Source organism: Rutilus rutilus (assembly GCF_951802725.1).
Source record: "Rutilus rutilus genome assembly, chromosome: 14".
Classification (NCBI taxonomy): Eukaryota; Metazoa; Chordata; class Actinopteri; order Cypriniformes; family Leuciscidae; genus Rutilus; species Rutilus rutilus.
Window position 1 is genome coordinate 38,448,201 of NC_140219.1, and position 72,089 is coordinate 38,520,289.

Here is a 72,089-nt window from a genome sequence, read left to right on the forward strand (position 1 = left end):
TGGTCTAGGTAGAAATTCTGCACTTGCCTCTGGTTGATGTTGCATAAGACCTGCAGATGTTTCCCATTGCATTGGTTGCAGCGTCCCTTCAGATCACACTGGTTTGCAAAGTGGTCTCGTGCACACCGCCAGCAGCGTTTCTGTCCTGTGATCCAACTAGTTCTCTGACCTTCAGTGAGCTGGAGGAAGTCATCACATTTACTGACATGATGTTCAGGGGAGTTACAGTAAGCACACACTGGACAGCGTGTGGATGTGGTGTTGGGGGGAAGCTGACTGGCTCTAGGAGGAGCTATCTGGACTTTAGGGGAGGTCAGTTGGGAAGTCTTGCTGCCATGGAGTATAGCTGTAGATCTGAATTGGTGAGAGGGTGGTGGCCTTGGTCGAACAGGCTGAAGGGTTCTCTCCCTTCTGGGCTGGCAACGGGTTTCCTGTTGCAGCCAGGAGGAGAAATCTAGAAGGTTATAGGAAAGGGGACCTGGTCTGCTCAAACTCATGCTTCTCTTAAGCTGACAAAAGTGCTCACTGGGTAGTTTCTCTAGTAGCCGCTCGACATGTGAGCCACAGGTAAGCTCTGAGAAACCTTCGCGGCCCATGGACTGAAGGAGACCCACTAAGGCCTGTATTCTAAGTGAAAACTGATCTAGGCCTCTACCATCACCTATCCGGATAGCAGGCATCTCCATTATAGCCTGGAGCTCTCTCATAGCAAGCTGTCTAGGTTGGCCATACCGTTCATCTAGGGCCCGCATAGCTTGAGTGTAGGGATCTTGGGCATAAACATACGCTAAAGCAAGCCGCTTCGCCTGATCTACCTTCAAGTGATCCAGTAAGATGTGATATTTATACTGCTCCGACTCTCCTGGGTCTAACAGGTTGGATAGGGCCATCTTTAACATCATATACTGGCTTTCATCTTCTCTAGTAAGATCAGAGAATGAGGGACCTTCTATCTTGCTATATGACTGCAGTCGGCCTGAAGGGGGAGCTAAATGGCTTGGTTGGGCTGCAGAAGTAAGGTAGTGAGGCTGCACATTGCGGGGCTGGTATGCTGGCTGGGCAGAGTGGGCCATCGCTCTAGGCCAAATTTGAGGTGACGACATGTAGGCTGGGAGCAAGGGGTTACGTAAGACTGGGACTTGACAGGTGGCAGGAAACTGACTATTGTCAGAAGGATTCGTGTGCCGCCAGGACTGAACTACGGGCTGGGTGGCAGGAGCACGGTTTACAGGAGGTGGATAAGTAAGCTGCTGCCGAGGTGAGGAAGAAAAGGGCTTATAGTCACTTGTGGTAGCCTGGGGTGGCATTGCAGCATGCTGGGCTTGTGATGCTACTAACTGAGGGCCAAGGGTTTCAGGAGATGGTACTGAACGAGACCGTGAAGAGTGGTCTTTACCAAGCATACAGCGCTGGATTAGTCTACCTTGATTTCTTACTTCTTCTAGTAACTGCTGTAAGAGCTCATGTAGCCCCAATTCCTGACCCTCAAACTGAGCTCTTACAGCAGTTACTTCTTCTAGTAACTGCTGTAAGAGCTCAGTTTGAGGGTCAGGAATTGGGGCTACATGAGGTTCATGTGGGTACTCAGGAGCTAGGGCTCTACCGGAAGAGACAGGTGAGGGAGGGTCTGTTGCTGGCTCTGGCTCTTCATCCTCCTCGCTGGGTAGTTGAGGTGGCTCTTCCTCATCCTCAGACTCGTACTGTGGTTGATACTGAGGTCCAACACCACAGATGTCTGCAGAGTGAAGCAGTGGTTGCTCTGGTGCTTCAGAAGGATGTTGTGGCCGTTGACCATATTCCATGACGTAGTCATCATAGCGTACAGGACGTGGGGCTTGGCGGTGAGGACGCTGAAGTAATGAAGGCAAGGAGTGACTGGACATCTCCACTGGTCGTCAATGGCTCCGGCTCGAAGGACCATGAAAAGGAGGTGTGAGAGAGATGTGTAGGTGGCTGGCTTGAAAACCAGTGGAAGTGTCGGTAAGAACAATCCAGTCCAGTCACTTCAATTACACAGCATCTTTCTTTGTTAGGTATGTGTGTGTGTGGTTTCTAGGAGGGAAAAGGATATGGGATACTATTAACCACATAATGCCACAATAAAAGGCCACAATTCATTTGAATGACAATCAAACATTTAAACAGACAAACTGAAAGGAATACAAGATTCATGTTCACTTTCTCATAGTTAACATTCCATCAAAGGAGAAACATATGGAACTTACATAGTTCAATAATGCACACAAGGCAGGAGACACAGCATTTCCAGCAGCAACACACAAGGATTCCTCCATGTGGCATGAACAAGAGGCAGGGGCCGTGTGTACAGGTGCTGTCTAATTAAGTCTGTGGCTGATTGAGGCTAATTAGTTGCAGGTGTGGTGAACTGCATGGGGAACTGAGTAGCTAAGAGAATTGGGGGCGTGGCAACTGCAAGACAGAGGAAAACTTCCAAACACCGCCAGAAAATCTACTAAGGGAACCAGCCTCTCGAGGCTGGCCTCTGGTATATTTGAGACAGCCAGTTCCAGGACCTGAAGCATACTGGCAGGAAACACCTGAACTGACTGTTTTTGAACCTCCCTCAGAAGGCGCGAATCTGGCGCAATGTCGGGTTGGCACTGCGCCAGAAACTCGCTGTAGACCGCTGTGCCCCGAAACACAGAGGGTGGCGGGATTGGCAGAACGGCCCACTGAGGGCATCGAGATGGAACGGGCACCGTATACTGAGGTGTACACCGTTCCATCTCGATTGGGGCTACCCTCACTGGTCTGACGCTGTTGGCGTCAGGACTTCTTCTTTTGAGCCGAAGCCTTCTTAGCCTGAAGAACGACCCTCAGATCGGTCTTTGGTTTAGAAGACTTCGACTGAGAGTGTTGCGTCTGTTTCCAATATTGCTGTGGAGGCGCACGAGACGCAACACTCTCCTTTTGCTGTGCTCGATATGAGGAGCTAGACGGCTGGGGCTGCTCACGTCCAGCAGCCCCAGTCAGTTGGACACGGCGAGGGAGAAACTTTTTAAAAACCTCTGCTTGCTTTTTTGACTCTTGAAATCTTTCAACTACTGAATTAACAGCATCGCCAAAAAGACCAGATGGATCCACGGGTGCATCTAACAGAAAAGATTTATCTTTATCTTTTATATCTGCTAGATTAAGCTAGAGGTGTCTTTCAGTGGCTACTAATGCTGCCATAGACCGTCCAATTGCTCTGGCGGTCTCCTTAGTAGCCCTAAAGATAAGTCTGTGGCCCGACAAAGCTCTCAAATTTCGTCAGGCCTCACCCCCTCACTTTTGTCCAAATCTCCCAGCAGATCAGCCTGATATGCTTGGAGCACTGCCATAGTATGCAGGCAGGCTCCGGCTTGACCCGCTGCCGTATATGCTTTACCCACTAAATTAGATGTCACTTTTAATGGTTTTGTGGGTAAAGCTGAGGCCTTCATGGACGATGCTGTACCGGGAGATAAATAACTCGCGAACGTTTGTTCTGCCCGGGGCATCGACTCATAACCATATTCTTTCAGCCCCCTTATTTGTGAATATGTGTGTACATGAGGGCTGAAAAGACGAGATGAATAAGGTTTATTCCACGATCTGGATAACTCATTATGAAGATCAGGGAAAAATGGAAGGTCTCGTGGTGGAGGTGAAACATTAGATGGTAAGAAGCACTCGTCTAATTTGTTTTTGGGACGAGCACCTCTTTTCTCAGCTGGCCAATCAATATGTAACTTCTCTACAGCTCGAGTGATAACATCCACCAACTCCTCATATGCGTGGGAAAGAGATGGCGAATCGTCTTCCCCCTTATTATGTGTGTCACTGCCAGTGCTTAATACATCTACCTCCTCAGAACTAGAGCACTGAAGCACTAGGCTCTCTTCACGGGCGGGAGAATCCGCAGAGCGGGCTCCCGACACCGAAGAGAGAGCACTAGATCCCCCAGGTAAGGGAGGAGAAAGGATCCTCGGATCCGTCTCCAACCCCGCTGAAAGATCCATTTGCGAACCCCAGGTATGCCTTCTCCTTGCTGCCTCGGCAGCAGCGGGTCCAGCACCCTGAGGATCGCGAGCCTCGCCACTTTCCTCGAAAAGTGACAGGTGAGAGCGGAGCGTACGGAGAGGAAGCCGTTCACAATGCTAGCAATCAGCCCCCTCGAAGGCTGATACCGCATGCTCCACTCCCAAACACATTACACAAAGCTCATGTGTATCCCCACCCATTAAATAATGCGGGCAAGGATAAGCACACTGCTTGAATACTTGTTTCGCCATAGAAACGTGTGACAGACAACAGTAAATATAGACAGACAGTTTTGACACAGATAGCTTGCTGAGGCAACAGAAGCTAATGCCGGTTGCACCGGATGCGCTTTTATCTCTTCCTGGTCATGACGTCACCCGCCCGTGACGCTCATTCATTCCATTGGACTAGTTGACATAGATGTTTCAGACGCAATCACGCTAGGGGCGTTCCCAAAGCGTCATCGACGCATAGCGAGTTCCCTCGAAAGGGAACCCATTTTTTGTTGGAAATTGTGTGTCCTTGTGCCTTACTACTTGGCTTATTGCAGCCCTGATAATGTACAAACATGGTCTGCAGAATCCTTGCTCAGCAGTCTCAGGACGAGGCCCGGACTGGTAATCTGGCAAACCAAGTTGGATCCAATCCAACTGCCGGAACGTGAGCCCGTCTATTTAAAAATTCTCAGTTGAGGCCCACTTGATGTTGGAACAACCCACCTGATTGGGGGTTACACATTCCCAAATATATACTGTATATATATATTGTACAAATATACTGTAAGGAAAGTGCAGGAAGTGCTGTCAGAAAAAAAGTCTCTTTGTGCGTAAACGGATTGACCGAAAGCGCCTGCCGGATGGGAGGAGCTGAAACAAGTTATGACAAGGGTGAGTGATGTCCTTGATGATGTTATTGACCCTTCTCAAACAGCGAGTGTTATGAAGGTATTCAAGTGATGGCATATCAATATAATGTCCTGTGCTGTTTTTACAACCTGGTGCAGAGCTTTTTTTGGCAGCTTTGGTATAGCTGCTATTAGTGTTGCTTTCGTCAACGAAAATTATGACGAAATATTGTCGTCAACGAACCGTTATCACCTGACGAAAACGAGACGAGAAGAGACGTAAATGCTGCTCATGTGATGATGACTAAAATACATGTATAATGCAATATCGTTGACGAATAAAAATGAGACTAAATGTGGTTTACAAAATGAAAACTATGCTAAAATGTCTCTTCATTTTCGTTGACCAAAACGAGATGAGACGAAATGTTATAACGTCACGACGAATGAGAGAGTTGTGCGTGAACCCATAGCTTTGTCAGGTTTAAATTCTGGTTTGCGATCTGGTCACCCGATTATCAGCGAATTTAACAATATTACTCCATTAGTTATTCTATTAAAATGTCTCATTGATATATTTGACACATTCATAATCATTACTTTTGCCGGTTCTTTGTGACAGCTGTATGTTGTTGGCAGCGTCTCTGGTTACATGAACGCGTCACCGCATCAGCACCAGAACATGGAGATTTTATTTTAGAGCATAATCGCACAACCTATTCGATATTCTATAATTAAATAAACTAATCGAATATCCAAAAATCGTGACTCATCCCTGCATGGAATCTCTTGTTTCTTTTCCCAAATCTTCACTCACGTCTCACCCATTCCCTCGAAAGGGAACCCATTTTTTGTTGGAAATTGTGTGTCCTTGTGCCTTACTACTTGGCTTATTGCAGCCCTGATAATGTACAAACATGGTCTGCAGAATCCTTGCTCAGCAGTCTTTGGACGAGGCCCGGACTGGTAATCTGGCAAACCAAGTTGGATCCAATCCAACTGCCTGAACGTGAGCCCGTCTATTTAAAAATTCTCAGTTGAAGCCCACTTGATGTTGGAACAACCCACCTGATTGGGGGTTACACATTCCCAAATATATACTGTATATATATATTGTACAAATATACTGTAAGGAAAGTGCAGGAAGTGCTGTCAGAAAAAAAGTCTCTTTGTGCGTAAACGGATTGACCGAAAGCGCCTGCCGGATGGGAGGAGCTGAAACAAGTTATGACAAGGGTGAGTGATGTCCTTGATGATGTTATTGACTCTTATCAAACAGCGAGTGTTATGAAGGTGTTCAAGTGATGGCATATCAATATAATGTCCTGTGCTGTTTTTACAACCTGGTGCAGAGCTTTTTTTGGCAGCTTTGGTATAGCTGCTATTAGTGTTGCTTTCGTCAACGAAAATTATGACGAAATATTGTCGTCAACGAACCGTTATCACCTGACGAAAACGAGACGAGAAGAGACGTAAATGCTGCTCATGTGATGATGACTAAAATACATGTATAATGCAATATCGTTGACGAATAAAAATGAGACTAAATGTGGTTTACAAAATGAAAACTATGCTAAAATGTCTCTTCATTTTCGTTGACCAAAACGAGATGAGACGAAATGTTATAACGTCACGACGAATGAGAAAGTTGTGCGTGAACCCATAGCTTTGTCAGGTTTAAATTCTGGTTTGCGATCTGGTCACCCGATTATCAGCGAATTTAACAATATTACTCCATTAGTTATTCTATTAAAATGTCTCATTGATATATATGACACATTCATAATCATTACTTTTACCGGTTCTTTGTGACAGCTGTATGTTGTTGGCAGCGTCTCTGGTTACATGAACGCGTCACCGCATCAGCACCAGAACATGGAGATTTTATTTTAGAGCATAATCGCACAACCTATTCGATATTCTATAATTAAATAAACTAATTGAATATCCAAAAATCGTGACTCATCCCTGCATGGAATCTCTTGTTTCTTTTCCCAAATCTTCACTCACGTCTCACCCATTTTCTAAAGGGATTATAAACGTTTCTTCATTGGTTCGCTTTTAATTAGGCCTATTATATACGTATTCTTTACTGTGGTAAAGTAGAAAAACGCTGTAGGACAGATAGCCTACATTTGTACTTGCATGTCAAATTCTTTTTAACCCCCTGGGGTCGGCAGTATCGCCGGCGATACCAGCTCGCTTTTTTTTTATCAGTTCAAAAGAGATTAATTTTGCTCTGTTGACTTTGATATTACAAACATGTTTCATACATCAATCGATCCTGTTAAATGTGTATTATTTTAGTGTATACTCACAATAAAAACAAAGTGTTGTGCTTTTTGCCAAATAAAGAAAAATAAACATGATGTGAGTTCTGCTTTCTCTCTGTCAGTGTAGTCCATTCTGAAACGCGTCCGAAAATGAACAATAACTCAGCAAATACTCAGTCAAACAGGCATACAGACACACAGACATGAAGCTTGAATTCTCTTCTTTTAAATGAAGTAATTTATATAAAAAACAAATATTCTCAGTTCATGTAATCTGTAAGAAAAGAGCGAGATGTCAGTCGTTCTCATCTCATCTAATTATTTTTAATGTGACTCCTCCCACGGAGAGCGCGCACTATTCAAACGCAAATGGCTGAGGCAATCCATGAAAACCTGTGAACGCCTCCATATCAGCTCGAGAAAACACAAGTTTAATCAGATCATGGTACATGGTACGTCTCGCGGCGCTGTGAGGAATAATAATAATGGAAAATGTAACTCAGAAGTGCTGGTATTTCGATGAGCAATGGATGGAATACTGTAGTAAGTTTTTTTCATTCTCAAGTAAATCGCGTTTCTGTGTTAATGAATGAACGGCAGAGATGCGCTGTTTACCACAACACGCAAAAAGATGGTTTAAATTTGAATTGCGTTTCTGTGTGTGAATGAATGTTTCGCTTTTAGCAAACTGTATTGCTATACTGAGTAAAAATCGACTGAAATATGTTGAAATAAAATGTATTTGTATAAGCAACGTATTAAACTGCAAATTAACATTTATATTCCTTATAATAAAAACGAAAGACCTATGTTACAGACATATGAAAGACAACATTTCGTTGATTAGTTTTGGATAGATTACACATTTTTACTGTAAAATATCTGCCACCTCAAATAAGCTTTTGTTTGCCAATTTTTGCTAATATGTTAAATATAGTATGTTTTGTCAATGTAGGCTATATTCAAAGTAATGAATCCTTAACTTTGAAATATGTATGATAAAATGTATACTTTAGTTTTTACAAAGAAAGATTATACTTGAATTGTTGTTGTAATTGTAACCTTTTTAATAAAAAATATATATTTACAAGGTAGATGTAAACAAATTTTAAAAGGTAAATATAAGCCTTTTCTTTAAATAATTTTTATTGTGTTTTATTATTGACAAATTTGGGGAGAAGATACATATTCCAAAACTGAAAATACAGTATGAGAATTAACTGCACAATTACTAGACATGTTTTCCTTGGATATTATACAATTTGCAAGCACAATTTGTGAAAAATAAAATACAATTTTTTTGAGATGCTTCCAACTGTGAACCAATTTGGTAGAATATACATGTATATATTGCTCTTGCATTCTTTCTTGTGGCTATAGGTGACACACCTGAATGAATGGCTCATTAAGTATGCGGGCCCCACTGTCTCCTCAGGTGTGAATCACTAAATATGCATGATGGTGTTGGATTGTTGACGCCCCTTGCGCATATTGCCTTTACAAACAAAAAGTGTTTTTACAAGATTTATATCAATGTATTGTGTTATGTGAATGATTAGGCAGGATGATTTTCACATCATTTTGAAGAAAAAACTCTAGGCAATAATTAGTATGTGTTTTGTGGCCTTATTTCAGAAACTTTAGTTTTTTGTTTTTTCAAAAACCATGCATAAACATTATTCTCTCAAAAATACAAACATGTACATGCAAGTTGCTCACATATTATGGTAGCCCTGTTTGTGCTAAATAGAGTGTAATTACACCTTTGCCATTAATATGTTTATAAGCAACTGAAAAAAGCACAAATGTCAGAACATCTCAAGGACCCCAAAAACCCCTCAGACCCCAGAGGGTTAACAGAGTTTGTGCTTGTTATATTAGACATAGGGTGCGTCAAGTTTAGTTGTAAAGCGCGTTTCACACGCGCGGGTGATTTTTAGTTTCACTTTCTCTGGCAGCGCAATCTCAAACATAGCCTAAATATTTCGCCCTTGTGGAAGATAAAATTCGCTCTTCAGACCAATTTACATCAAGTAGAAAACACGAAGATATCATAAAGAGATCGATGGTCTCTTTCCTGCTCGTGTCCCACATCCCTCTCATAGCGCAGATTGGTAGGCTATATCACGCGTCTTTGTGTGGAAATATAAAATGAGTTTTTATTTTTTTATTTTTTTTAAATACCGCGGTGGTTAAAAAAAAAAACTGCCACCGTCACAGCCCTAAATATACTAAGTATACTAAATATAATAAGATAACCTTGTTTGAAATTCTATATTGACTGGGTTAAATAGAATTGCATTACTAAAAAGAGACTAAAATACAATTTTCATTGACTAAAACTAGACTAAAATGTCATCAGTTTTCGTTGACTAAAACTAGACTAAAATATCATCAGTTTTCATTGACTAAAACTTGACAAGACTAAAAAGAGTATGAATATGACAAACAAATAAAAACTAAAACGACAGCTTGACACAAAGACTAGACTAAAACTAAAATTAAAACAGGCCGCAAAAAAAAAAACACAAGCTGCTATAGTCAAGTCAAGTCATCTTCATTTACAACCAATCACCGACAGGGGGAGGGTGTTGTGAGGTTTTGTGCTCGTGCACGGCTGCACGCGAAGTTGGAGCTGAAGAAGAAGCTGGCTCAAAACCTCACAACACCCTCCCCCTGTCGGTGATTGGTTGGAACACTATTTGTTTTGGTTTTGAGTGTTTGGCTAAACCATTTGTTTTTGTGTGCAGATCTCAGCCTAGGCTGCCTACAGAGACGCAGTTTTTTGACGGCATGCTTATGGGGCGGGCAGCTAGCGGATCGTTAGGAAAGATTAGATGAATGTGATAAAAATATTTTTGGGCCTGAAATCACTGATACCACCTTTAATAAGAATCACAAGCTGAAGTGTAGTAAAATACATGAAGACTGTTTTTATATCCTTTATAGACAGACAGATTGGACCAGCAGCACATCCTCTTCTACCACTGTTTGAAGAATTAGTAAGTTTTGGGAGTTCATTGTTAGTCCATCTCTGCAAAACGGACTTCAAGGTTGGAGATGGATTAACAATAAACTCCAGAAACTAATTAAAACATATTCTGGAAGATGAATTCTTCAAACAGTGGAAGCTTTCTTACACAAAACATGTCTTACAAATTTTAAAATCATTATATTGTTTTATCTGAATGAGTATGCAGGATGATTTTCACATAGTTTTGAAGCAAATATTCTAGGCTTTGTGATACAATTTTCAAAAGTCTTGTGAAGAAATAATCAGTATGGGTTTCATGACCTTTTTCAGTGACAATTTTTATTTTTATTTTTTTCACAAACCATGCATAAATGTCATTATTTCAAAACTACAAACTTTTACATACATGCTGCTGACATTGTATTTAGCACAAACTCTGCTACAATAATGTGTAATCAGACTTTAGCCATGAAAATGTCACAAGTAACAGAAATAAGCACAAATGTCAGAGCATATCAGAACACCTCCAGGACCCAGAAAACACCTCAGACCCCAGAGGGTTAAGTATAGTTCTGGGGTCTCTATTTTCCCCATTACCTGACGACCCTGCCACACATGCAATGTTTAATATTGCAGGATTGTACTGATTAATGTCACTAGATGGCACCACTAAATAAAATAAAAAGCACCACACATTAACTAGTGCCTTTCACATTATTTATCTTATTTTCCCTGAAAGGCAACATCCATGACTCACTTTGATTTATTTTTGCTTTAGTCTTATTTTTATTGACAACGCTATTTATAGAAAGAAAAATGTTTTAAGGACTACTGTATCCTTTCAAATGGCTACACTGTTGTCCACATTTTTGGGGTTCATATAGGTGTAGGGAAGTTCCAACTTCTTGTTCCGCTGCTCGATGGAATCTGACAACTCCCTCAGATCCTTTTGGAAATCTTCAATGAGCTTGCAAGGGACCTCTTCATCATGCAGATTTTCAGGGAAATTTCCCAGAGGATACTATGGACAGGGTATCAAGATTGTAATAGTAAATAACATGTTGATAAGAAACATGTTTATGACCATGTTTAACGCAGTTCGTATGACAGCACAATAATATTCTGTAAAAGCCCACTGCAACACTACGCTTACAGTTTGCTAAATCTCCTTCTAATGTAACAGTCAGGAAATGCAAACTAGAGGAATAAAAGCAGTGTAAGTAAGCCATTGTCATCCAGAGTAATATGATGGCATACACAAGAACACCATTCAGATTTTTCACTTTTTCACAGCTAAATTGAATTCCAGTCTTTTAACATGTGCCCTGATGGTGTAAAAACTTACTTGGTCTGCAGAGTCGTTGCTCAGGAGTTTCAGGACAGCCATCCCATTCACTGTTGTGCCCACATCAGGTAGGGTTTCCAGGATCGTGTTCTCAGTGGTCTGGCCTTTCTCCTTGGGAGGGGGCTTTCTGAGGGCAGTGGGGTAGTTAGGCATCCAGCCGCCAAAGTCATACTTGGGGGAAATAATTGGTGAAAAATGTGATATATAAGCGAAATATTCATAAAGTATAACAAGAGCACATAATTAACATTACTTAGGCCATGGAAAGTGCATATGAACAGGTTTTTCTTGTCGTCATGGGCTACTTGACGGGTATTAAAGCTGACTGGGTGAAATTCAGGGAAATAAGTGATGGAAGAATGAGAGAAATTAATATTACTAATGAAATCGATTAATTAAATCGATTTAATTACTTGAGTTATAGTAGAAGCAGCAGGTCAGTCAATTCCTAGGTGTAAAGGAAATAGCAAAAAGAAGATTGTTCCATGGTTGACTGACGAATGTGGGATAGCAGTAAAAGAGCGAAACAAAGCATTTAAAAGACTTAAAAAGACTCATAACTTTGAGAACCTGATCATGTATAAAAGGATGCAAGCAAATGTCCCAAAAAAGATGCAAGCGATGCCCAACTGCCGACAGAACTCAGAGAACACGCGTGACTCAAAGTTCCTCCCCTGATCAGAATGCATCTCAGAGGGAACCCCAAAGTGAGCAAACATATCTTCTAACGGTCCCTGCATCACATATCCAGCCAGTCGCTCACATTGTGGGCAGGATGCCATACAGGTGCGCCTTGACAACTCGTCCGCATTCTGGTGACTTTCCCCCTTGCGATGCTGAATGGTGAATTGAAAGTCCTGCAGGCATTCTATCCACCATGCCACCTGTCCCTCTGGCTCCCGGAAAGACAACAAGCATTATCTGTTCGGACCACAAAATGAAGACCACAAAGGTGATGCCTGAAATGGCTGACTGCCTCTACCACGGTTAAGAGTTCTCGTCGGGTCACACAGTAATTACGCTCTGCCCTGTTGAAGGCCTGACTGTAGTAGGCAATAACCCTCTCTCCCTTTTCCCCCTCCTGGGATAGAACCGCACAGGAAGGTAACGGCTTTCTACATCAGCTGGCACTCTGGAAGCAATTTCAGACCTGCCTGGGCTATTCTGGTCATGACAAGGTCAAGGGCACTCAGGGCCGATTCAAAGTCTTTTCCATGCACTAAAATGTCATCCAAATAGATCAGGCACACCTTTCTTGGAATACCCTACAGCACCCGCTCCATCAGCCGCTCAAATGTTGCCGGAGCGTTGCACAGACCAAAGGGCATAGTCTTGAATTGCCAGAGGCCTGTCCCTGTTGTGAAGGCAGTCTTCAGTCTCGCGTCAGCACTGAGAGGGACCTGCCAATACCCGCTACGCAGATCTATCGAAGAGACCCACCTAGACCCAGCGATCCAATCCAGGGACTCATCAATAAGCGGAAGCGGGTAAGAGTCCTTGACAGTCACTTCATTCAGGCCTCTGAAGTCGATGCAGAAACGCCAGCCGCCATCCTTCTTAGGGACCAATACAACTGGCGAGGCCCACGGTCTTTCCGATGGCTCTATAATTCCCGAAGCCTTCATCTCTTCTAGGCAGTGATCTGCAGCCGACTGCCTTATGGGAGGTAACCGTTGCGCACGTTGCCGGATGGGTGGTGCATCCCCCGTGTTTATACAATGCTGTACCAACTTCGTCTGCCTGACATCACTGGCTGAGGCGGCAAAGATTTTATCATGGCGTTCCATCACTCGCCATAATTTGTACTTCTGGAGTTCTTCCAAACCCTCACTACTTCTCTCCCAAACAGCTTTTGCCGCTTGCATCAAAACTGGGCTCTCCCCAACTTGACTGCAGTTCCCGCTATCAGGGACGGCAGGTGGTGGAAAGGTGTAAAGCCCCCACCGCAGAGCCAGGAAATGGTGTCTCTACAGACCCCCTGGGCTTGTGAGCTAGGATTCAGACGACCCATGTAGCGCGACTGAGGAGCCGGCCATATAGAATTAAAGTGAATTGGCACCGAACATTTTCTAGCTAGCGTTAGGGTCGCTGCCCTCAAGTCCAAAACCGCAGCTGCCTGGTGTAGGAAGTCGATACCCAGGAGACAATATTCTGGAATCTCAGCGGCCCAAAGCCACATAACTGTACTGTGTCCCTCCACACAGATTTCTGCCTCACAACGGCCCATCAAAGTTGCCTTCTCACCCATGACAGTGACCAGGAGAACACGAGAGGTCTGAAGGACCCTTCTTGTCAAGAATTTAGAATGAATAATGATGACTGTAGAGCCAGCATCCAACAAAGACTGTACCAGTTGTCCATCCACTTTGGCCTCTATTCGGCAGCACTCTACTGGACTAACCAAAGTAACAGACGATCCACAGGGAGGTTCTGAAATGGCTGATGGGCCGAGAGCACCTCCCTCTACTCCTGCCCTGTCCATTTCCAGACGGCGGAGTGGACACAGCCACATCCAGGGTCGCACATTCATGGCGCAAATGAACTGTTTTTCCACAGCGCCAACAAACCACAAGCTCCCTCTGGGACGTATTTTCCTTAACAGTTTGCGACTGGGTCTGCTCCGCGGAGTATGCAGCAAAAACCCTGGGGTGGCCAACATTATTGTTGCTTAACCCTCTGGGGTCGGCTGATTGTCTCGCTTTTTTTCTTATCAGTGCAAAAGAGACTCAAATAACTCTGTTGATTTTTGTCATACAGGCCAGTGTTATACATCATTCAAAACTGTTAAATGTTTACTTTTATTTGTGTACACTCATAATAAAAACAAAATGTTCTGCTTTTCGTAAAATAAAGAAAATACGTTCGGCCGTCTCTCTCAGTGTGAAGTTCATTCTGAAATGGGACAGAAAAATGAACTGTAACTCAGTGAATACTTGCCACCCACACGTGATAGTTATGTCTTTACTAAGCTTGGAGTCTTTGTTTTAAAATGATGTAATTCATATTGAAAACAAATATTCGTTTAAGTAATCTGTATGAAAGCAACGAGAGGTACATTTTCTCACACGAATGCTCATTATTTTTAATGTGACCACACCTACGCACGCAAGAGCAATTGACATGCAAATCGTTCACGCGGTGCTGTTAACGCCCTCATCACCTCTAAACAAAGCATGAAGAGAAAAGAGAAACTTCATCATTGTTCTTCTTTTCATCGAGTTTGGAAGGCATCCTGTGAGTTTACACTGGATTTACTTTAGAAGAAGAAGAACGCGATTTGAAGATTCGATTGTTAAGGTAAGACATGCATTCCCATTTATAATAGTTAGCATGTTATTGGTGCATAAACTTCACATTGTACTAGTTGAACTGGCGCCAGACTAAAATTTAAGAAATCGATGGAAACATGTTAAAATATGAACTATAGACAGGTAGGCAACCTTTCAATGATAAATAAATACACATGTACGACACGATCCCAGATAGTGCCAGATCAGCATCCCAGATAGCTTAGAAGAACTTGATATTGCAACAGAAACGTTTAACTCTCTCTTTTCCAGCACTTTAGACACAGTTGCTCCGTTGTGCTTAAAGAAGATTAACCCTCTGGGGTCGACAAACGCGCCGGCATGTTTTCCTTGATTTTTTTCAGATAGCATCAAAATAGACTTAAAATACTCCGTCATGTTTTGTCATACATGAAAAATGAAAAAATAAACTGTTAACCTGTTAAGCTGCAACCCCACTTTTGAAAAATCCCAAGAAATGACATACCCAAACTGAAACAGATACAGTTCATGAACCCTTTGTACTAAAAGCACAAGTATGATCTCATTTGAAAGCTGACACCTGGCAGTTTATTGTAAATGTAGAATTAATTATTGTCATAATGACAAAAATTGTTATAAATAGCTTAAAAGTTTTGTAAAGTTATTAGAAATTATTTTTTATGAAATATCCTCATGAAAATAAAATTGAAGTTGGCACTGGAGCAATCTAGAAATGCATTACAGCTAATGCCACATGTCTAAACATTTTATGTTTAAAATCTTAAGATAATAAGTCCAAAACTCTGTATTTAGTTAAATGTTTTTCAAGACCATGTCATGTGACTTTATTTTGATTTGACGCTAAGATGCTTCTGATGTTTATTGTCATCTTCTAACCATCTATCCAGTATATTGTCTTTATTGTTTTGTGGTGCAAACGAGCCCCATTCAGTCTCAGTCTCCCCCTGCACACATTCACACCTCTCCAGCCTGGCTATGGCTCTAAATATGCATTTCTTTTGTCTGCATTATAGTTACTAACGACTGGCTATTCACAGGCTATTCATATGGTTTCAGTCACTAATTTCTTTTCTCAAAGTTCACCTCACATTTTAAACTGTATCTAATGCATTTCTTGAATATAGAAACATTTCAGTAAGCATTCAAAAAATAATAAAAATATAACTTCTAGGTGGCAGGTGCACCTAGGGCTAGCTAGCATGTTTGCTTAGCACACCATCAATACACGACAATTTATGAGATTAAAACCATGTTTGTGCTTATAAACTTACTTTATAAAGCAAATCGAGTATTTATTTTCTTATTTATTAATTAATTTTCTGTGATCTAATTTGGCTTCAGATAAAAAATCAGACAGAAAATATACTATTGGATAGTGTTCTGCACAACGATTCTATATAGATTAGCATTACATTCTAAATATAATCTATTATTATGGAAATACCTGGCATGGATTGAAAAACACAGGTAACTCAAATATCATAGCAAACATGTTTATTGTCTTCAAAATGTCTGTATCTGCATGTTACAGCCATAGTTACAGCGCGATCTCTTGTTAGCTGTGTGTGTATTCGAGGCTTCCTGGATTGTCACATGATTATGGCACTTCTTCATGTTCTAATACTGTGCACAGGGCGGCGAGGGCGCCCTCAGGCTATTGGTATGAATTGAAAACACATTAACAGAGTATGCAAACGCTCATAATGATTACATCGACGCATTTGGGTATAAATTCAATAAATATTATTCCTGTCTATAGAAATCTGATGTAGTCGATTGCCGAGTTCACGCGCATAGGTTTAGTTACCTATGATCACGTGCGTGAACTCGGCAATCGATTACTTTGGACTTCAACCGAAAAACAGGATGTAAACAGGTATTTGCGCTGGCTTAAATAACATCATTTTTATACATATCTTTCACATCTACTGCAGTCAGATCCACTCGTGTTCACTCAGAAGGAATCACTCACATTTTCTGTGCACTTGTAATGACACATCAAGGATGTTAAGAGCCTAAAAGCAGGTTTAGTACTTGCCCCATTGAAGTCAACAGGGTGCAAATTTTAAAAATAGAATAACTCGGTGTAGTCAACATCGATTTTTGTAGTTGTTCTCTGTATTGACAGCACTCCAAATGTACAATAAAATGAGCTTAATGTTAAAATTGACCGGAGTTCTCCTTTAAACAAAACTCAGCAAATACTATTCACCCAGGCATGAGCAATATATCTTTATAATCATTTAAGTGTTTAGTTTTAAATTATCTAATTCAAAACTAAAACAAATATTCTCTGTTTATGTAATCTATATAAAAAGAGAGAGATATCAGCAGTTCTCTTACGAGAGATACTCTCGTACTGCGTAGAATACGCTAGGGGAAAATCCTTTTCCACGAGAATACTGAAGCCAAAAAAATTATCCTTTAATTTTGTATTAATGTAAAACGCGTTGCGGCAGCATACAGACATGGGCGAGGCAGCTCGCGCGCCTATTGGCTGGTCTGTTGGCAACTGCTTAAGCCTATCGAGCGAGACCTAGAGTGACGTCAGACCCAATGAGGGCGCTTCGCGCCCTCTGCGTCACGTCCCTCCGAAACGGGCGTGGCTTAGGTCTATAAATACCGCTCGCAGGCATTATTTCTCTGATTTTTCATCCTTCAGCGAAGCAACTCACATCGCTGGATCCGAGAAGAAGCCGCGCTGTTGAAGGAGCACCTCAGCGGGACGAGTCGACGAAGCTGCCGGCCGCGCCGCCTTCATCGCCTTCCTGCTGCGCTATCCAGCTCCTATATCCTTTTTATTGCACTGTGTGTGTGTGTTCGCCGGCGCGACTCACACTATCTAAAAGAGCTGCGTCTTTTTCAAGATGCCTGCTTGTGGCTCGTGCAGAGCCGCACTCAGCGACGGGGACCGCCATGTCATCTACGCTTCCTGCCTGGGTCAAGAACATGCAGCTCTCGCGCTCGCTGATGGCGGCTGCCATCACTGCGAGCTGTTGCCTTTAGCGACTCTGAGGACTCGCTTGGCACTGTTCACCGAGACTGCGCCCACACCTGCTGTTGTGCCGCGCCGCAAGAAGCGCCGCGCTCAGCGAATCCCGGAGCCCTCTCTCAGCCGTCAAAGCTCGCCGGTGCGCCCGCCTGCTTCTCCGGTTTCATCAGCTTCGCTTACGGACGGACAGCGGCCGCGGTCTGCCGCCGCTTCTGTCGATGACGCTGATGAGATCGACGCGCTGCTTCGAGAGGGGGATTCCTGCTCTCTCATAGCATCAGGCAGTGAGGATTGGGCGGGCTCTGAGGATCCCGCCCCCCCTGCCCGTGCTTCTACGGGAAAGAGAGCGAGCATTGAGGCGGAGCTCATGCGCGTGCTCACTCAGGCCACGGCGAGCCTTGGCCTCGAGTGGATTACGCCTGAGCAGCCTGCTCACAACCGGCTGGACGGCTACTTCCTGCCTGGGGAGCGCGTTTCACCTGCATCCAAGCCAGCGCCTTTTCTTCCTGAGCTTCATGAAGAAGTCGCTAAATCTTGGGACTCCCCTTTTTCGGCCAGGACACGGTCCTCTGTCTCTTTGGCGTTCTCCGCTGTCGACGACGCAAAGAACAGAGGCTACCACTCCCTGCCGCCGGTCGAAGAGGCTATTGCAGCGCACTTATGCCCGCCCTCCGCTGGACGGCGTGCTAAGATGGCGCTGCCCTCAAAAGCCTGACGCACGACGTCAACCCTGCTCCGCCGCGCTTTCTCCGCCGCCGGGCAGGCCGCGTCAGCGTTGCACACCGTGGCCACGCTCCAGATATACCAGGCCGATCTCCTCCGCCAGCTGGACGAGAGAGGACCTGACGCAATCTGCGTGCCGGACTTGAGGAGCGCTACAGACCTCGCTCTTCGCGCCACCAAGTCAGCAGCACAGGCCATTGGACGGAGCATGGCCTCGCTCACCGTGTCTGAGAGACATCTGTGGCTTACGCTCTCTGACATGACTGAGTCGGAACGCACCGCGTTCCTCGACGCGCCGCTTTCCCCTGCCGGCCTCTTCGGAACCTCGGTCAAAGATTTCGCCGATAGGTTCGCTGAGGTGCAGAAAGCGACCCAGGCCATGAAGCACTTCCTCCCGAAGCGCTCCGGTTCTGCAGCAGGCCGTGCAAAACCGTCTGCTCAGAGCTCACAGCCTAAGCCTCCGCCCGCCGCCTCCTCTTCTCAACGCCGCCAAACCCAGAGCTCGAGACCGCGCTCTCGCTCATCCGGCCGCCGCCCCGCCCCGCGTGGCCCGCGGCAGAAGGTTGCGTTGAAGCCAGAGGCCCCGAAATCATCCTAGCACGCCTAGGAAAGCGACGGTGTCCAAGTCCCGCTGCGGCCGGACTTCCACCAAAGCTTGCCGCTCGTCCAGTTCCAGGAAATGTGACTGGTCCAGCGTATTTAGCAGCCAACAAGCCGGTTCCATTACCCGCTTGCCTGCACACAAAAGCCGTTTTTACGGCTACCCAGATAAATCCCTTAAAGAGTGTATTTTCTGGTGTCCCGGCCACGGCCGACGGTGTTTCATGTGTAGAAAAAATGCCCGCTACTCAGTGCCCATTCCTACACACAAGCACAGCCCTTCACACAGGGCGCGCGCACATAAAATCGACTCAGATCGATTGCGCTTCAAATGTAGCAAAAGTGCCCACTACCCAGTGCCCACTAACGCTACTTCCCACATGTCTCACGGTCCCTGTAAATACAGGACCCGTATGCATATGCTCTGCTCACGCGAGCAATGCTGTAAAGGTGGTGTATGTGCCCGCTGCTCCGCGCCCACGCCCACACACAGACATGAAACTAGCCCAGCCCTCCTCCTCTCAGCTAAACACTGCGGAGGAGTCGAGCGCGGGCATTCTGCCCGCTGTTATCAGCGCGCCCCCTGCCTCAGATGTCATGAGCGCGACGCTTATGTCACAGCACACAAAAGCCGCTGTATCGCGAGCCGATCAGAGCGTGCTTCGCATCCGGCCCCTAGCTACTCGCGCACCTGCGTGGGAAAAGCTTCCCGGGGTTTCGAGATGGGTGCTGAACATCATAAAAGGAGGCTATTCGCTGCAGTTTCGCCGACGCCCTCGCCGCTTCATGGCGCGCGTCGAGACCACGGTAGAATCGAAAGTAGCTCATCTACTTCGAGCCGAGATTTTGAAACTGTTGAGCAAAGGGGCTATAGAACCCCTATCTCAAGCTCAAAGCGAGGGGGGGCTTTACAGCAGATACTTCCTGGTGCCCCAAAAAGACGGGGGTCTCAGACCCATACTAGATCTGCGGCAGTTGAACAGAGCGCTTATGAAGCGCCAGTTCAGGATGCTCACAACCAGAAAAATCCTCGCGCACGTCCGCCAGGGGGACTGGTTTGTGTCAATAGATCTAAAAGATGCGTATTTTCAAATACAGATAGCGTCACGTCACAGGCGATTTTTGAGATTCGCCTTCGAGGGCCAGGCATATCAGTACACAGTCCTGCCTTTCGGCTTGTCCCTGGCACCCCGTACATTTACGAAGTGCATGGATGCAGCGCTCGCACCCCTCAGATTACGGGGCATACGAGTGCTGAACTATCTGGACGACTGGCTGATTCTAGCCCAATCTCACTCAGAGCTCGTAGAGCACAGGACCATTTTACTCGATCACCTCGAGAATCTCGGTCTCGCAGTGAACTGGGAAAAGAGCTCGCTTTTCCCCAGACAGATTATATCTTTTCTGGGAATAGAGCTGAACTCGCTGCTAATGACAGCACGCCTGTCATCTCAGCGCACACTGGACATTCGGCGCGCAGCCGGCTTGTTCCGCTGCGGCGCGATAGTCCCTCTCAAAGCTTTTCAAAGGATGCTCGGTCTGATGTCCTCAGCATCTTCAGTTCTCCAGTTGGGCCTTCTGCGCATGCGCCCACTGCAGTTCTGGCTCAGAAAGAGAGTACCACGCTCAGCGTGGGCCTCCGGTCAGCTTCGCGTCAAGGTCAATCAAGCATGCATTGCAGCTTTGAAACCTTGGGAGGCAAAAGACTGGTACCAATCAGGTGTAAGCCTGGGGACTTCCTCGAGAGTGATGGTGGTGTCCACGGACGCATCCACCTCGGGATGGGGAGCGCTGCTCGAGGGCAGACCGCTTTTTGGCCTATGGTCAAAGCGGGAGAAGCTCTTACATATCAACTGCCTCGAAATGTTGGCAGTGAGCAAAGCGCTCACGCGCTTTTGTCCCCTCATACAGGGACACCACGTGCTAATACGTTCAGACAACGTCTCAGTGGTGTCCTACATAAATCGCCAGGGCGGCCTCAGGTCCCTGACTCTGTACAGGCTAACCAGGCGCCTCCTGATATGGGCCTGCAGCAACCTGCTCTCGCTGAGAGCAGCGCACGTGCCAGGGCTCCTAAATATAGGACCAGACAGACTGTCCAGGAACCAGGTTCCGACAGGAGAATGGTCTTTGCACCCACAGACAGTCCAGCTGCTGTGGAAGAAATTCGGCAGAGTGGAAGTAGACCTGTTCGCGTCTCAGGAAAACGCTCACTGTCCAGAATTTTTCTCGAAGAGCAAGGACGCGCTGACCCACAAGTGGCCTTGCCGTCCTCTCTACGCTTTTCCCCCCATCTCCCTCCTGACTCAGGTGGTAGAACGGGTCAGGGAAGAAGGATGCTCAGTGCTGCTTGTAGCCCCACTTTGGATGAGCCAACCTTGGTTCCCAATTGTGATGCAGTTAGCGAGCACTGCCCCGTGGCCAGTGCCTCTGAGGAGGGATCTCCTCTCTCAAGCCAACGGCTCGATTTGGCATCCTCACCCAGAGCTGTGGTCCCTCCATGTGTGGGCCATCAACGGGTACCCGCTGACCTCCCACAGGGAGTGTTAAACACTATCACACAGGCCAGAGCTCCGTCTACGCGACGTCTCTATGCCTCAAAATGGTCAGTGTTCTCTAGCTGGTGCACAGCTCGTGGTGTGTCACCCCTGCATTGCGATGTGACGGAGGTTCTTTCCTTCCTACAGGAGCTGTTGGATAAGGGCAGGTCCCCTTCCACGCTCAAAGTCTATGTAGCGGCCATAGCAGTGTTCTCTTCGACCACGCTCGGCCAGTCTATTGGAAGGAACGATTTAGTTATTCGCTTCCTTCGAGGAGCTAAGAGACTGAATCCTCCCAGACCTCCCACAGTCCCTATATGGGACCTTTCTACGGTACTGGAAGCCATGAAAGGTCATCCATTTGAGCCCTTGCAGGAGATTGATCTTAAACACCTGTCTTTCAAGACGGCGTTTCTTCTGGCTCTCGCTTCAGTGAAGCGCATAGGGGACTTACACGCGCTCTCGGTAAGCGCGACGTGCATGAAATTTGGGCCGAATGACTCTAGAGTTATACTCAAACCTAAGCACGGTTATGTTCCTAAATCCCTCAATACACCGTTCAGAGCACAGGTCATTTCCCTGTCTGCCCTGCCGGTCACTGAAGGAAATATGGACGAAAGCTCCCTTTGCCCAGTCAGGGCGTTAAGAGCTTATGTGTCTCGCTCGTCTGTTTTCAGACAGACGGAGCAGCTCTTTGTTTCGTTCAGCGGACGTTCTAAAGGACAAGCCGCTTCGAAACAGACCCTATCCAGATGGGTAGTGGACGCGATAGCGCTAGCTTACACAACCAAGGGCATGCAGTGCCCGCTGGGTGTCAAAGCGCACTCCACGAGAAGCATGGCTTCATCGTGGGCATGGTCAAGTGGGATTGCCTTGCAAGATATTTGTATGGCGGCAGGCTGGGCCTCTCCGTCTACATTTATAAGGTTTTACAACCTAGAGGTTCCCGCACTACAGGCCAGACTACTGTCGGTCTAGTATGGCCAAAATCTCATAACTGGCGCTGTCAGTTATGCAGCTAGTGAGTATTGCAATCCTTGCTCTATGCTGCTATAAGGGAGATAGTGGCTACCCCCCCCCTCTCTTCCAGGATTCCCTGTGAGTCCCCTGGGTGATTATGTACTGTATGAACTCCGGGCTGTCGCCCTTGAGTCTATGGTATCAGATCCCAGCACGCACGGCGTTTTACAGTAGGTTCCCCTAGCGTATTCTACGCAGTACGAGAGTATCTCTCGTAAGAGAACGTACTCGGTTACTAACGTAACCTCGGTTCTCTCTAGAGAGAGGAACGAGTACTGCGTATCCTGCCGTGCCTGCACGCGCTCTGGTTGCTTCGACTATGAAAAACCAGAGAAATAATGCCTGCGAGCGGTATTTATAGACCTAAGCCACGCCCGTTTCGGCGGGACGTGACGCAGAGGGCGCGAAGCGCCCTCATTGGGTCTGACGTCACTCTAGGTCTCGCTCGATAGGCTTAAGCAGTTGCCAGCAGACCAGCCAATAGGCGCGCGAGCTGCCTCGCCTATGTCTGTATGCTGCCGCAACGCGTTTTACATTAATACAAAATTAAAGGATAATTTTTTTGGCTTCAGTATTCTCGTGGAAAAGGATTTTCCCCTAGCGTATTCTACGCAGTACTCGTTCCTCTCTCTAGAGAGAACCGAGGTTACGTTAGTAACCGAGTACGTTCTCATTATCGTTCTCGCAGCTCATTATTCTGTTAATGTGACACGCCTACGGAGAGCGCGTGCTATTCAAACGCAAATTATCTGAGGCAATACATGCAAAACAGTGAACGCCCACATCAGATGGATAAAACACAGAGTTTAATCAGATTAATGTAAGCTACTATGTCGTCTTGCGAGGCTGTGAGGAATAATCCTGGGAAATTTACCTCAAGTGCTGGTTTAGTTTCACTTTGAGGAGCAACGGATCCAGCTGCAGATTGTGAATAGTAAGTGCTTTATTCTTAAGTGCTTTGTTCTAATCGCGATATGGAATAGTGTCTGTGAACCGCAAAAAGACAGTTTAAATATGAATCGCGTGTCTGTGTGTGAATGAACGGCACAAATGCGCGTGGTTGTTTATAGGCACTTACATTAGTAAATATGTTGTTTTCACATGAACACATCTAACGTTACTAGTTTAGCTTTTACCAAACTGCTATATTGAGATGAGTAAAAATCGACTGAAATATGTTGAAATAAAATGTCTTTGTATAAGCAATGTATTAAACTGCAAATTAACATGTATGCCCTAATATATCATACAAACGATATTACAGACGAATATTTTGGATGGATTATAAAGTTTTTACTGTAAAATAGACTACTGCCACATCAAATAAGCTTTTCTGCGTCAATTTCTGCTCATATGTTAAATATATATTATGTTTTGTCACAAATTAAGTCATCAACTAAGGTGTTATAGTGTTTGTTCCAATGTAGGCTATATTCAAACTAATGAATCCTTAACTTTGACATACATATGATAAAATTAATATTTTTTAAAAAGAAAGATTACACTTGTTGTTGATTTACATGTGAAAACTATTTAATAAAATAGCAATAAATATATTTACAAGGTAGATGTAAACAAAATCTTAATAGGTCAATATAAGCCTTCTCATTAAATTATTTATTGTTTTTTATTAGTGACACATTTGGGGAGAGGATATATATATATACACCTTATAACTTATCAGGCCTTATAACTCTCAGAAAATACAGTATGAGAATTAACTGCACAATTACTAGAAACGTTTTCCTTGGATATTATACAATTTGCATGCAAACAAAATTTGTGGAAAAATAAAAAAAATTCAAGATGTTTCCAACTCTAACTTTGAACCAATTCTGTAGAATGGCCCATATAGGTAGGCTATTCCAGGTATGACATGTACTAAAATTGTGCTTTTGACTTTCATTTATATTTGGATTTTATTGTTATATACAGTGTGTGTGTATATATATATAAATATATATATATATATATATATATATATATATATATATATATTAATATCTATATATATATATATATATTAATATCCGTTAATCTATTCTCAAAGTTGGGTTGGGAGCTGAGTCTATACTACGCAAGCTATGATGACTTTCACCTTGATATTTTAGCGCGGATGTACACCTAGCCGAATTCGGTTCAGTGTTCGGTACGTATTTTCAAACCGAACGGTTTGTTGGAGCATTTTTCCTGCCGACCAAAATTTCTTTATTTCAAATGTAGGCGCGTTGCGCGTGGCAAGCGCGCTCATAATGTAAGAGACGCTGGTGCGACCACAACATTGTCCGACATCAAATGGCAAACGTAATGTAAGCGGAACGAAACTGAGCTACTCCTTATTGTGTGGTTGACAGACCGTTGTTTATCAGTTTGGACCAAAGCAGCGCAATCGTGATCATGCGACACTGTAACTACACAGCGCTAAGAGATCCAGTAAAGAAAGCATTTTAATTCGCCACAGAAGTAATAACATTGCTGCGAGATCTAGTGAGAAACATTCGCATTTCTCCGTTATTAACGGATCAAACAGTGCGTGGAAGCCAGGAAGAAACATTGTGCCATGAATGAACTATCCATTATTCATATGACATTATGAATAATATTGCTGCCCTCAAATGTTAATCTGAACTAAAAATAGACCTTTGTTTATAACTACTACAATATTAGGCTACGTTTAATTTTTCCAAGGAGCTGTTTTGTTTTATTTGCTCATAAGAAGAGTCTATTATAGCTCCATCATTGCTCAAAGTAAAAAAAATAAAAATAATAATTCATACTTTATTATGTTAGTTTAATAATAATAATAAAAAAATCTCTGGCATTTCTTCACAAGTTCTTTTAAATGTCACTTTGTATTTAAGAAACATGTGCCCTTTAGTCATTATTTGGGTAGCACACATATTCTGAATGCCTTCGGCAGAATTCAAATGAGCCATTTTAATCTAGATTAATCTAGATTAATTTCAAGATTACAGTGAGATTAATCTAGATTAAAAAAATTTATCTATGCCCACCACTAATATATATATAAAAGAATTGTCCTCTCATTCTTTAGTTCCCTCTCAGAGACATACATGACTGAAAGGCTCATTATGCAGGTCATTGTCTTCTCAGGTGTGAATCAGAGCATTATTCATGATCATTCACGCCCACACGCATATTGCCTTTTCTAACAAAAAGTGTCTTACAAAATTTAAATCAATGTATTGTTATACGTGAATGATTAGGCAGGATGATTTTCAGATCATTTTGAAGCAAAAACTCTAGGCGACAAAATCCATTAGTCAAAAGTATCATGGACACACATTTAGTATGTGTTTTGTGGTCTTATTTCAGAAACTTTCATTTTTATTTTATTTAATAACCATGCATAAACATTATTCTCTCAAAAATACAAACATGTACATACATGTTGCTCACATATTATGATAGCCCTGTTTGTGCTAAATAGAGTGTAATTACACCTTTACCATTAATATGTTTATAAGCAAATGAAAAAAACACAAATGTAAGGGCATGTCAAAACATCTCAAGGACCCCAAAAACACTTTAGACCCCAGAGGAAAAAGAAAATAGTCCAACGCCATGGTACAACAAGCACACTCGGCCCTTAAGAGAGCAGCCAGAAAAATGGAGCGCAACTGGAAGAAAACAAAACTAGAGGTATTTCGCGTTTCATGGAAGGAGAGCTCGATTGCATACAGAGAGGCTTTAAAAGCTGATAGATCTGCTTATTTTTCAACCCTATTAGAAGAAAATAAACATAATCCTAGGTATTTATTTGAAACAGTGGCTAAACTAATGAAAAAGAAAGCTTCAAACCCAGAAGTTTCCAAGCAGCACAGAAGTAATGACTTTATGAACTTCTTGACTTATAAGATTGATAATATCAGGGACAACATTATAACTATGCAACCGTCTACCACAGTATCGCATCAGGCAGTGCATTGTAGTCTCCCTGAGGAAACATTTGATTCATTTATTGCTATAGGAGAGGAAGAATTTACTAAACTCGTTAAATCATCTAAATCGACAACATGTATGTTAGACCCTATACCGACTAAGCTACTGAAAGCGATGCTTCCAGAGGTCACAGATCCTCTTCTTAATATCATTAATTCATCTTTGTCACTAGGATACGTACCAAAAACCTTTAAGCTGGCTATGATTAAACCGCTTGTTAAAAAAACGCAACTTGATCATACTAAATTAGTCAACTACAGGCCGATCTCGAATTTGCCTTTTCTGTCAAAGATACTAGAAAAAGCAGTATTTTCACAGCTATGTTCCTTTCTAGAAAGAAATGATATCTGCGAGGATTTCCAGTCAGGATTTAGACCGTACCATAGTACTGAGACTGCTCTCGTTAGAGTAACAAATGATTTGCTCTTATCATCCGATCGTGGTTGTCTCTCTCTATGAGTGTTACTCGATCTTTGTGCTGCATTTGACTCTATTGACAACAACATTCTTTTAAATAGACTCGAACATTATGTTGGCATTGGTGGAATTGCACTAGCATGGTTTAAATCATCCTTATCTGACCGTTATCAGTTTGTAGCAGTAAATGAAGAGATGTCTTATTGATCAAAAGTTCAGTATGGCGTACCACAAGGCTCAGTACTAGGACCGCTGCTGTTCACTCTGTACATCAGGGATGGGCAACTTCAGTCCTGGAGGGCCACTGTCCTGCAGAGTTTAGCTCCAACCACAATTAAACACACCTGAACAAGGCAATCAATGTTTACTAGATAGATACAGGCAGGTGAGTTTTTATCAGGGCTGAAGCTAAACTCTGCCGGACAGTGGCCCTCCAGGACCGGAGTTGCCCATCCCTGCTGTACATGCTACCATTAGGAGATATCATTAGGAAACATGGAATTAGCTTTCACTGTTATGCCGACGATAGTCAGCTCTATATTTCTTCAAAACCTAACGAAACTTATCAATTCACAAAATTAACGGAATGCATTGCTGATATAAAAAATTGGATGACTCGTAATTTCCTACTCCTAAATTCTGAAAAAACAGAGATTCTAATTATTGGTCAAAAAACATCCACAAGTAATAATCTAGAATACTGTCTAACACTCGACTAAGTCTTCGTCGTCGGTTAGGAACCTGGGTGTGCTCTTTGATACCAATCTTTCATTTGAAAGTCACGTGTCTAGTATCTGTAAAACCGCATTTTTCCATCTTAAAAATATTTCCATCCTAAATTACGCAATATGCTCTCATTTACAAATGCGGAACAATTAGTTAATGCGTTCATGACCTCAAGGCTAGATTATTGTAATGCTCTACTGGGTGGTTGCCCTGCATGCTTAATAAACAAACTACAGCTAGTTCAAAACGCAGCAGCTCGAGTTCTTACCAGAACCAGGAAGTATGACCATATTAGCCCAGTTCTGTCAACACTGCATTGGCTCCCTATTAAACATTGTATACATTTTTAAATATTGCTGATTACTTACAAAGCACTAAACGGTTTAGCTCCGCAGTACTTGAGCGAGGTCTTAACGCATTATAGTCCTTCACGTCTATTGCAATCTCAAAATTCCGGCCAGTTGATAATACCTAGAATATCAAAATCGACTGCTGGCGGTAGATCCTTCTCCTATTTAGCACCAAAACTTTGGAACAGTCTTCCTACCATTGTCCGGGAACCAAACACACTCTGTCAGTTCAAATCTAGACTAAAAACTAGGGCCGGGACTTTAACGCGTTAATTGAGATTAATTAATTACACAAAAAATAACGCGTTAATTAAGATTAATTAATTACACAAAAAAAATTCCGCATTTTTAATAACTTATTTTTGCACCGCGGAACGTTTCTCACTGGATGAGTTTCGGCGGACCGATTATACTGGAGCACCAACTAGCGTTCATGACTTCAGACAACAACAAACCACAGTGAACATGAACGAAGAAGCAGACGAGACCGCTTTGGTTGGCCCCTTGGAGGGGAAATTTTGTTATAAAAAACGAACGGATGGAAGCGTCGATAAGAGCATGGTTGTGTGCAAGCTATGCCACAAGGAATTCGCATATCACCGCAGCACATCGAGCCTCAAGTATCACCTCAACGCAAAACATATAGCAGCTAGCGTGGACGTTAGCCCGACCCCGAGTAACGTTACCCACACCCAACCCACACTCCACCAGATGACTGGTTTAAGGACCAGGGTAACTAAGTCCACTTCTGAAAAAATAACCAACGGCCTGGCTCACTGGATTGCACTCGACTGTAGACCACTTGGAGTGGTAGAAGATAAGGGCCTGCAAAATGTACTACAGATTGCGTCGTCTGACACAACATACGAGCTGCCATCCAGAAAGACAGTGACAAAAAGAGTCCAGCAGCTTTATGACGATGAAAAGGAAGATAAAGAGAATTTATTGGAGAAAGCCAAGTTTGTTGCCCTGACTGGGGATCATTGGACCTCGGTAAGCAATTCAAATTACTTCGGTGTGACGGCACATTTTATTGACGTCAAGTGGCGTCTTCACTCATTTGCCTTAACTATCCAGAAGACCACCACTAGGCACTTTGCTGAAAACGTGGCAGGAGATTTTGATTCTGTGGCAGAGGCCTGGGAAATCACACAAATGTCACCACAATCGGAACAGACAGTGCCCGAACCATGATCGCTGCAATGAGACAGCTCACATTCCAGCACATGCCGTGTATTGCTCACGTGTTGCAGAGGACCATCACAGTTTGCCTTGCTGGCAGCGGGTTCACAGCCACATTGGCAAGATGCCGTAAAATAGTGGGGCATTTTAAACATAGCCCCTCAAACACAGAGGAACTGCACAAGGAGCAAACACAACTACAAGAAGACAAAGAGCCACTGATACAGGATGTTTCCACAAGGTGGAATTCGACACTGTTTATGATCTCTCGTCTGCTGCAGAACCAAGAGGCTGTGAAGAATACTCTAGCCAAACAGAAGCACAATCTCACCATGTTAACTACAGCAGAGTGGGACAGACTGCAGAGGCTCGAGACCCTCCTTAAACCATGCAGGTAAACACCCACCAATTGTTTTTAAATGTATTGTACTGAATATCAATATCACTATGACTATAGTATAAAGTTGCTACTGTTTTTAATCCACTATTAATTGGCACAATAATTAATCACTTTCCTAAACTATCCTCTGCAGATATGTGACTGAGCTCCTTGGGGGTGAGACTTATGTCTCGTGCTCTGTTGTGTTACCTGCTCTCCGCCACCTGGCCCACACCATGGAGGTCTCAGATGATGACCCAGCCTATGTGGTGAGGTTCAAGGGTGACTTTAAAAAGGACCTGTCTCAACGCCAAGATACACTCAACCATGGATGGCTCAGGGTGGCTACAGCACTCGACCCACGCTTTAAGGTAACATGTGTAATGGTCTTCTTTGTTTTTCTTTTCTCTTTCTTTTTGACCCCCTTTCCCCTGCCCCCCCCCCCCCTTCTCCCCCCTCCTCCCCCCTTTTCTTTCTATGGGAACCATGTATGAAAATGAATTTCACCCATCTTTTTACTCTGTAAATCTGTGATGTGACTAAATCTGTGATGTGACAATAAACCTGATTCTGATTCTGATTCTAAGGACCTAAAGTGTCTACCAAGAGGAGAGCGAGGAGGGGTGTGGACCAGCATTGAGGCACTGCTGCGAATAGAACCAAACAGAGCCACTCCAGAACCCACAGAGGAGCCAGCAAGGAAGAGGAGCCTCCTGCTGTTTAATTCAGACTCTGAATCAGAGGATGAAGCGGGTCCCAACGGGGCTCTGGCCCGCTACAGGGCAGAGCCCACCATCAGTGAGACAGACTGCCCACTGCAGTGGTGGTCCACTCATGAGGGAGCCCATCCACAGCTTTCTGCCCTGGCCCGCAAGTATCTGGGCAGCCCTGCCACTTCTGTCCCTTGCGAGAGACTTTTCTCACTGGCAGGTAACGTAGTTCAAAAGAAAAGGGCAGCATTGAGCTCTGAAAATGTGAACAAGCTACTTTGTCTCAGCAACTGGCTGAAAGAAAAGTGTAAGAAATAGTCATAGAGGTATCCTGAGGCCAACGGGGTTGTTGTTACTGAAATGTTGATCAAACAGTGGTCTAAGCAACAGAGAGATTTATTTTTCATCAGGATATTGGAAGAATGGGGACTGAGGTCAATCACTGGCGCTTTTTTTTAATTTTATTTTAAATGATACACTATGTTGAACTATGTATTATTTTGCTGGTGCAACTGGCACTTTATGTTTAACTCTTTATTGTTTTGGCCAAGGTTATTGAGAGTTGGACTTAGTATGTTATGGCCTCTGAAGCAACAGAAAGATGTTTTCTAATAGTCAGGGTTTCCAATGTTCTGAATGTACTTGACAGTATTGTGTTTTACTTTAAAAAAAAACAGTTTACAGAAGGTTCCAGCACCTATAAGCTACCTGAATTTCTGAAATGTACTATTTGTAAATTGTTTCTAAATATGCTATTGCTACACTTAATGGCAAAAATTGCACTGGTCTGCTAGACTTGGTTGAACAAAAATAAACAATATTTTTTTGCTTAAGCTTTATGTATTCAGTCATTATTCAATGGTATACTATAAATCCATGTGAAAAAAATTACTTCTCACTGTTCTCAGGTCAAATATTTAAATGCGATTAAAATGCGATTAATTTCGATTAATTTAATTAATTAATTAGATAAATTTTTTTAATCGAGTCCCGGCCCTACTAAAAACACATCTCTTTGACCTAGCATTCACATAACACATTATAGACTTCTATAATTCAATGTTAGGCTGCATAGATTAGGTCAGCCAGAACTGGGAACACTTTCCATAAATCCTGATGTACTCGTAACATCATGAGAAGAATGGCATCTACGCTAATTTTAGTGTCTTTGTTTATCCCGAGGTTTTCCCGCAGCCTGCCGGATCCAGGCCGTATCCAGATCTGATGAAGGACCTTCGCTTGGACCCGATGACAACGCAGTGCTGAAGTGCCAACTAGTCTCTCCCGTGTGAAGGATCCCTTTACCACTCTACAGATAAAGCGTTGTTGGGATAATTTCGGTTTCACGTATCTACCCTGAAGTGATACAATTCTGTATAAAAATGTTAAGGCCAGACAAGTAGTTTGTTAACCCTCTGAGGTCGGCAAACGCGCCGGCGCGTTTTGCTGGATTTTCTTCACATTGTAGCACTATAAACTTAAATTACTCCGTCATTTATGGTCATACAGAAAAACGAAATATAAAAAAAGAATCTGTGATATTTCTACTTTTGTATGTGTCCACTTACAATCAAATCAAATTATTGTGCTTTTGTAAAATAAAGAAAATAAACAGGGTGTGCGTTCTGCCTCTCCTTCGCGGTGAACTTTTATGATATCATAATGATATTTTATGATATCTGGTACCCCAGAGGGTTAATCGCTATCGGTGAACATGTCAAACTAATGGTCAAAGACTTCAGAATTTAGCCAAAGATCAGAGGAATCTTTTAGGATTTGATCAATTTGTCTCAGACGACCAAATCGTGGCCAAAATCCCACAGTGTGCACTCGGCTTAACACACAGCAAGCAAGCAAGCAACTTATAGCACATTTTTTTAAACAACAGACGTTGCCCCAAAGTGCTTTACAAAATAATAACATAAAAGCCATACAACAAAACAAACATACTTTATTCAAAAGCTAAAGAAAATAAATAAGTTTTTAAATAAGACTTAAAAGTTGTAATCGATGGAGCTGACCTCACATGGAATGGGAGACTATTCCAGAGTTTGGGACCTACCACGGAAAAAGCACGATCTCCTTTTGATTTTAAATTACAGCGAGGTACCTTTAAAAGTCGTTGATCGGAGGACCTGAGAACTCTAAAAGGAGAGTAAGGAACTATAAGATCACTGATGTACTGGGGGGCAAGGCCTGACAATGCCTTGTAAACAAACAAGAGAATTTTAAAATCAATCCTAAATTTGACCGGAAGCCAATGTAGGGATTGCAGTACCGGAGTAATATGTTCTCTCTTTCGCACACCCGTTAAAAGCCTTGCCGCTGCATTCTGCACTAGCTGTAAGCGGACAAGCAGAGTCTGGGGGAGACCGATATATAAAGAATTGCAGTAATCAAGCTTAGATGTAATAAAAGAATGAACTACAATTTCTAAATCCTTACTGGATAAAAAATGCTTTACTTTAGCAATTGATCTCAGGTTAAAAAAGCTTCCTTTGACAACGGCAGCAATCTGTTTCTTAAAGTTAAGTGATGAGTCCATGATTACCCCTAAACTCTTTACATGATTCACATTCTTTAGGGATAAAGAACCCAAATGATCAGGAAAGCTAGATGAGACGGGAGAGCCTACAATCAAAACCTCAGTTTTACTCTCATTTAATTGGAGAAAGCTGCTAGATAGCCAGAGTTTAATGTCACTGTAACATTCCTGTGCTTTGTCCAACGAACAGGTTTTATCTAGCCTCACAGGAAAGTAGAATTGAAGATCGTCTGCATAGCAATGATATGAAATGCTATACTTTTGAAATACACTGCTTAAAGGAAGCATGTAGAGCGAAAACAGCAACGGTCCCAAAATCGACCCCTGAGGGACACCACAAACTAAAGGGGCCAATGTGGAAGAAAAGTCTCCTAGATTCACAGCAACTGTCCTACCTTTTAAATACGAAGCAAACCACTGAAGAGCTATACCCTGCACACCAACCCAACACTCCAGACGATTAAGAAGAATTTCATGATCTATTGTGTCAAAGGCAGCGCTCAGATCCAATAAAACCAGAACAACATGTGATCCGGAGTCCAATGATAATAATATATCATTAGTAACCTTGAGCAGTGCCGATTCTGTACTATGACAGGTCCTAAAACCTGACTGGAATGTATCTAAAATATTATAAGTATTCAGATATGAATATAGCTGTGAATAGACCACTTTCTCTAAAATTTTCGAAATAACAGGCAATTTAGAAATTGGCCTATAGTTGTGATATAATGTATGATCCAAGTTAGGTTTTTTTAACAAGGGATGAAGAATTGCATGTTTAAAACTGTTAGGTACCACTCCGTTCATTAAAGAACTGTTAATTATAGCTGTTAGGCTAGAACTCACAGTAGGAAAAACATCTTTAAGAAGATGAGTAGGTAGAACATCCAGTCTGCAGCTACCTCCGTTCATTTTAGAGACAATATCTGCCAGCTGCGCTGGAGAAACTGGATCAAAGTTAGAAAAAATATTAGACAGCGCAGGATTAATTAATGAACAGGAATGTACAGGTACTATTTCACTTCTGATCTTCTAAATTTTTTGAGTAAAAAACAATAAAAAATCTTCACAAGTCTCTTGTGTGGCATCTCTCATAGCCTTCCTTGAGGGGTTTAAAATAGAATCAATTGTGTCAAAAAGTACTTTAGGCCGATTTGCATTATCTGAAATTACCTTAGAGTAAAATTTCATTTTTTCCTCTTTTACTACTTTCTGATAGTTAGCCAAAGAATTTTTTTAATATCTCAGAGGAAACTTGAAGTTTATCTCTCTTCCACTTCCGTTCAGCTTTTCTACATTCTTGTCTAAGAGTGCGAGTTACATTATTTAGTCAAGGTTGAGAGGTTCCCTTGTGTTTCTTTAATTTAAGAGGGGCAACACAATCTAAAGCAGAAGTACATGACTTCGTAAAAACCTCAACCTGCACTTCAATGTCCTCTCCAAAGGCTTTGTCTGTAACATGCGATAAATACAATTCTGAAAAAAGTTTTGCAGTTGTAGAATTAATGGACCTAGTATAATGTAAAGGCTGAGAAGAGATTGGATGGATATAAGAACAAACAGCATCGAATACCACTGAATAATGGTCAGAAATGCCCACATCTGAAACTTCCAGGTTTGAAACAGAAATACCAAATGATAACACAAGATCTAATGTATGACCTTTCTTATGAGTAGGACCAGTAACATGTTGTGTGAAATTAAAAGATTCAATAAGAGAACAACATGTGATCCGGAGTCCAATGATAATAATATATCATTAACCTCACACAGGCCGCAAAACACTAGAACAGAACTATACACATGAATCAAAACACATGAACACGTGACACTGAATGTACAGCTCGAGGAATGTGAGGAGCAATTCGCTGGATTTGAGGAAAAGTGTATGAGATTAGGACACACGGACTGCAGCTTTAATGGCTCTGTGAGATTGGAATTCATTCAATTGAATTAACTTGTACCAACTGACCTGTCCACTGTTTACAGCAGCATGCTGGGCTGATGCAGTGAAGATCACCATGGTGACAAACTTGATAAGCTCTTTCAATGTCTGAAAAGATGATGGTATTCCTGTGAAGAAGAATGAAAGGCTGTTTCTGTGAGGAACTCAGTTTAGGATGTTTATACATGCGCGCTCACACACACACACACACACACACACACACACACATACACACACACACACACACTAGCACAGAAATAGCAAGTGGAGCCATAATTCAAACTAGTTTTGACTATTGACCTGGTTCAATTATTTTCCATAAAACAGTGAATTACACTGAAATCACACTAGCAGCATCTTCAACTGCAACAGCCCTGATAACGGATTGATAACAGACCTGAGGCATCACTTCTCAGGAAGCCATTGGTGAATATCTCACTGATCCAGCGCTGCAGCTCTGTGTCCTTCTGTACGTGTTCATCTTTTTGATAGTAGTGTGACAAGTGACCCTCAACAAACCTGTAAAGCAACCACAGTCAGATGTTTCCAGGTTTACATATTTACAGCTTTACTTTTTTTGTACATTTTCTTTTGCATTTATTTCTTAAGCAGGAATTTATTCAAAGCGACTTACAACACAGTACATGTACAGCATGTGCTTACTGACTAAACCCATGAACCTGTGTAACTGACACTGTATTTGTTGAAATATGAATCAGAAATTGCACCAGGATGTATTAGTACATCCAGTTTTTAGGGCTGAACTATGTAACACACACACACACACAGAGTAGAAAGCATAATGCCTAGCAATAAAACACTAGACTAAACTCCACTGGTAGTCATACTTGTTGATGATATTCCACAGTCTCATCCCGTCATCTCTGTAGTAGTATTGGGGCACAGTCTTCAGGCCTCTCCCAGAGATGTTATCAGGAAGACAGAGGGCGCTGTAGGTCAGGGAGGCAGTAGCACGCTTCAGCAACTTTTCCAATGACTCTCCACCTATTCCTGCATGCTAAGAGTAGTATCATTAATGGAGAGAAGACATAACATAAGTTAGGTTAAAGGCTACTGTATAAACAAAGTAAACTAACCCTAACATAGGATAGTGAACTGAATTCAACAAAAAGTGTATTGGATTATAATTGAAGACCTTTAGTGCCTCTTTAACCATGACATATGCATACCGTTGTAAAGAACCCATCCTTGGATATCAGTTGACTCCGGGCCATGATGTTGATCTGGAGCGTGTATCGGATATGGGGAAAGAGGAGCTACAGAAGCAAAAGTATGTAAGAGATTAGCATTCACTGCCTTCACATTCTTTGAAGATAAAAATATATGAATGAGGAATGAATTTTAATTTCTTGTCTGTGAGTGTGTGCGTTATTGCACCTGCGTGTGTGTGTACCTGCACCTGCAAGCCTGCTTTTGTATGTGACTACCTGAATTCCATTCCAGTTATTTTTACATTATTTACAGAATGATTCTATTTTTTGAGAGAATTGTTAGAGGGAGGTGAATGGGTTTGAGAAAGACATTACTTGTGTACCTAATGTTCTGTGTAGTCTGTGACCACAGGCTATAGATCAGCCCCGCTCTCCAAAGGTAAATAAGGAAGGGCAGGCTTTTTAAGTGAGCAACATCTCTGAGGTAAAATAGACAGCTGTGACCACAGACTACAGCTGAAAAACTCCCCTGCCGTCAAAGATTATAGAAGTAACATACATTATTTAACTGTCTATCATTCTCTCTTTCTCTCTCTCTCTGTGTGGATGTGGTATGTCTGGAACACGCCCCTGTTGTTCTATGAGCCCTCACCGTTTACACGTCAAACCAACTCATGCGCGACAGATTCAATACCTTGTGGAGAGGGTGTGGAGAGGGAAGATTGCGCCATGTGGCCACGGTGAACACCTCCGCCAGCAGGTGAGTCCTCAGCAGGTGAAAGTCCAGCTCGTGAACGGCAAACTCTGCGTTTCGGACGAAGATCTTGGCCAGTATCCAGTCAGCCTTTGAATCCGTCGGGAGGAAGATGGGATTGTCTTTGCTCGGCTTTTGCATTAACTGTGCAGATTAAGTTTGAACATACATGAAAATGGTACAAACGGTTTCTGAGGGAATCTGAGTATTATTTTTCTCTTTTAAGAAAATGAGAAAGGATTTCCACAGCATCTGTCATAATTACTCTATAAAGACATTGACATCTTAAAAAAAGGTTTATTTAATGTTTAATCATTTAGACAAGTTTGCCTACTCATCAGTTGTACATTACCTATATATCACATTTTCTTTGTTTCTTTGTAATAATTTGGTTATTTACCTCATCTTTCAAGATTTATTCATCTGTATTTAATTTAATAAAGACTGACCATGTACTTCTGTTTGGGCCAAAGCACTTCAATGTCACCCTGGGATATCGCTTGTTGAGCATTTCCCAAGTTGTCCTTACTCAAAATATCAGTTAGTTCACTAAACTTGCAAAAAGTAGTTGGAAAATGTTGCCTTAATTTTTTTGAGTTGAATCTAAGTAACGGTTTTTACAGTGTGCAAGATACGCACCTGAATGGCGATTGGGAGCATCATGCCATGAGGGTTGCAGTACAGCAGGACCAGGGGAGCCGTGAGATACTGCTGCTTGTCATTGACCACATTTCCCACCAGCCCGTCCAACATCTTATAGTCAGACAGGAAGATGTTCCCTTTCTGGGTATGGGGGTAGATCACACCAAAGAATGAAGAAACACAGGAAATTAGACAAAACCAAAGCAAACCAGACCCAGTCATTCCAAATCATTGCCAGGAGCAAGTAGCGTACCTCCATCTCCTCCTCCAAGCTGCTCCCTCTTAGTGAGTCTTTGACCATGTCATCTGTGACGGGGAAATTCTCAGGCAGAGTTGAGCAGCGCTGGATCATCATGGGATTGAGGCCATTCAGAAACTGGTAGCCAAAGAACTCGTCCTTATCCCAGTTCTCCTGACAGTATTCTGCAAAGCATGCTGTGTCATAACATATCCCTTACGGAACGAAAATATATTCCCCATATATGAATGATCAATATATTAAATGGTTTAACAATAATATAGTGTGTTCATATATTACAATGTATTGAATAATACATAATGAATTGCCACTTTTTATATATTGAAAAATATGTGACAATATATTTACTAATATATCATAATGTATGTAACTTTATATTCAGTAATACACTTCATAATATATAGATGTATATGTGATTAGATATGGTACTGCATGTGTAATATATTGCCGATATATTATTAATTACTCATATAACATAAATACACATATATAGAGAAAAATAGAATGTAATATAATGTAAAAAATAAAAAAACAAATATATATATAAGTGTTTCATATTTTCAAGCTAGTTAACAAAAGCACAAGCACACCTGCATGTACTAAAGTATTCAGCCAAGAGACAAGAGACTTGTGAATATTACATGTAATGCTTTCTTTGTCTTCATTTATAAATATTTTATATGTATTATTATATATCCATGCATGGTCAATGCATATATTGCATTATATTGAAAAATATAAGCACTAGTTTCCCATATATGGACATTTATTATGTAATATATTGCATTATATTTTGCTGTATATTCCCATATATTTATGTTCAGTAAGGGATGCTACAGTACAGACAGTACTTTATTTGCAATACAGTCATTTTGAACAGTTCATTCATTTAAGATGAGTACCAGTTGTTTTCGATCCGTTTCCACAAATGTCCAGTTTGCTGATGCTTTCCCATGAATTTCTGCAGTCAGCATATCTAGTTAGCTTCAGAGCAACTAACCTGCACACACAGAATACACAGGTACACAGTGCAAACATTAATAGTGTAACTAACCTTGATATACTACCTATGGTCCATCCTAGCTTTAGTTGTGAGCATCTTTGTAGTTACTATTAGATATTATATCATCACTGTCTTTGAGAAAACAAAGCTATTTTGCGAATGCCATCCACTTCCATGCAAAATACACTGAATATACAGGTGCTGGTCATATAATTAGAATATCATCAAAAAGTTGATTTATTTCAAGAATTCAACTTGACAGGTGAAACTAATATATTATATAGACTCATTACATGCAAAGTGAGATATCTCAAGCCTTTATTTGTTATAATTTTGATGATTATGGCTTACAGCTTATGAAAACCACAAAATCAAAATCTCAGAAAATTAGAATATTACATGAAATCACACAGTAATTACACAGTGATACCATGGTCATTGAACCAGGTTTTGGTTCTTTTGGCAGTGTGGGCAGGTGCAAATCCTGCTGGAAAATGAAGGAAGCGTCTCCATAAAGCTTGTCTGCTGAAGGAAGCATGAAGTGCTCTGGAAATGTCCTGGTAGACGGCTGCGTTGAGTGGACAGCACAGTGGACCAACACCAGCCGATGACATGGCTCCCCAAACCAACACAGACTGTGGAAACTTCACACTGGACTTCCAGCATCTTGGATTGTGTGCCTCTCCATTCTTCCTCCAGACTCTGGGACCTTGGTTTCCAAATGAGATGCAAAATTTGCTCTCATCAGAAAAGAGGACTTTGGTCCACTGTGCTTTATTAAATCCAGAGTCAACGCAGCCGTCTACCAGGACATGTTCAGAGCACTTCATGCTTCCTTCATTTTCCAGCAGGATTTGCACCGGCCCACACTGCCAAAATAACCAAAACCTGCTTCAATGACCATGGTATCACTGTGTAATTACTGTGTGATTTCATGTAATATTCTAATTTTCTGGGATTTCGATTTCATGGTTTTCGCAAGCTGTAAGCCATAATCATCAAAATTATAACAAATAAAGGCAGTAACCCTTCCTTTTACAGTCCCCTAATTACTAGGTATTTACCTGGTAAATATATGGTAAGTTATAGTTGGTTATTGGTAATTAACCAACAGGTAACAAGTATGTAAATGCAGAGAAACTACAAACGAATTAGTATTTACCTGGTAAGCATATGGTAAATTATAGTATTTTAGTGTGTAATTACTTAAGGTGATTAGTATGCAATTACAGAGAAACTACCAGGGAAAAAAAACACCACTGTTAAATATCAACTCAACAAAGTACTGTGTACTTGTTACCTGTTTAGCTTGGTAATAACTCCGATTTAACTGTGTACTTCCTCAGAATGTAGGCAGACTATTTTTAGAAACACCTGCAGTATTACCCATCAATTCAAGTTAGGTTTGTAGTTATCCTAGGGTTATGTTGGTAACAGTCCATGTTTATTTATTACTATCTTGAAATTAAGACGGTAGTTTCCAATAAATTACCTTGTCTTACATAGTTGTTGTTCATTGCTACACCCATTTATAGAGGGTTTATCAAATAATTTACCTTACACTTACCTGGTAACTACCCCGCAGGAACAGTTTTCCCTAATGTCATGGCACATCTTAAATACTGGGTATGTTCTTGCAGATGTTTTTACAATTTACTCGTAGTAAGTAAAGTGCAACTGTACTGTAAAATGAAGCCTTGTTAATTTACGTATGAACAACTCTACCGACGTCAGCTGCTATTATTAAAGGTTAAAAATAACAAATTAAATATAAAGCTGTTTTCATTATAATAACAATTATGTAATGACACAAGTAAACATATAATAAATATGTAATTAAGTGCACATATTTAGCAAAATACTCCTCTCTATAGCTATTTTTTCAACTAACGTGTTGGTCATTAAATGGCTTTTCCTGAGGTAAATGTAACGTTATGTGACAATTGTTCTCCTGCAGTTTTATTGACCTCTTTCCGTGGCTGAAAAACACTGATTGATCGATATTATGTATGAGGCATATATACCTTTCGGTAAGTTGTACTGTATCTTTAAATAAAAAGTAACAGATGATCGGTTTACTTGAACTGAGGCGCTACAGCGATCCGTCACGTCACATTTAAAAGCGCCAAAACTGTATTTATTGTCTGAATTTCGTAATAAAATGGACAGAACCCGAGAGCTAATCAGAGTGCGCACGTGTTTTGCACAGCATATATGCAGCGTTTGTTTAAGCGGTTGATGGAAAATAAGCTAATGCGCGTTCTAAAAATCTAAATTCGGATCTATTATTTTTCACGGTATTTTGAAGTGCCCGCGATAACAATATCATGCATATCCATTACCGCGATTTATCGCATTACCGAATCCGCACGTTTAACCTGGATGCAACAGAAATGTGTAAATCGTAGGTGAGAAAAAGCAAACATGGTAAAAAACTGTTAATCTGATGAAAAACAGATGCCGTGCAGTGTGAGAAGCTACACCAACACTCAGACACAGTTGCAAAAGTGATATATTTTAAGCACGAGAATCTATCTTCTCCCTCATGTGAAACTACACTGATGGGAACCTGCTGCTTCTACCAACAACTGTGATCTGGAAGAGGAAGCCTATATGGCAAAGATTAACCATGAATAGGCCTACTGTCTATATTGCTTGCAATTTCAATTAAAATAGAGTCGACACCTGTTCAGTTGGTTCCCTACATTCTTATGGTTGTGTTGTTCTAAAAACCCAATATTGGATCCAGTAGACATGTGAACACTGAACAGTGTGTAACAAAGAGATGAACACTACAGGAGGGTTAAAAGATGACTTAGTCACTTACTGTGTTCCTGCGGTGTAATAAAACTCATTTTCCTTTGTGTAAGAGAATTGGACTTCAGGCGGCAGAGTGAGGGGATTGTCGCAATCAATAACTTGAGGCGTGCCCTCAGCGTACACACGCCACCTGGGGGTAGAATATTCAGCTGTATTTCAACGGAAGGAATTTCATTTCTCTGAATTAATTTTAATATAACACAGACACTTCACTGTTACACCCGACTTGTATTGGCTTGCTGCCCACCAACCTAAATAGCTTTTGTTGCTCCTCTAGCTCCCTCATCCTTTGTCTTTGGGCTATTATGTTCTCGTCCAGGAACACAAGTGAAGCTGAAATGCAAATGCCAACATTAATTCACAATCTAAATTTGTTTATGTTTGCATTCGAAAACATAATTTTTTTTTTTTTTAAAGTAGGCTAGGCTATATTTTGTATATATATCGTTTCTTGACCATAGGACAATGACTTGTCATCCATGTCATTTTTTTTTCTTAGACACTTTAATTTGATTACAAATGTGCTTTATTTGAAAAAGGCTAATAGTAGCATTAGTCTATAGCTAATATAGCACAGTCTTCAGAGATACATAAAAAAAAGATGTCTTTGTAAAAAAAAAAAAACACATGAATGACAACTACATACGGGTCCGTGTAACGCTTCACAATTCAGTTTTCAGACCATACAATGCAAATGAAAAAATGAAAAATTGAAACCAGACATTCTTTTTTGTTTGTTTTCCAGTACATTATCAATGGATATTTGCCTTTTTCTCCCCTTTTTCAATTTTACTTTTGCTAAATTATGACTTAAGAAACAAACATTTGAATAAATGAAATCTAACCGATTTTCTATTTTTCCATTTTTCGTCTTGTAATTTGTGTGGGCGGTACCATTAGCACGGGGGTGTGGCCGTGGACTAACTTTACTATCATTTCATTGATTTAACTGCTTTATTTACACTGCATGCACGTTTGAGGAGAAGTTTAAAAGACGGAACGCAGGACGACATTTTTCACCCGAAGTGCCATAACTTTTATTATTAGGCTAATAGTCTACGTGTACTAAATTATAAGGCAGTCTCGGACCGGCCATCGGGAGCAGCCGGGAAAAGTGAAATCCCGGTGGCCTGGGTATGATTTGGCACATTGCCCTACCTGTTTGTATTGACCTTATTAATAAAAATACTACCAAGCGAAAATATAGAAAAAAAGCTTCTTCTTTTTGTTAGGTTTTTAGCTCTCGTTTGTAATCGCCTACAATAGGCTACAATAAAGATGCAGATGTTTTCATTGTTCGTTACCACGGCATCCGCTTGAGCTTCTGTGTGCTTTAGCTCTACACCGCTTCTCGTTCCCGTGCCCTTAAATCTAGCATAGTTGTAGAACTCTAGTCTGTTCATTACAATAGAAGCAGTTCGCGGGGATATGAGCATGAGGCGATACTAGGCTATAGCTAACTATCAAGAGCAATAATATTTATTTATTTTCAATAAATAAACAGAAATACCTTGCTACGTTTGGCACATTGCCCAGCTTGTTTTTTATTTATTTATTCGAGTGTCACAGGTCGGGGTGGAGCGCCAGCGGGCCGCCCACCCCTTCGCTTGCGTGCCGCCCCTGAGGAGCCGGCCGTGGACACGAAGGACATGGCAGACACAGCATTCAAAATAAATATACCCTTTATTAAATAATAAAAACAATGTTAAAAGTCTCTTCAGTTCAAGTTATCTCTTCATGTATCTCTTCGCATTTCTCAGCACCTTCGGACAGAGAGAGGAATGGACATAATCCACAGCTTCCGCATTCTCTTCAGCGTTCTCTTCGCGTTTCTCAGCATCTTCGGACAGAGAGAGGAATGGACATAATCCACAGCTTCCGCATTCTCTTCAGCGCAGGGGGGGGATAAGAAATATCCTTATTTCTTTCTATATTTTTGCTTAGTAGGCTATAATTTTTATCGTTATTCTAGATTCCCGTGAAGGATCTTGAAAAGCGTTGCTGCTCGCGAGCCACCCCCGTTCTGCTGCACTGAAAATGAACTGTCTGGGATCTCGTGGTTGTGGCTGCCTAGGCTACTGTACCATGTAAAATGAACAACAACAAGGATATAGCTATATATTAATAAAATAAAGTAAGAATGAATAGGTAAATACAAACAAGGGCAATATGTGCCAAATCATACCCAGGCCACCGGGATTTCCCTTTTAATAAAAAAAATTATGGCACTTCGGGTGAAAAAATGTCGTCCTGTGTTCCGTCTTTTAAACTTCTCCTCAAACGTGCATGCAGTGTAAATAAAGCAGTTAAATCAATGAAATGATAGTAAAGTTAGTCCACGGCCACACCCCCGTGCTAATGGTACCGCCCACGGCACAAATTACAAGACGAAAAATGGAAAAATAGAAAATCGGTTAGATTTCATTTATTCGAATGTTTGTTTCTGAAGTCACAATTTAGCAAAAGTAAAATTGAAAAAGGGGAGAAAAAGGCAAATATCCATTGATAATGTACTGGAAAAACAAGAAAAATGAATGTCTGGTTTAAATTTTTCATTTTTGCATTTGCATTGTATGGTCTGAAAACTGAATTGTGAAGCGTTACACGGACCCATACGCAGTACATCTGCAAGCCATCACCCAATGAACATCATAACAATGACAGCCAAGTAATCTCTAGTCCTGACCCTGTGCAGGAGTTATACTTTATTTGAGCATCTGACACTTTTGACATTATCTCTCCGTCATATGAAGACACAAAGGTTCGCTTAAAGGATTTCTTCTGCAATATACAAAAATGTGTGTGTGTGTGTGTGTGTGTGTGTGTACATGTTTTTCTATCCTGATGGGGACTTAAACCTGAATGCACACAGACTCATGGGGACTCGTGTCATTGTGGTGAACTAAACTGAGGTTCCCATGAGAAAAACAAGCTTATAGAGAACAAACAAGCACCAATGCAAAATTTTTCTAAATGTCATTATCATTTGTTAACAAACTGGTATTTTGTATATGTACATTTCTGAAATACATAACTTAGACAGTTTCCTCTGAGAACCCATCACCCTAAATTGTAATATGGACTCATGCTCTTTTTTGTAACACCGTGTCCTAACTACACGTGAGGGGTGTAACGGTACGTGTATTCGTACCGGACCGTTTCGGTACAGGGCTTTCGGTTCGGTGCACGTGTGTACCGAATGACTGAATGCAATATTTTGTGTGCGGAACATAGGAACATTTTCGTGTTTCCACACGAACATATTAAGTGGCGGAAGTCTCCGCGTTCAGCGCAAATCCCGCCCTGCAGCTGATTCTAAAGTTTTACCAGTGTTTTACCCGTCGTCACTGTAACCTAAACCAATGAAATCGACTGCAGGGCGAAAAAAAGCTTTTCCGTTCCGTGTGCGCCGCCGCACTCTCCGTTCCGTGTGTGTGTGTGTGTGTGTGTGTGTGTGCAGTGTTTCCCCTACCATTATATAAGGGGGGCGCCCCGCCCTCCTAACGGCTCCCCCCGCCCCCCCTTGGAGGTCAAGTAAATTTGATTTGATTTTCTTTATAGCGCCAGATTACAATTTGTTATTTTATAAAAAAAAAACTACATGGCCCTTAAGTAATATGTTATTTATCTTATTTCCACGATGGCATGTCTTTTCTGTCTGTGTTTGCGCGTTTACAATTGGTAAATGGTGTGCACACTCACACACAAACAAACACTTGCGTCACATACAGTTGAGCACTAGCGGACAGAGAGCGCGCGGCGGGAAATATGTCGCTGAACTGAAGATGGCAACACTCGCTCTACTGCGAGTAGCAGCCGGAGTAGCTCTCCTGCTCCAAGTCTAACGCCCGTTTCACATATATTTCGTTTGCGGTGAGTATTTTTTTCCCGTACACTGCACGCGGATGCAGTCCGTCGATGATCGATCCGTTCCAGTTGCGGTGCGTATACAGCAGTGCAGAGATCGTTTCTGCACGAGTCTATTTCTGCTGTGCTGCAAACGCTGAATTAAAGTGACAGCGCATGTTTCGTGATCAAAATGAACACCGATTGACCTGAAAATGTAGTAATTTCACCATAAGTGCGATTAATTAAATAAAATGTAGTAATCTCACCATAAATTTATTTAATTAATTACTACTTTTTTCACTTTAAGACTGAGTTAAAGCAAGGAAAACTACAATTTACCTCAACAAGGCGACATAATGAACAACACTCGTCTCATTCGTGGAGGTGGAAAAACAAGTTCTTTGTGACATGCAAGATTTATTGTATTAAAATTTAAATACAAAAGATTTTAATATAAGTACATGGTTCAATATTTTACCACTTGCTTGAGCAATTTAATATATAATTATATAGAAGTAATGCATTGAATAATACATTGTTTAAATTGTGTTTACGTGAACGCGCGTTCACAGCAGTGGTGCGTCTGACAGGATTGTTCTCTCCAATAAATGCATCATAGAAATAAAAACTTCTCATAAAAAAGCCCTTTTAAAATTTGTTTGTCATATGTATTAACTAACATTAACGAACAATGAATGACCAATATATTTGTTAGTATTTATAAATCTTTTTTTAGTTGGTAGTTAAAAAATAAAACTATTTAAGCTCTGGTCCATTAATATTAACAAATACTTCTATAAATTTAACAAAGGTTATTTGCAAAAGTCAATTTTAAAAAGATTTAAATATGTTTATTTATTTTTTTAAAGAGATATCTTATGTTAACATTTTTTAACTTTTACAAACCATTACCCTCCCAGACAATTTATGTGACAGATAGATAGATAGATCAGGGCTCCAGACTGCGACCGCATTTTGCGACCAAAATTTGAGAGTGTGCGACTGAATTTTACACCCAGTCGCACATGTGCGACCAGTAATTTATTTTTTAATTTTTTCACGTTAAACGTGGAAGGGGCGCGAATGTGTGGCAGGCCAATGAGTGTGAGAAGAAAAGGGAATGGCCACTGTAACTGGCTAATGTGTGGAGGGGGAGGGTCCTAGAGATAATCGAGCGCGCGCGTAAACGTCAGTGGGAAGGAGACGGAGACAAATATCAATGTCACGGACAGACACAGTCGGATGATGATGATTCAGAGTCAGAGGTTTGTAAGGTGATAAAGGCCTGAACCCACTATTTTCGGGAAGACTGGCTACGAGAATTCAGCTGGTTGAGGTACTGTAAGGACTGGAGATGAACTCCATGATCTGCGAATGTGGCAGTCGCTACCCCAGAACTGCGGGGAAAACGAAGTTTGCAGACAGTGCAGGCACTTCGCGGTTTAAACACTCAATCTCAGCCTCAAGCATAGTGTGCCGTGACATGTTAATAAATAAAAACAAAATGAAAGTGGAAAAAAAACTGCGCTACTCAGCACTCATTCTGCTTCACAGACCGTTTAATAGTTCGAACCAATAATAGACAGCGCAGAGCTCCTCTCGCCAGTCGCGGGCCGATCGCGATCACGCGAAACAGTTACATCGTGGAGATCCAGTGAAGAAATCCATTGAGTTCGCGACAGAATTAATAACATTGCTGCGAGATCCAGTGAGAAACATTCAGATTTGACGCAGAATTCTCTGTTATAAACCATATAAGATCAAACAGCGCTGACGTGGAAACCAGGAGAAACATGTGCAATGAGCGAACAAGTTATAGAAGGCTTTAGGTCCACAGGTCAGCAACATTCACCTTGGATTTAATGTAGTAACAACTGTAACTATGGTATACTGTGGTTATAACAGTAGCCTACACATATTTTTCCAGCACTTCAAAACTATATTATCATAATTAAATGTTATTTTTTAATGTGTTGACCAAAACATTTTTTGTTCTTCCTTTAAAGATTGTACCTATTTATAAAACTAAAAGTTTCAAGAAGTAGGAAAACTCACACTTATTTAAAAAAAAAAAAAGATAAAGATTAAATTACTATTGTAAACATAGCTGCAGAGGACGCTTACTGGCTATTTTCACTCCCTAATATCTATTTTGTCACTCATTTTGCTTTTGAATTAATATTAAGACATTATGAATGATAATAATTAAAGTTAACTTTATCTATACACCTCAAATTAAGCTCAGTGCTTTGTCATCCCACAGTGCTACCAAATACGTTCTGTAGAACTTAGTGCCGCTGCCCTCAAATGTTAGTCTGGAGCCCTGTGAACTTAAAATAAAACTGCACATTGTAATTTCTGTACGTTAAGGCTATTTATTATCAAAGCATTTGTCAGTAATAGTTATTTTGGGGGAAAATGTGAATAATTGCATTGCAAGGTGATTTAAGGTGTGCCCCTAAATTTTCTGCTTGCGCTCCTAAAATTTTAAGTCAGGGGCTACAGCGCTCCTAATAAAAAAAGTTAGTCTGGAGCCCTGTAGATAGATAGATAGATAGGTAGATAGATAGAAAGATAGATTTTCCCCAAACAAACCAACCAACCCCCCCCCCCCCCCCCCCTTTTGTTTGATTAAAATTGATTATGTTGATTGATTATTGAAAAATAATAATACATTGATATATTTATGTTTAATATTATTTTAATATAGGGCTATTTTCTGTTCCTTTTTTCCCCGTGTTTCATTTAATTAGGTGATTATAAGTTTAATTATTGATGATTACAAGCTTGGAGGAATTGCAATTAATTACAGCAAATTGTGCAATTAATTAGTTTTTTTTTTTTTAGCCATCGATTCCCAGCCTTAATTTTTAAATATGAGCAGGCCTACAAGCTGGGATTGGTAATGCTGCACTGTAATCATAGTTATTTATATTTTTCATTATATTTTATTATGTGATATTGAGACTGCGAGTATTTTATTTAGTGGAGAACTTTGCAGCAGTATTTTATTTCTTATTCTTTTTTTTATTTTATATCTATTTTATTATATTTTATTAAAAAGTGTTTAAAAAAGTGTAAACAAATTGTTAAAAAAAGTTTATAGTAATAAACAACCTGCAGTTTAATGTTTGCATTTCTTTCCCTTACTGTACCGAAAATAAACCGAACCGTGACTTTAAAACTGAGGTACGTACCGAACCGTGATTTTTTGTGTACCGTTACACCCCTACGTGACATGCAATAAAAGGTTATTTTCCATGTTAATCAGAGTTTTTGTCCTAACCAGCCGCGACGGCGACACGCGACGACTCTATTTTAGAAACGATTCCTATTTCTGCAACGTTGCAGCTGGAACAACAAACACAAAGTGTGGCAATGATAAACTCAGTCACTGTTTATGTGCTTTATTTAAAGAAGCATTATGCAGCTTTGCCGATTTCTTTGCTGTTTTCTCGCTTTTTGCTCACGGCTTTCTCTATAGAGCTCCCCCTACAGCTTCGGGGAATAGATATTTGACAACACTGTCGTCAAAACTCGTTGGCGACTCTCCCCCCTCCCTTCTTCTCCCGCTGGTCATGTGCATTTGTTTTCAAAGAACCCGGCGAACGCACAGAGCCATGTCCACTGAGGTGTGTATGATACACAGAAGGCTAGTATATAAATGTTTAGATAGTGTATGTGTGCAGTGCCGTAAAGCAATTCGTTACATCGTGAGACCTGATATCACGCGATACTTCCTGACGCTGAGGCCGGCGGCCCAAAGTTGCAAGGGTGGTTTTTCCGCTCACAGGCTCTTGGGGGGTGCGAGACGACCACCATTCAACCCGAAAAAAGTCATATAACTATTCCAATGACTCCGAAGCTGTTCGGTTAAGGTAAAAAAGCTACTTCTTTCACCTTTAATGTTAAAAGCGTGTAATGTGACTTTGAATATCATTTAGTGCTTCTAGCTTTGTAGCTGTTAAAGCAACAATGGATAATTCACCCCAGATCATGAAATTAAACAAATCAAAATGAACAAGACTGTGTGTGTGTGTGTGTGTGTGTGTGTGTGTGTGTGCGCGTGCACATGCAGTATATTTGCAAGACATCACCACTGAACTTTCAAGTACACCGGTAAATGTTAATTTTGGCCATGACTCGAAATTGGAGTGCTTACCTTTAGCAGGTCTTAAATACAGCTTCTCGTTCCAGTCAAGCCAGCAGTAGCAAGGAAACAAAATCTCATGACCCTCTGGCGTGTTGATCTTGATCTTATCGCAGAACCACTGGTCGCAAAGACCCATAAACGGCTTGGAGTAGAGCTTGACTGTTATGAGCTCGCCCAGGGACGCTTTACAGTCTATCTTAAATTCTTGTTCCTAAAGAGACATATGTGCAATGGCGTATTAGAGCCATTGTAGGAAAAAAAAAAAAGTATAATATGCAGTTGGGGGAGGGGGGGGGGGGTAAAATTCAGAGAAGCAACTCCAGAATTTCCATGAAAAAACATTCTTATTTTTAAATATTTTTAGTTTTTATCATTACTCCATACAACTTTTATACTCACTCTTTCATTTATCTTCCATTAAATGTAGCATTGACTGATAGTTTTTAGTCCAAAACTCCACACTGTTGGTTTAACCCTCTGGGGTCGGCAATCACGCCGGCGTGATCTGCTCACTTTTTTTCTTATCAGTGCAAAAGAGAGTCAAAATACTCTGTTGGTTTTGATTTTACATTTAAGTGTTTTACATCATTCGATCCAGTTAAGTGTCTATTTTTTTTTGTGTACTCACAATAAAAACAAAGTGTTGTGCTTTTCGCCAAATAAAGAAAAATAAACATGATGCGAGCTCTGCCTTCTCTCTGTCAGTGAAGTCCATTCTGAAACGCGTCCGAAAATGAACCGTAACTCAGCGAATACTTGTCACTCAGGAACGAGTGATGTGTCTTAATGGTCCGTGTATCTTTTGGTCATTTGATTTCCTGTTTGGAAGGAATAACGAGAATTGAAAACCAGCTAGTTTATTTGTTTTTTAGATTAGTTTAAAGAACGAAAAATGAGATTTTGGCTTGATTTTTTATTTTTCGTTTGCGGTTTACAAATCGGTTTATAGGTTCGATATTTCATTTGCACACGTGGGTGGCGCTGAAACGCCCCTTTAATCTGATTGGTCAAAACGCTCCGCCTTCAGTAAGCTATGAGCTTTTCTTTCTGTCAGGCAGAATAAGAGTCAGTACGAGTGCGGCACTGACAAATGCACTTTAATAAAATAATGTCTGAAACCACTACGCACAATATTTGAAGCAGAAATATGTTGCTGGTCACGTAATTCGTTCTGCTGCGACTTGCAAGCGACCCCAATAATGTGAGCCACAGTATATGACAGATTATTTTAGCATGATGTATTTCCCATTGATAAAAACAGTGCAAATAGTTCCGTCTCTTTGGATAAAAGGGTAAAAAATCAATAATAGGCTGAACTGTACCATGATAATATGTCCGTAACAGTAGATGTCTGTAGATTACCTACTCATAACTGTTATATTAGAGTTAGGGGATAACACAGTTTGTACAGTATAAAAATCATCATGTCTAAAGTTCCCATTAAACATGAAAATCCAACAACCCAATGGGAATATATACTTGTTGTGTAAAACATCCAGAGGTGGACAGTAACAAAGTACATTTACTTGAGTACTGTACTTAAGTACACTTTTACACTTTTACTGTACTTAAGTACACACAAAAGCCCAAAAACTTTAAATAGGGCACTATTTGAGGGAACAGCCATTTGGGTGTCTGAAACCATTGTGGACGTTCTTGAGTGACTTATTCAATCTCACATTCAATCCCACTACTGGAACTGTGTTCTAGAAATAAATTTGATATTGATATGAGGGTAGGCAGGCGTAGATTCAGAGGCATACAGTACTTTAAAGGTACAATATGCAAGAATTTTTTTGCCGCTAGAGGGCGCTACATTCCAAACAACAACAACGGCGTAGCTTGATGACGATGTGAAGGAGCGTGGAATGATGGGAACTGTCGTTTTAAACTCCACCGTGGATGTAAATCAGTCAGACGGGAATCGAAAAATCATGTTCATGGATGAGGCTAAGTTCTATTATTATAATGACATGCTTTTTGTGGCGAGGGGGGCGTGGTTCAGCGCGGTCTGTAATGGGAGAGAGAAGAGACGAGCGGGACGAACACCTGTGTGTTTTGCTGTGATCCGCGTGGAGAGACGCTTAAAGCCGCGCTGGAACGAGAGAGAGACTGGAGAGAAAATTGGACGCAGAGAAAGAAAACCGGTGGATCCGAGCTCTCGTTTTGGAACTGTTTTGTGCGTCGCGGTTGCCTCGGTGAATGCGCGTTGTGCACGACTTTTGTTTGTTTTGCTTTATTTTAAGTACGAGTCCCAGTCACGCCGACCCCTGTCTTCTTCCTTCCTGACTCTTGAACCTCATCACACTTTTATTTCATTAAAATGAATTAACCGCAAGAAAAGTACGTTTTAATACTAAATTGGTGATCATAGATGTTACTATATGTCGAATTCATTGTTGTGATAACGCAACGCAGTTTTACGTGTTCTAAACAATTGTTGTAAAAGTACATTCGAACATACCCACATCATTTGCCACAATACTGATTAATCTTTATGTATAACACATGCTATATTTATTTACATGGCCATAAACACCAGACGTGATAAACAATGTCAATAAACTAAACACAAATCTAAAGCAATAATACTTTCCTTAAATAAACATAACTATTACTAAATGCTACATTTGGAAAATATAAAATTAAGCATGCTTTGTCGACAGAACCAGCTGCAATCGGTAAAGAATAATTGTGTTCCATAACGACTGCAAGAAACAAGCTAACGTTTTTTGCTTGATAGACGCTACAACTACAGCTTCCGCATTTGTCCAGGACTCCACGCAGTACGAGCAGAAACCGAGGGTAACGCAGATATGACGCAATTGACTAGCGACTCCCAGCTCCCCCTGCTCTAACGCCCCGTTTCCTTGGTTAAAATCACAATTTTCTCACGATTTAAAAATAGTTGGAAACATTTGGGATATTGTAAGTAATCAACTTAACAAAATATATAACACTGGCCTTGAGATTATGGGATATTTTAATGCAAAATTCTTACATATTGTACCTTTAAGTATTACAAGCAACAATGCAACAATAATAAAACAATGCATTGACATTTACTTTTGATACTTAAGTACTTTTAAAAATGAGTACTTCTGTACTTTTACTTAAGTAAAAATCGGTCTTTACAACTTTGACTTGTAACAGAGTAATATTTGACCAGTAGTATCTGTGCATTCACTCAAGTAAGGAAGTTGTGTACTTTGTCCACCTCTGAAAACATCTGTTCATAATCTGTGATTACACAATTCCAATACGAACAGCCCCGGGAGGCGCCTGGAATAACTCTGCAATGATCAATCCACATTTTTAAGCCAGCTAATTTTACAGTAGGCTCATATTCAAAATGTCTTTCTCACATAACACCAACAACCGCACAAATGGGCTTTGTGAAATATAGCAGATCACCATTTTAAATAACATTTTAAAAAAGGTGGTCTGCTATTTTTCTCAAAGGAAGCTCAGTCAGATAGATAGATGGATGGATGGATGGATAGATAGATACAGTAGATAGATAGATAGATAGATAGATAGATAGATAGAGTAGCAATTTTGCAGAGTAAAAACAGAGTTTATGTTGTTGAATAATTTTTTTTCTAGTAGGCTACATCTTAAAATATAGAGCTCATGACAAATAAAAGTTCCAGATAGACAAACTTTAAATGTAAAAAACAGTGTGAATAACAATATGTTAAAATAAACTAGAGAGTGGATACACAGATATGGCCTATTTATGAATGAAATTCATGCATTTATTTGTCATTTAAACTGATGCAAACAGGGAAAGAGTAGAAAAGACTTATCCTGTCCCCCCCTCTAGTGGACAGCATTAAGTATTACGGCCTTCATTGCTCCGGTAATGCAAGTCAATGGATTTTTTGGAAAAAAAAGGAAGTCTGACCAGAAAAGATATAAGCGAGTCAGACCAGTCTTAAGGTCTGAGCAGAGTTTGGTGAAGCATTAAAGTTCTAGGCGGAGTCAATTTCTCATAATAATTATAAATAATAATAATAATGTTCAAATATGCTGGCTTTCTTAAGCCAACATAATAAAGAAAACTCAGAGAGACATTGACCAATTCAGTATGTAATAAAATTTTACTAGTTTTATAATAAAACTAATAACATTTTAAAGGTATGCCGTGCTCTTCAACCGACATGATTTAATTAATCCCAAACCTGGTAATTTTGTCAGTATTAATGTACGTTCACTGATTCTAGCTTCTCTCTTTTCTGTCTCTTTCTTTTCATGTGAACTGAGTAGGCCACACATATGCTTACATTCATAAATATAAACTTTATTTCTATTCAATTTTCTGAATTATTTATAGCCTACAGTCTGGCATATGTCACACACACACATATGTGTGTACATTTCACGAGTTCACATGTTAATGAAATCTGATGTAATATTATAATGCATATTTGGCTTGCTGTCCGGGGGGAGGCCCGACCCCAGAGTACTCCCCCCTATGAATGTATAGATCATGGGTATCTATGTGCAGACCCATCTGAATGTGAGGTGATGGGGTGGTGGCGGGATGCTGAGAAATTTGTCATGAGACAGGAGGTAAGGGAAGGCTTATTTATACTGGCTTCTTCTTGTGCTGATTGGATGATTACCTGAACATGCTCCTCCCGAACTTTGTTACATAAAACTTCATATGTCACACACGCCTTTTGATGTAAATAAAAGACGAGAGTGGTAGGCTACATGTTACGGACATATAATCATGGTACAGTTCAGCCTATTATTGATTTTTATTTCCACTTCCCCTTTATCCAAAGAGACGGAACTATTTGCACTGTTTTTATCAATGGGAAATACATCATGCTAAAATAATCTGTCATATACAGATTATTATAGATCATATACAATGGCTCACATTATTGGGGTCACTTGCAAGTCGCAGCAGAACGAATTACGTGACTAGCAACATATTTCTGCTTCAGATATTGTGCGTAGTGGTTTCAGACATAATTTTATTAAAGTGCTCGTAGCTTACTAAAGGCGGAGCGTTTTGACCAATCAGATTAAAGGGGCGTTTCAGCGCCACCCACGTGTGCAAATGAAATATCAAACCCATAAACCGATTTGAAAACCACAAACGAAAAATTAAAAATCGAGCCAAAATCAAATTTTTCGTTCTTTAAACTAATCTAAAAAATGAATAAACTAGCTGGTTTTCAATTTGCGTTATTCCATTCCAAACAGGAAATCAAATGACCAAAAGATACACAAACCCTTAATGAAGCTTGAATTGTCTTGTTTTAAATGAAGTAATTTATATAAAAACAAATATTCTCAGTTTATGTAAATATTCTCAGTTTATGTTTTTTCATTCTCCCTTCATTAACTTTAATGAGCTGAGGCAGCCACGCCCCCCGGCGCTTTCACATGGTAATAGTTTAGGTGATCTGCATCGCACACGCCCCCCGATCAATGCTACAAAAACACAAAGGATTCGCTGATAGTTCATCGCGTTTTTGAGGATGGCACGCTTCTCCAGAGGCCCTTCAGATGATTCTGGACAACGAGGAAGAATATTCAGAATTAATTTTTTAGTAATGTTGGAAACAGTTGTGCTGATTAATATTTTTTAAAACCTGTGATAGGTTTTTCAGGATTCTTTGAATAAAATATTAAAAAAGAACAGCATCTTTTTTTGGAAAGGATGTGTTAAGTGATAGTAATGACTTATTAAGAAAGGTTTCTATTTCGAATAAATGCTGTTCTTTTTAACTTTTTATTCATCAGTGAATCCTGAAAAAAATCAGGATCAGGTTATAAAAAAATATTAAGCAGCACAACTGTTTCCAACATTGATAATAGCTGATTATCAAATCAGGATACTAGAATGATTTCTAAAGGATCATGTGACACTGAAGACTGGAGTAATGATGCTAAAAATTCAGCTTTGATCAAATAAATAAATTCTAGTTTAAAAGTATATTAAAATAGAAAATCATTATTTTAAATTGTAATAATATTTCACAATATTACTGTTGTTTCTGTATTTTTGATCAAATAAACGCAGGCTTCTTTCAGAAATATATAAAATAGTAACGTGTCCAAACTTTTGACCGGTACTTATGTTTATATATGTAGCACTGTGGTCTTGTGAGGCACAACATTTAGTTCCTCCACATAAAGGAATTACAATAAAACAGATTGAAAAACAAAACCTTTGAATCTCATCTCATTCCTTTGTTCAGGCTGCCTCACAGCACCTTGATGGGGCATTAGCCATTGGGGGAGTGTCTTTTGTCTCCCCTGGTGTGAATCACATTAATATTCATGGCCATCAACACGCCTACGCATACAGCAGTGCTGACACAAAAACTGACTTACAAAGTTTAAGTCACAAATATTGTTGTTTGTGAAAGAGTGGTCAGAATTTTCACATCATTTTGTAGTAAAGATTCTAGCTTACAAGAATGGTAACGTAAAAGTCTTGTGGACAACATTCACTGTGTGTTACTGTTATATGGTCTTATTGTGGTGACATTTTATTCCCCAAAACGTACTAACCACGCATACTTTTTTTTTTTTCTATAAAATGCAAACATGTAACTCCATTTTGCTCACATATTATTGTAGCAGAGTTTGTGCTGAATACAGCAAAATTACATGTTGGCCAATGATATAAGTAGCTGAAATAAGCACAAATGTCAGGGCATGTCAAAACATCTCAAGGGCCCCAAAAACACATTAGACCCCAGAGGGTTAATTGTGTGTACTTACCGATCCTGGCCAAAATCCCTGAAAGCAATATAGATTCTGTTCCTCACTCTCATCCTCAGTACCACGCAGTTTGATGTAGATAAAATTATTGGTGCCCGCCATGAGCCTATTTCCTGTGTACGCCGTTACTGTGTAGATCACCATGGCTGTTCTGCAAAGTAATGGACAATGATTTTTAAGAGAACATACAAACATGATGAGACCACCAAAGAATATCACCACGTCCAGAGAAGGAGAGAGAGAGTACGTTAGTGAAAGAAAGAGTCTCACCTCTTACTCACAATGTTACTGCTGTAAGAATTGCAACAACTGTTGTAACTAGATTGATTGTAATGAGAAAGCAGTTTATGTCATGGAAATTACAACAAAAATGAAATAGATTTTAATTGAACACTCCGTTGCAAAGATCTCCAAAGTTTTATAAGCAGGTTTTTTTTTTTTTGCCAAAACAACGACCTTGTTCCTTTCCAAATGACCTGAACAAGAAGAAGCCAAGCATTTTATAACTTCCTTCTAATGTATTCATTTTCGTCAGTGTCATGACACCCGATCTAAAGAGTAATACCTTTTTTTGTAGAAATAAGGAAACGTCTTCAAACTTAATCTTATGATTGGTTGCAATGTTTCGTGACACTGACATTTACCCCTCTGGGGCCTGAGGTTTTCTCTGGGATCTGGAGATGTTCTGACATGCTCTGTCATTTATGCTGATCTCTGTTACTTGTATAATTTTCATGGCTAAAGTCTGATTACACAGCACTGCATGAAAAGGGTAAAATCCGGAAATATCTGGCCATGGTAAACTGCAGTGTAATTTCAGGTTTGCCGGATGTAGGTGGAAAAATCCTGAGCCAAATTACACAGAACAGCCAATTTACAGAAATACCCAGATACTTGGTGTACATGGACATGTACAGGAATCCATGAAGTTTCATAGACATACACAGCTGAAACACTGTTGGCTGTCAGGTGTGAAGACCTTTCATATGTTATTGACTGGCAGTTAAAGGTGCTTGCTGCGTTCTCAGATGGAGGGAGGGGGGTGAGCCAGGGAAGTTTCACAAAACAGCCTCAAAAATAATCTTAATATTATTGAACTCAAATATAGCTAGCTTGATCAATTCTGACAGAGCCATTAGAGAGCATATCTATGTTTGGGTTAGTTCACACTTTCACACTTCTCGAGGAGTCGTTCAAACACACCAACAGCTACAGACTGAAACACTGTAATCCTGCACAGTTCTGAGCAGCAGGATTCACTTCAACATCACGCACAACACAGGTAAGACTGATTCCCTTCTCACTCCAGCTCATGCTGGAAATGTAATAAACGTAGGTCAGGTGCCCTCTGTGAAGTATGCACCTCTGCACATAAGCACTGTTTCCGAAATGCCAAATCTACCCCCAACTCGCGCTGGAGATGTAATGAATGTAGGTCATGTGCCTACTATAATGTACGCACTTCTACTAACAAGCACTGTTCCCAAAGTGTCACAAGCCCAAAGCAGCTGGGCTGCCGGGTCCCTATCACAAAGTGGCCCCTCCCCAGATATCATTCAACCCCTAGCTATGCGGGCAAAGGCCTGGAAGGTCATCCCTGGTATATCAGAATGGGTTTAAACATAATAGAACGAGGCTACACACTACAGTAGAGAACTCTCAGACCAGATGCGCTTCCGAGCCGTGGTCGAGACAATAGTGAAAAGTGACGTGGCTCACATCCTTCGCACAGAAGTGTCAAAACTTTCAGCAAAGGGGGCAGTAGAACCAGTCCGGTTGCCACAGAGCTGCTATTGTCTCGTTCCAAAGAAGGATGGCGGCCTCAGGTCCATCCTAGATCGTGGGCACCTGAACAAAGCACTGATGACACGCCCGTTCAGAATGTTGACAACCAAACAAATCCTTGCGCAGATCCACCCGGGGGATTGTTTTTTCTCAGTGGATCTGAAAGATGCTTATTTTCACATCCAGATAACGTCCTATCACAGGCCATTCTTGAGATTCGCTTTCGAGGGGCAGAATTATCAGTACACGGTCCTACCATTTGGTCTATCTTTAGCACCTCGTACTTTCACAAAGTGCGTGGTTGCAGCGCTCGCCCCCCTGAGACAATAGGGAGTGCGAGTGCTGAACTATCTTGACGATTGGCTGATTATAGCGCAATTGCGAAAACAGTTAATAACTCACAGATCCTGGATCCTCAGCCATCTAGAATGCCTGGGTCTCAGAATCAATGCTTCCAAAAGCGCACTGTCTCCCAGCCAGAACATTTCCTTCCTGGGAACAGTCATAAACTCTGTATAAATGAGAGCGCGCGCTCACTTTTCAGTGCTGAACCATTCTGAACCAGGGTGCAGATATGTTATCCAGGGACAAAGTTCCCCCAGGGGAATGGTCGCTTCTCCCGAGAGTGGTTCAGCTAATACGGAGCATTTTCGGTGAGACAGAGATCAAACTCTTTGCCTCAGAAGACAACACTCACTGCCGAACATTTTTCTCCAAGGACAGGGATGCGCTCGCCCACGACTGGCCGAGCTGCCCACTGTATGCATTTCCCCAGGTCTCGATGCTTCCTCAGGTCATAGATCAGATCAGGGAGAGCAAATGTGCTGTGCTTTTGATAGCCCCACTCTGGAAGAACCAGCTATGGTTCTCCGAGTTGACTCAGCTGCTGGAAACAGCTCCATGGCCGGTTCCGCTGTCGAGAGACCTCCTCTCACAAGTGAACGGAAGAATCTGGCATCCCCGTCCCGACCTGTGGGCTCTCCATGTATAGCCCCTCAACAGGTACCCAGGGACCTCCCAGAAGGGGTGTTGAAAATTATTACTGAAGCTATTGCGTCCTTTGACCATTTTGAAGCGTGAAGCTGCCTGGTAGTGTTCTCCAGCTGGTGCACAGCCGGGAAATTGGACCCCTACTCATGTGGATTACCGACGGTCCTCTCCTTTTTACAAGAGCTTCAGGACGTGGGATGCTCCCCGTCCACACTTAAAGTATATGTTGCAGCAATAGCAGCGTTTCATGTTAATGTGGCTGGACAATTACTGGGAAGAAGCGACCTTGTCGTGCGCTTCCTAAAAGGTGCCAGAAGGTTAAACCCACCTTGGCCATCCTCCGTGCCCGTTTGGGACCTCTCCATGGTCCTGGAGGCTATGAAAGGAGCCCCATTTAAGCCACTTCAGCTCGCTGACTTGAAGTCTCTTTCACTCAAAACTGCTCTCTTGCTGGCGAACCAACAACAGAGCAGCCGACGGAAAATTCTGCGCCATCACTCCAACGGGGCCAGAATTGGACACTATCTTCACCATCATACCCTTCTCCAGAGAAAAGCTCACCAGTGCCCAGGGTGATGACGACACGCTCCAGGGACTTCTCTCACACCACTCAACCAACCAACCGAGTCGAACTGCGGGAACACCAGGGCTTGCTATATTGGTGGATCCACTAGGGGAACGACAACATGAAGATCCAGCTTGTCGTTCCCAAGGTCCTGATCCAGCAGACGTTACAGCACTTTCATCGGAGGTAGAGAGACATCATGGGCGGCTGAAGACCCTACTGCTGATCCTGGAAGTTGCCACTATCCGCAGTGACACCTGGAGGTTCATCAAGGGCTGCAAGTCATGTGGTGTGGAGATCAAGGAGTGTGCTGTCTTCAACCCTGTCAAGAAACCCCCTCACCATCAACATCATCACGTTCATCACCATCACCGTTCTTCATCATCACCATCACCGTTCTTCATCATCACAGAAATAGACCCTTAAGCCGGATAGGAGGAAATGCTGGGGTGAGTGGCATGCCAGGAAAGATGGGTGCTTTAGGACTCTGGGAGGAATTGTGTCACCGACCCAAGGACATCCAGGCTGGTCTCTGATTTCACTTCTCCCCAGTGTTCCCATAGATTCTTCCGGCAGACTAGTGCCTGTGTGGGAGCGCCTAGTTTTATTTAATTTATTACAAAGACCTTTTAAGACACACCTTCAAGTGGATACCCACTATATGGACAATGGATGACAGTACCTTCAAGGGACTAGTACCTGCCCCGGGGGGCCGTAGGCTAGGGGAGGGGACTATGTGACACTGTCACACATGACACATGTTTTAACCACTCTATATATTTTATGTATATTCGAGTTTTAATAGGTTTACATGTTGTCTTAATCAGAGTGAACAATCACTTAAAGGGTGAGCAATTACATGACAGGAAACAGGAAATAGACAGTATAAAGGTGGTAGCATGTCAACGTTGCTCACACGGCCAAAGGGTGATCAAACTGGACTGTGAAGTTATTTTTGTGGCACTTTCCTTTCCGGCACTATTTGGATCATCACGTCTGTGGACTTTGTATATACACCGACGGACATGTTGTGGCAAAAACAATAATTAAACAAACAGCATCACAGCATAAGAGACATCAAGATTCAAATTGTATTTCAAAAGATGTTTATTCATCTTCCATGAGGCCTGTTCACAAAAATACCACAGCAGCTACCCTGTGGTAGGAGCAGACCTAATCACACAGAAAAAGACAGCCTTCTTATACAAGGTCCCTTCTCCTGTAATTTTCCGACCAGATCAAGCTGGTTTAGACAAAAGGTCTTTCTAACCCCCCTGGGCTTACTGTCTTCACACCCGTGAGGTCAAAAGGTCTTTATTCATGGCTAAATAACCCCTCTGTTTTTCCTGAATGCAAATTACCCACACTAAAGAGTTAAAAGGCTTTCCCAGCAGTCACTGAACCGTTTGGCTTGCTGTGTGTGTGCCTTTGCACAAACATACATACATTCCAGAAGAGAAATACATGGTTTAAAATGAAAAGAAAACCCACACAATGTCTAAGAAAGTAAATAATGTAAAAGGAAAAGAAAAGTAATAAAATAATATACATTTTTCCACAACAATTCCTCCTCTTTATCATTCACTGATAACTGAATAAAATCCCTCATTTCAAACCCTGTCCTTGTACGCCATCTCATAACACGGATGACTGCTGCTTGCAAAAAACAAAAAAAAACAATAATACATTTCCTTAACTCAATTAATACATTTCACTGTAACTTCCGCTACTCGAATCGTCTGCATAATTTTGTTCATCCTTCTAACCAATGTATTTGTTCAAAATTAACTCTAATATTTCCATTACGGACCGTCTTTTTTGCTTATTACACATCAATAGATTTGCTTAAATCAAGTCAAATCATCAAAATCATCACAAAAACAGATTCTTCTGCTAAACTTAAACCATTAGTTGGTCGAATCGTCTTTCTCCAGGTGCGTTGATCATCTCGTTGCCCCATGGACGTTCCATCTTCACCAGTTTGACACTTTGCACACCGTTGCAATGGTCTTTCCTTCGTAGACAAGGGAGGCCGTTACTAGCACGAGCCTTTCATCCCTCACTTTGTGTTCTATAGGATGGTTTGAGGCTTGTCGGTGTAGTCTAAGGTGAGAGACTTGGACCCAGGTCTCACACTCTCCAATCATTTTCCGATCCTTACAAGATTTTCCCTTAGATCACGATCGCACCCCCACTGGAATGAACCATTTACTGTCTGCTGTCACCTGCGAATGGAGACCTTAAGTGATTTTGTTAGTGACCGCTTGTCTAGCCGGTCGTCCCTTTTGGTGTGACCTGTGGAATTTTCAACCTGAAACATATCATCGGATAATTTCTTGAGTGTAAATTCCTTACACTAACCTTTGACCTTTGTTATTCAGACTTTTAAGCACCATCATGTCTTATAATGGTCCTTTGTCATGCCCAATGACCTGCATTAGTCAAAACTATGATATATAGACAATATCAACATCAACAAATAGTTAAAGGTCCCGTTCTTCGTGATCCCATGTTTCAAACTTTAGTTAGTGTGTAATGTTGTTGTTAGAGTATAAATAATATCTGTAAAATTATAAAGCTCAAAGTTCAATGCCAAGCGAGATATTTAATTTAACAGAAGTTGACTACATCCCTCTACTTCCTTCTTTAATGACGTCATTAGAACCGTGTTTTGACTAACCTCCGCCCACAGGAATACAGGCGTATTGATGGCGAAATGTCAACAGACGTGGTTGATGTTTATCTATAATCGGATACCGCAAAAGTTTAATTCGAAGTTGTTAGTTTGCTCTGTCCATTTCACCACGGACTGTTTTTCAAACCTGGGACAATATCAAGCAGGCTTCTCTCAGCGTTTCATACTGACGAAGGGGGCAATTTCAGCTATATTCCAGCAAGCGGTAAGTAGTGATTTACTATGGAAGTAGCGATCAACTTCACATCGTTTCTCTTAGTAGGATGAAAATAATCTTACTTAAACTGTGATTAATATACAGAAAGCGATATAAGAACAATACCTTTCCAATCGCCCAAGCTGTCAATCACACAGCGCGAGTTTATCTGGACACTTGCCAAAACTCGTTATGAAATCAATGACGCTGTTACACTGCACAACGAAGCTCTTACTGTATTTATATACCTCATGTTTGCATTGGTGAAATCATTAGTGAGAGTGCAGAAACTGCGTTGCAATGATAAGATCTTTTTTCACGTGACCAACAGACTGTCATCTGCTCAATGCTCATAACTGCAACCTTTTATGTGATTGAAATAGATCTAAATACTTAAAAAACTTCTCACGATTCGTTAATCCCGATAGCTGTAATAGTAAAAACGTATAATAGCTGTAATAGTAAAAGTTCTTCAGATAGTTCCACATGTAATGCCAGATATTTCATATGCAAGCATGTCAGCCAATCACAGCAGTGGGCGTTTACATTGAAGTCTCACAGCAGACACGCCCCTTCAAACAGAGCGTTCAAATCAGGTGATGAAATCAGGCTAGGAAATGTGCCTTTTATTTCTAAATTATAAAAAAATTTGATCTAAAAACATACTAACATTATAAGGGCACCCCAGGAAACATTCTAAAATAATAAAATAATCCATGCAATGGGTTTGCAATGCAATGGGACCTTTAAATATCAACAAAATCTCTGCATTTTCTTAAGGCAACTAACATCATAAAACATTTTGTTACTGTCTCCACAACATATAATTGCATTCACCTCATGGTCTCAGCTGGCTCTTGAAAGCCCATTTCCATTAGCTCTTAATCTATAATTTTCTTCTCTTCAGGGTCTTGTCCCCTGGCATAGTTGTAGACACTTGTCACAATGAAAAACAAGCCATACAATGAATGCGGTTTCTGGTGAGTGGTATAGAGGAACTTGCCAAGGGCGGGTCTTATCTAAAATTCGGAAAGATCCTCCGCTACCTTTAAATTGCACAGACAGCCTTATAGCTACTTGCTTCTTCAACTCTTGTTACAAAAAAATCTCCTGACATCTAATGTCATGCATCCATCTAATGGATGAAAAATAAAACCCTTTTATAAGTTATATTCAACCTTAATCCCCTATATGCCAATTCATTCTGCATCGACTTCTCTTTTATCTGCTTCTTCAAGCCAGCAACCCATAGTCTGCTCACATTCTTTACACACATGACGAAAACAACCGCAACAACTCTGTTGCTTCTTACTGCTTTTTTTCAACTGACTCTTTCACAACATTCAGTCTTACTTTGCTCAGTGTCCCTTCTTTGGTATAATCATGATATTTGATCAACTTTTCTATGTCCAGCATACATTTATGTCCGTAATTCTTTTTTTTATTGACCGAAAACTGGTGTATAAAAATTATCTAGCTTAGGCCTACTGTTAGATGACCCCATATTGGCTGATCTTATCTCTCCTGGATTTTCCTTCCTCCTAGAAGAAACTTCAAGGAATCCCGACTTCTGACACCAATTGTTGTGGCAAAAACAAAAATGAAACAAACAGCATCACAGCATAAGAGACATCAAGATTCAAATTGTATTTCAAAAGATGTTTATTCTCCTGAAAGAGGCCTGTTCACAAAAATGCCACAGCAGCATTTTTCCTTGTGACAGGAACAGACCTAATCATACAGAAAAGGACAGCCTTTTTTATACCCCTTTCTTCAAGATCTCTTCTTACCCCAGTAAACCAGATCGGGCTGGTTTAGACAAAAGGTCCTTCTAACCCCCCTGGGCTTTACTGTCTTCACACCCATAAGGTCAAAGGTCTTTGTTTATTGCTAAATAACCCCTCTGTTTTTCCTGAATACAAATTACCCACCCTAAAGAGTTAAAAGGCTTTCCCAGCAGAAACATACATACATTCCAGAAGAGAAACACATGGTTAAAAATGAAAGAAAACCCACACAATGTCTAAGAAAGTAAATAATGTAAAAGGAAAAGAAAAGAAGAAAAATAAATAATATGAATTTTTCCACAACACTATGCAGACATGTTTCAGAAAGTGTGATAACGCTGGGCTTATTATAAGAAAGCCAAGCTCTTAACAAATAAATTTTATGTGCCAAACTTTTATGTGTCATAAACTCAAAATATGAATAACAAATAAACCTTTACCTATACTGAATCATCAGAAAAAAATAGACAGGGAGGACGGAGAGAAAAGGGCGAAGTGGAGGGGAGAGCATATCACACAGATATTTACAAACATTTACCAACAAACACAAACATATACACACACACCTCCATGCACACACCGAGACACACAAACTGGCCAAACCAAGGCATAGCCTTGAATTAATAAAAAAAAAACAAGAAATGCAGCCTAAGATTATTAACTGGAAATGCTTTATATCCAAAATGTTTCCCTGTGTACAGACCTAATTATGAGACAGCCCGTAGGCTATAGAGAGGGAAAAAAACGTGGGAAAAAAGAAGCAAAAAAAAAAACATTCCACCACGAGATTCATTTTAAACCAGCCATATATGCTAAAGAGATTAAGAGAAAAAGAAAACTGTCTCAATATTCTGGTCTGAGAGAAAAGGGGGAAAAAAAGAAGAGGAAAAAAAAATTATAAGTAATTTCCATATCATGTAAACCTTCAAGATGAAAGCAAATAAATCCCGATTACGCTACTGGAAGGAAACAAACATCGTCAACGACAACCCATTATTTTTTGTCAATAGTCTACCTTGAACAATACAGGAGCAGTCCATCATTCAGCTAAAGTTGCAATTCCTGAAGAAACTTTTCAGCTTCCCCTGGGGTCTTGCACAGTACCGATTTACCTTTGGATATGATCTTGAGCGTGGCAGGATAGTGCAAGGAGTAATCCATGTCAAGTTCACGGAGTTTCTTTTTAATAACATCAAACTCTCTACGCTTTTGGAGAAGACTCGTACTGAAATCAGGAAAGATATAGACCCGTTTGTCGTTATACTTGAGTTCATCTTTTTCACGGGCAAGTCGTAGGATTTTAAACTTATCCTGAAGACTGAGGATTTTCACCAGGATAGGCCTCAGAGCAAAATTCTTCTGGTTCTGTAACTGTTGCGTCGGGGAGCGGCGAACCCACTCTAGAGCTGGAGGTACCGGGAAGTTCTCCACACCTAAAAGCTGCTGGATTAGGCCGCAGATAAATATGTGGATGTAATTACCCTCTGCTTTTTCAGGAACATGAATGAAACTAATATTATAGGCCCTACTTCGGTTTTCAGCATCATTCAGTTTATCCCGCAGGTAGGAATTTTCACTCTCGAGTGACTTCAGGCGTTTTTGTATGTCTGATAAATTGTCCTCATTGGAGCTGACCTTATGTTCAAGCTCCGCTACATAATCACCTAAAGTTGTTAGAGAGCCATGAATCGACGTTAAGCTTGACTGAATATTGTCCTTTTTTTTTTTTTTTTACTTATTTTTTATTGAACTTTTTTGCAAAGCAGTAGGTAAAGCATTAGGGCCAGTGCCCAAAATACAAATAGTCTATGCAGTCAAGGAGATATAAGTAGGAAGTACTCAGACTCCAAGCAGAATCACAGAGTACATAATATAAACCGATTTGACAGCAGATTATGGCCCTACATCTTTAGACCAGGCCAGACCTAGGAGGCCAGATCTCAACCTGCGGGATGCAGAGATTCCCAGATAGTCCAAGAATGGGTCCCATGTCCGGTAAAATAAAAAGGGTTTGTCCTTCATTGCTGTGGAAACGGCTTCAAATGGGATAATGCTCAATACAGTTTACTGCCATTGAGTGAGAGTAGGAGCTTTATCAGAAATCCACAAGACCAGGATACATTTCCGGGCGCAATGTAACAGAATGTCCAAAAGGTCTCTATTACGAAAGCCTGCAGGCAGCTCCTCATTTAGTCCCAATAGGCAGGTCCTTGCTCCCAGGTGTAGATGGCACTTGAAAATAATACTGAACTGTTGAATAATTGTAGACCAAAACTGCTGGATATGAGGACAGCTCCACAAACAGTGGAAAAATGATCCAGTAGCAGATTTACATTTCACACATAATTCAGACAAAGTAGGATTCATTCTGTGTCTGGCCTCAGGAGAGATAAAGAGCCTATACAGAATCTTAAACTGTCTCTCCCAATAGGAGTTGGACAGCAGGACCCTAGAGGGCTGGCCACACAGGGCATTCCAATCATCAGGATCAATCGTGCCCAGATCAGATTCCCATTTACCCTTAATTTTGTCAGAATTATCTGCCTTTAGATTACATAGGGTCTTGTAAAGCTTTTTGGAGAAGAATTTAAGTCCCTTATCATTTCGAAACAAAGATTCTATGGGGGAGATAGCCAGCCCTCCAGGGAATTTTTTCAAGTTGCTCAAAATAAATTTTTTAACCTGGAGATATTTTAAAAAATCATTGTTGGTGAGATCGTATTTGTTTTTCATTTGAGGGAAAGTGAGAATTGAGCTTCCCTGTATCATGTCCCCAATGACTGTAATACCTTTATTTTTCCAGGCAACTAGACCTGCCTGAAGACCAGGTACAAAGTCAGGGTTTTCATGAATAGGTGTTAATAGAGAAAAGTTATTACTGTACCCCTCCAACCTCCTCACCTTACGCCATATGTTAATCATGTTCCTTAAGATTATATTGTCTCTCACCAAAGCTGTGATATTGTCAGAAGAAGTGTATAACAAGTTCTGCAAAGGGATGCTGCCTAAGGAAGCCGATTCACACCTAAGCCAGGTAGAATTAGGGTCGTCTATGAACCATTCCAAAAGAAACTTAAACTGTGCTGCCCAAAAGTAAAATAAAAAAGAGGGTGCGGCCAGCCCACCATTTGTCATAGGGAGGCAGAGAAGACTGTATCTTAGCCTGGGTCTCTTCTTACGCCAGATAAATGATATGATAGAACTATTTAATTTTGTGATAGCTTTCTTTGATATCATGACCGGTAGCATCTGAAACAGATACAGGAGCCGGGGAAGTATGTTCATTTTGATCAGATGAATACGACCCAGAAGAGACAGGGGCAAACCACACCATCTATCAAGATCTCGCTGTATATTCTGTAGGAGGGGGACAAAATTTAACTTATATAGGTCTTTCAAACAAGGTGACACTTTTACGCCCAGATATGTGAATCCCGCAGGGGACCAACGAAAAGGCTGTGAGATGTTTGGGTCTGGTGTTTGTGTGGAACATAGGTGCATTGCCTCACTTTTAGAAAAATTTATTTTGTAGCCAGAAAAGGATCCATAGTAATTAATTAATTCTATCAATTTGGGAATAGATTGTGTCGGTGAGCTTAAAAAAATTAAAACGTCATCCGCGTACAAAGAAATTTTATGTTGACAATTATTTAAGAGGATTCCACTAATATTGGTATCCTGTCTGATGGCAGCCGCTAAGGGCTCCATAGCCAACGCGAATAACAGTGGGCTCAAAGGGCAGCCCTGTCTGGTCCCTCGTTCAATGCTGAAGTTGCTGGACCGGAGCCCATTTGTAATTACAGCTGAAAGGAGTGAAGTATACAGAATCTGGACCCATTTAATAAATACTTCCCCAATGCCAAATTTTTGGAGTGTAAAGAAAAGATAAGGCCATTCCAGCATGTCGAAGGCCTTCTCAGCATCAAGCGAGATGACCAGCGCATCAGTGCTGTACAGGGAAGAGTGCTGAATAATGTTAAGCAGGCGTCTCACATTATGAGAGGAGTATCTACCGCGTATGAAACCAGTCTGGTCGTTGAGAATGACAGTGGGGAGAACAATCTCTAAGCGTGAGGCCAGAATCTTTGCAAGAAGCTTAAAATCCAAATTTAAAACAGATATAGGCCTATATGAGGAACATTCTTCAGGTGGTTTACCCTTTTTAAGAACCAAGGAGATATTGGCCTCCATCAGGGATGGTGGAAGGGCTCCGGCTGTAAAAGAGGATTGTAGCATATCTAGAAGAGGTTTATTTAAACTGGTGTTGAATTTTTTATAGAATTCTGCATTGAAACCATCAGGGCCTGGGGCCTTATTGTTCGGGAGGAGTTGGATACAATTCTTAATTTCCCTCAGAGTAACTGGTCTGCACAGATCATGTCTCTGCTCCTCTGTAATTTTTGGTAGTTTCACCTTTGAGAAAAAATCTATCATATTTTACTTTAAGGGCGGTATGAACTGAGAGGTATACAACTGTTTATAAAATGTTCTAAAGGAATCATTAATTATTTTGTTATCATAAATATGTACACCAGAAGAGTCCCTGAAGTGTGAAATATTCTGAGCCGAAGTCCTGTTGCGAAGGAGATTGGCCATATAACGATTTGGTTTATTTGCCAATTCGTACATCCTTTGCCTCATGAAAAACAAAGATTTTTCTGCCTTTTTTGTCAGTAAGCCTTCTAAAGCTGTCTTAACCACTTGTATATCCTTTCTGAGTTCTTCTGACGGAGATACATTGTATTTAGTCTGAAGCTGGTGCAGATCCAACTCAAGTTTTCTTTGCTCTTTCATATTGTTCTTTTTAAGCCTTGCAGTGTATGATATAATTAGACCGCGGATATAGGCTTTCATGGTGTCCCATATCAAACCAGGGGAGACATCAGGAGTCTTATTTACTTTAAAAAAAATCTTCCAAATGTGTTTTTAGATATTCCTCAAAATTTGGGTCGTGATTTAAGAAGGAGCTGTATCTCCAAGGTCGCCTTTGACCCACTGGGTTTAGGTTGGCTAGAGTTATATAGATTGGTGCATGATCAGAGATAATGATGTCCCCAATATTGCAGTTCTTGACATTATTTAATGTAACCGTGGGGGTGAGAATAAAGTCAATTCTGCTGCATGTTTTGTGAACACCAGAATAGAATGTAAATTCTTTATCTTTAGGGTGTAAGACACGCCAGGTGTCCACTAAATCGAGTTCTCTGCAGGTGTCCAATACAGCTCCAGCTCTTCTAGACATTATATTCTGTACTGAAGGTGATTTATCCATTACAGAGGAGAAGTAACAGTTAAAGTCCCCAGCTATAACTGAGTTAACGCAGATCCAGTCAGAAAATAAAGACATAACCTGAGAAATGAAGTCATTAGAATGTACAGGGGGGAAGTAAATATTAAGGAAAGACACCGATTGGCCCTCGAGATGGCCCTTTAACATTACATATCTGCCGGATTTATCAGAGATAGTTTGGACGTCAGATAGAGGTAGGTGCTTGTTTATTAAAATGGCAACGCCCCTGCTCTTACTGGTAAAAGATGAGCTAAACACCTGACCAACCCAGTCCCGCTTCAGCTTTAAATGCTCATCAGCAGATAGGTGTGTTTCTTGTAGGAGAGCTATATGAACCTGTTCCTTCTTTAAAAAACTTAGAATTTTTTTCCTCTTAATAGGATTGTGTATGCCCCCTACATTCCAGCTACATATTTTAAGTGTAGGTTTGGTACTGTCACTTGTGGTAACACTTTATAATAACTGCATGCTATTAATTATTAGTTAAGCATTACTAAACAGTTAATTTGTCATTTATAAAGCATTAATAGACATTAATAAGCAGTTTATAAATACAGCTATAAATGCTTTATTCTTGATTTATAAGCATTTCTATAATGTTTAGTATTTTCATACTTTATTAATGATCAATTTATCATTTATAAATGAAGTATAGCATTATTTACAAACCAGTTACATTATTTACAAACTAGGTGTTGCCATTGATTAATAAGATCACTTAGAAAGTGTAAGTAAATGTAGTAAATTCAGGTAGTTATAAAGCATTTAGTAGTGGTCAGTTCACTATTTGTGTGAGCTCATCTAAAGTGAGGACTAGTTATGCCTTGTAAAACATTTATAAGGGAGATTTAAAGGCTCAGTTTTCTTCTAAACAGAAAAAGGAAACAAACACACACAGTGATACAGAACATAAACATATTTAACAGCCTTTAAATCTCCTTTATAAATGCTTTACAAGGCATAACTAGTCCTCACTTTAGATGAGCTCACACAAATAGTTAACTGACCACTACTAAATGCTTTATAACTACCTGAATTAACCCTGAATTACAGTAGAAATACATGTTAATAAAGCATTTATTAACACACTAAGTAACTATTACTATATGTCTGAATAATAATATGTATTTAAACAGTTTATTAATCATTTACTTACACTTTCTAAGTGATCTTATGAACCACTGACAACTCCTAAATAACCGGTTTGTAAATAATGCAATACTTAATTTAGAAATGATAAACTGATCATTAATAAAGTATGAAAATACAATTATTAAACACATTATAGATATGCTTTAAAATCAAGAACAAAGCATTTATAATTGTATTTATAAACTGCTTATTAATGTCTATTAATACTTTATAAATTACGAATTAACTGTTTACTAATGCTTAACTAATGATTAATAGCGTGCAGTTATTATAAAGTGTTACCTCACTTGTCATCCTGCTTTGAGAAAGACAAACCGACTGAATAGAAAGATAGAAAATAATCAGAGCTCCCTGAGGCCAGACTATAACAAAGGATACAGAAAGAAGATAGATATACTGCTTTGCTAACATTTAAACCATAACTATAAACAATGAACAACAAAAACATTGACATTGGGGTCAGACTTTGGTCTGTTACACCCAACAGGGGTGTGAGCTACCTTCCCAAATGAGGTAGATATAGGAAGATGCTGGACCAGCTGTTGCACTCAACCACACTTGAACCTGCAACACATCTCAACCGCTGGCCCGCAGCTCTTATCAAGAGGAAGAACAAATAAACTGCAAACACAAGTGAGCACTAAACAGACTAATATGAGAGGGAAAGAACAAGTCTGCACATCAGTAAACCCAGCCCTAACTTAACAGGCTGTAGAAAATGGGCGAGCTTAACTGTATAGCACATCCAGTAAGTCAACCAACAGTGAGAAAAACACTAACAAGTAACAGTTCTGATGTGAAGTTCAAGTTTATGCCTAAACAAAAAGATGTGGCAATAAGAGAGAGGACCAGAGTATACTTATGCCAGCCAGTGAAGTGATGGAGATCAGTCAGCAGGGCTCACGGAGGGAGAACCTTCGCGCTGCGACATCTTCTCCAGAAAGGCAGCCACGTCTTTGGGATGTTTGAAGAATTTCTCCTGCCCGCCGTGATTGATCCTCAGCACAGCTGGATACAACAAGGCAAAGCCGATCCCTTTCTCCTTGAGCTGTTGCTTCACCGGGTAGAATTCCTGTCGCCTCCGTACCACAGCGATGGAGAAGTCCTCAAATATCATGATCCGGGTATCATTGTAGACCAGGGACTGCGCCTTCCTCGCCGCTTGCATAATCCGTGCTTTGTCCTGGAAGTTGTGGAGTTTTGCGATGACAGCCCGGGGCCGCTGTCCAGGTGGAGGACGACGACCGAGGACGCGATGACAGCGATCCAGTTTAACGGAACCGCCATGGAAGCTCACCTTCAGAAGCTCCAGCAGCCAGGTGCTGAAGAACTCCACCGGGTTAGTACCCTCGCTGCCTTCTGGGAGCCCGACTATGCGTA

General features: G+C 41.0%; 1 protein-coding gene across 1 annotated transcript; it reads right to left on the reverse strand.

Annotated features, from left to right (window-relative positions):
* Window positions 1-10,444: 10,444 nt before the first annotated feature.
* On the reverse strand, window positions 10,445-56,722 carry LOC311304340 (hydroperoxide isomerase ALOXE3-like). The gene is made up of 15 exons (XM_084431299.1): window positions 56,520-56,722; window positions 56,250-56,400; window positions 49,509-49,710; window positions 41,749-41,830; window positions 41,505-41,627; window positions 38,577-38,674; window positions 37,669-37,838; window positions 37,413-37,556; window positions 36,714-36,917; window positions 36,038-36,124; window positions 35,696-35,865; window positions 35,245-35,366; window positions 34,875-34,975; window positions 11,463-11,633; window positions 10,445-11,138 (listed from the first exon to the last, which is right to left on the reverse strand). Exons 2-15 carry the CDS (start codon window positions 56,391-56,393, stop codon window positions 10,959-10,961), a joined length of 1,998 nt encoding a protein of 665 aa, XP_084287425.1. The 5' UTR covers window positions 56,394-56,400; window positions 56,520-56,722; the 3' UTR covers window positions 10,445-10,958.
* Window positions 56,723-72,089: the final 15,367 nt, after the last annotated feature.

Coding starts and splice junctions, on each gene's coding strand:
- LOC311304340 (XM_084431299.1), bottom strand. CDS start 56,393: ATGGTGATCTACACAGTAACGGCGTACACAGGAAATAGGCTCATGGCG. Junction 37,839..38,576: donor AAACGGATCGAAAACAACTG/GTACTCATCTTA, acceptor CATGCTTTGCAG/AATACTGTCAGGAGAACTGG. Junction 35,866..36,037: donor AGGATGGGTTCTTTACAACG/GTATGCATATGT, acceptor TACTACTCTTAG/CATGCAGGAATAGGTGGAGA.